This window comes from Zalophus californianus, chromosome 16 (assembly GCF_009762305.2).
Source record: "Zalophus californianus isolate mZalCal1 chromosome 16, mZalCal1.pri.v2, whole genome shotgun sequence".
Taxonomy (NCBI): Eukaryota; Metazoa; Chordata; class Mammalia; order Carnivora; family Otariidae; genus Zalophus; species Zalophus californianus.
This window is the reverse complement of record NC_045610.1, coordinates 23,612,169-23,677,277: the sequence shown is the minus strand read 5'-3', so window position 1 is coordinate 23,677,277 and position 65,109 is coordinate 23,612,169. Positions and strand designations below refer to the sequence as shown.

General features: G+C 46.4%; 1 long non-coding RNA gene across 2 annotated transcripts; it reads left to right on the top strand.

Moving 5' to 3' along the window:
• The first annotated feature begins 31,690 nt into the window (after positions 1-31,690).
• LOC113908058 lies at positions 31,691-41,882 on the top strand. 2 transcript variants are annotated; one of them, XR_003515350.2, is made up of 4 exons: positions 31,691-31,825; positions 33,915-34,005; positions 41,289-41,448; positions 41,775-41,882. It is a non-coding gene; the product is annotated as an uncharacterized LOC113908058 (long non-coding RNA). The 2 variants fall into 2 exon arrangements; XR_003515349.2 differs by lacking the exon at positions 31,691-31,825 and having other exon boundaries at positions 33,879-34,005.
• Positions 41,883-65,109: the final 23,227 nt, after the last annotated feature.

Below are 65,109 nucleotides of genomic sequence, written 5' to 3'. Positions count from 1 at the left end.
GTGTAATGAAGATCAGTTTCTGTGTTTAGCTGGGAAAACCCATTAAAAAACCAGCAATCATTTCCCTTTCAACAGCAAACCTTTGATTTGTAGTTCCAACTACTGAGTGCCAGGTCTGTCTCAAGCTTCCTTATCTCTCAAAATTCAGGTGTTAGCAAACCCATTCTTTCCCCCTCTACCCCAAGCCAATGATGTGAACATACAGGAAGTTTCACTTTGATAGGGAAATTTCCTATGAGTGTCCAGGTACATCTTTCAGTTAATCTGGCTCTCTGTATCCAGCAACTTTCTGTAATCCTCCAGCTCAGACCTACCTTGAATATGCGATCTGGTGTAATATGGGTGATTACTAAGTAACGGCAATTATAGATCTCTGAGCAGATGCAATACCTACCTCTTCATATGGACATTTAAAAAGAAAAGTGTAAGTATCTCAGCAGACAGTCCCTCAGGATGTGGGTCATAAATGCTAATTGAGTTATCTCCTAAAACCCTTCGGTTAAACATCCCCCAAATAGAGGAAACAAGGGTACAGTTGAAATCCTCTATGTTAATGCTTCACCCAGGATAAAATGGTGATGAACTGATACCGTAGCCCCCTGGTATATCCCAGAGGCTGGCAAACATTTTCTATAAAGGGCCAGACAGTAAGCATGTTAGGCTTTGCGGCCATATGGTCCAGTGGGAAAATATAAGACACTTTGAGGCGGTGGCTCGCAGCTCCTGGAGTTAAGTGAAGGGCCAGGATTGGGGCTCAGGACTTGTGAGCAGGGCATTAGGATGAAAGAGGAAAGTCTCTAGCTTTTACTGCTTTGGGAGATGGGAAATTGAAATTGGGGATTCTACGAGGCAGAAGTGAACGATCCACAGCAGAGAAATAGAGGGTAGATGCTGAAATCAAACAGACCTAAATGTGGGTCTCAGACCTGCTTAACCAGCGCTGGGACTTGGACACATTACATAATCACTCTGACCCTCCCTTTCCTTCTGGGGAAAGTGATAATAATACACCCTGCCAGGTTTTGTGTGAGGATTAACTCAGTAACTGTGGGTTCCCCCGAGGATGACCTGACCTGCTCTCCCATGTTTAGAAAGAAGTAGTACATCATCAAAATAGGCAAAGAAGTCAGGCAGCTAATCTCTTTGAGCTCTTCCATACTCAGCTTTTTTTTTTTTTTTAAGAGTTACCGAATTTGAAGAGATTATATTAGGTTCTTCCACTCAAATGATGCATCTGCAGCAAATCCTAAGATTTGCTGTGGCAAGTGTGGGCTCTGTTGTAAGATCAGTTAAAATCCAGTTGGCTCATCACTCTATGAAGGCCTTCTGAGCACCATCTTGGAAATTCTGCAGAATGGCAAATGTGTTTCCAGGGGATTCAACTCTCCTGTAACTTCATAAGCATAAGTGGTATTCCTTTCCCGCTCTTGGGTGCACCATGTTCCCCCGCCCTTCCTGCCCACCCCCCCCCCCCCACTTCCTACACTCTGCTTTGCTTACAGCAGGGAGAGCCTGGTCCTCTCCACCCTCTGCCACTCCACTCTCCAAGGCTCTCCCATTGATCTGGCAGTCTCTAGACGGCCTCAAAATGAAATCATCTCGGAGTTCTTAATCTCAGGAAACAAACTGAGGGTTGCTGGAGTGGTGGGGGGGTGGGAGGGATGGGGCGGCTGGGTTATAGACAATGGGGAGGGTATGTGCTATGGTGAGCGCTGTGAATTATGCAAGACTGATGAATCACAGATCTGTACCTCTGAAACAAATATACATTATATGTTAAAAAAAAGAAGAAGAAGATAGCAGGAGGGGAAGAATGAAGGGGGGTAAATTGGAGGGGGAGACGAACCATGAGAGACGATGGACTCTGAAAAACAAACTGAGGGTTCTAGAGGGGAGGGGGTGGGGGGATGGGTTAGCCTGGTGATGGGTATTAAAGAGGGCACGTTCTGCGTGGAGCACTGGGTGTTATACGCAAACAATGAATCATGGAGCACTACATCAAAAACTAATGATGTAATGTATGGTGAATAACATAACATAATAAAAAAATAAATAAAGAATTATCTAAAGAACTCAAAAAAAAACACGAAATCTTCTCTAGAGTAAAACATAACTCCTATTCTATCCTGGTGTGAAGGGGGGTGGGGGCCTTACTGTTAGTATTGTCACAGCCTAGAGAACATTCTAGACTGCAGGGTTAAAGCCTCAGGTCCTAGCTCTGGATACAATACTCCTTTCTGGAAGACTCTTCACCTTCCCAAGGGCTTTGGTGAGCACCCTTCTCTGGGCCTCTGATTCTGCTTTTGAAAAATGGTCAGTTAGCACCCTCACTCCATAAAATGTGAAGGGATAGGTGAAACCCGACTGGCAAACTTTATAATTTCTGAAGCTGAATGATGACATCTATGGGGTCTTGTACTCTTCTATTTGTGTGTTTCAAATTTTCCATAATTTTTTTCTAAGGTCTCAGTTCAATGACAGTCTGAGCTTGGAAACACGGTGGTGTTCTCATGATGCCCCGCTGTGGTGAATGAAGGAGATTATCAGACTCCTCTGTGTAGGCTTCACAGCACCCAACCAGGAGGAAATAGCATATTTCCCACCCGACCCTAGTAAATTTTATGCTAAAAGATGGACGTCGAGATGCTTAGTTAATTCAAAGAAAATAAAAGGCATCCCCCAAATGAGAAGATTTCTCTTCAATAATCTTTAATGAATTTTCTTCCTCATAAAAGCATTTCTTGAAAGAAAAAGAAAAAAAAAAGGCCAGTTAGTCCGTATGACCATTTGAACTCCCTAACTCTTCTATGATCTGACATTTCGAAATGGTTCCATAATCCCAGGGTGTCCATTTCCAGGCCTTTGGGCAGGTGGCTTATGAGCTCTGGCCGGACCTCTGTGTAGTGCTGGCCATGGGACTTTTGAGCAGCCCTTGAAAAACTGCACCACAGACAGGAGGCCCCATGAGGTCAGGGACCATCTCATGTCTTCCTCTTCAATGCCCGGAGAGATGCCTGGTACATAGCACATGTTCAATAAAATACCTGTTAAGTAAATGAACAAGTGATCATCTCTAGATGACAGCATTAAGGAGGATCTTCGTTCCTTTATGTGTGCAGCTTGATTTTCCAAACTGTCAGCGATGAAGTTGTAGTTTAAAACGAAATATCATTCCTGGACACAAAGGGGTATACACTGTGTGATTCCATTTATATGAAGTTAAAAAGCAAGAAGAAGTAATCCATGGTGATAGAGGCTAACACGGAGGTTGCTCCGGGGAAGGGGGGTGTGTTCACAGGGATGGGCCACGAGGGGGCTTTCCGGGGTGCCAGGAAAGTTCTCTGGGTTGACATGGGAATGGTGGCTACATCATCAGGCTATACATCTAGGACTTGTGCACATTGCCATAAGTTGTAACTTAGTGAAAAGTAAATAAATAATTGCAAAGTGTAACATGCAAACAGTGGAAGTCTCCCAGCTCCCCAACGGTTCACAATTGCTGTGTGGCCTTGGGGATTCTTTTCCATTTCACCGTGTATAGTTTCTCACTATTAAAACCTATATATTGGTATATTCCAGGGCCTGGGAACCTTTTCCTATAAAGGGCCAGACAGTAAGCATGTTAGGCTTTGCGGCCATATGGTCTCTGTCGCACCTAGTCAGATCTGCTGTGACAGCTGAGACATAAATGACTAGGCGTGGCCGTGTTCTGATGAAACTATTTATAAAAACAACTGGCTGGCTGGATTTGGTCCATGGGCCACAGTTTGTCAATCCTTGGCTCAGGTACTTCTACGGGTAGAAATCCAAAGATCTGAAGCGACCTCGCGGTCCTCCCGCATCATAGCCTTTATTTGCTGGTTGGGAAAACAGATTCAGGAAGGAGAAATGACTTTCCCAAGAGATCCAGCACATTGCGCTGGAGAAATCCTAGGGTTGGAGCCAACCAGACCAGTGGCTCTCTGGGGGTGTGTGTGGGTATGGCTTTGGGCAAGTTACTTAATTTCTTCGAGTCTTTACATTATCACCGTATACAGATGGTAATAATAATGGAATTTATACCTTATAGGTTTAACGGGAGATTTAAACTAGATAACCCGGGAAAACACCTTGTGTGGGGGCTGGCACAAGCAGGGCTTACCTAAGAGTCAAGTGCTTCCTTAGAGGACGTGGCTCATGACCTCCCTGCCTCCCTCCCTCCCTCCCTCCCTGCCTCTCCTCTAAATGCACAACTTCTGCTGTGAGTTCACCGACCAATCTTACCAAGCGTCTGCTATGTGTGAAGTCCTCTGGAGAGAGCTGTGAGCTAATAACAAATGGGTACAGCGAGATCTCAAATCCCATCAACCCCAGCCCTCGGCTTTCTTTCTAGAAATCCCTTCCAGCTCTTGCTTTTATTTCCCAAACACGCCGCTATCAGATGATCTTTGCCAGGGGAACTCCTAAGGGTAGAGATTTCTCTCATTTCGATTCAACAACTCACATCCTTCTACAGGGTCATTTTTAGAAATAAGGTGTTCCCGGTAGCTTGTAAAAGATTAAATTAAAAACTAGCAATCTAGTATGATATTAAACTAATAAATACTACACCTAAGCATAGAGAGCCTTTACTCCAGAGCAATAATCTATTCCTTCTCCTCCCACAGCCATGAAAAGTGATTGGCAGTGGGCCCAGCGCCCAGCAGGTACTCCATAAATGTTTGTTGAATAAACGATGTGGACTAGGGTATGGTATTTAGGAAAAAAAAAAAAAAGCAATAATCTTTATGAAATTTCTTGGAATCTGTTTTCAGATTAGTATTCAAATAAGTGTTAGTGAGGTGTCCTTGCTATATTCTCCCCTTTACTTCTCCTCAGAAACCTATGAGGTAGGCAGTATCATCCCTGCTTTAATGATGAACAAATGGAAACTCTGAGAGGGAGAGTTTTTTGTGGCCCAGGGACCCACACACAGTTAAGGAGCAAATGGGGCTTGAATGGTGGACCTCCTAATTCCATGTTAGGTGCCCCCTTCCTGGCTCTTTCCGGCAGCTTCCAAGCCTCCTACCCACCCAGACAGAGGAGGGAGTGCACAGAAGCATCCGGAATGGTCTGGGCACAGAGAGAAATCTTGTGATTATGTGTGTCAGAGAGAGACAGAGCAGCCTTTCCTGTCCAAGGAGATCTCTGCCACATGAAGAACTACGATATTTGAACAGGGTTTTGTGGTGTGCAAAGAGCCTCTCATTTGATCCTCAAAATAGTCCCATAAAGAAGGCAAGGCAGGCATGACTCTCCGCGTGTCACAGACGAGGAAGCTGAGGCTCAGAGAGGAAAAATGATCCCGGAAGGTGCCCGAACACCAGCTCTTGGCCCAGGGCTTCTGCATCTCGACGCCACAAGGCTGTGTTTGTGTAACGACAAAAGGAACACTGGGCACAGCCCAGAGACAGGTACGAGACCAAAGAGGAAACACGATCAGAGACTCCCATTCCCACTCCGGATGTCAAGCGGGAGCCACGGAAAAGCCGAAAGGGTGGCCGGAAAGGCCTCGGGGCCGGGCTCTGAGTCAGGAACGGCTACCCACTTGGTGCTCCCCTGTGCCTCGCCCACCCTCGTCCCCTCTCCTCCCACTGTGGGCCCTGTGCTTGCTCTGCGTGCTGTAGCCAAGGCACGGGTGCCGTCCACGGGTGCACCTGGGGCGTGAGAGTGACCACTGGGCCCCACGCTAAGGGCTGTACCCTTCAATGCTCTGGTGACTAGACGCAGTCCCTGCTCCCAGCCCTGGGGGTAAAGAGCACTGCAGGTTGCTGAGTCAATGCAGCAAACATTTACTGGGTCCCCGCTATGTGCCAGGCTCTGTGGTAGGAGCAAGATTTCAGTGCCTGCTCTAAAGGAGTTGTTTATATAGTGGGAAATAGAGACGTGGAAAACACTTCTATTTCCAGTTAGGCGGAGCAGGCTTTCTAATAGGCCCAGTGCCGGTTGCTTTACATAAAACATCTCCTTTACTTCTTATCACAGCCCCAGGAGACAGTATTATCGATTCCTACTTTTAGTTTTCTCCGCTGATGTTCACAGAGCTTGAGTTGCCGAGAGCCTGTTGTTCATACCAAGTTGAAAATCAAAAGCAGCGTTGCCTGGCTTCTAAGTTCGGTACCAGCCGCGGGGGGGGGGGGGGGGGTGGGGTGGGGGGGGGGGCGGATGCCGTGGGGCAATCAGCGAGAGGCTTGGAGTCAGGCTGAGCTGGGTTGGAAATTTGTCTATGGCACTTCCTAGGTATGACCTTGGGCAAGTTGCCACTCTGACCTCCGTTTCTTCATCTATAAAAAAGAAAACAGTGTAGGGGCGCCTGGGTGGCTCAGTCGTTAAGCGTCTGCCTTAGGCTCAGGTCATGATCCCAGGGTTCTCTCGCTGTCTCTCTCTCTGTGTCAAATAAATAAATTTTTTTAAAAATCTAAAAAAAAAAAAACCAGTGTGGGATTTGGCAGAAAAGGTAATAGACACAAACCACCTGGCACAATTAATCAATAGAAGCAAATGCTAATAATGTGGGAGAATTTCGGAGAACCAGCAAAGTTCTGTGGGGCTCAGAGCCCTAGAAGGATAAGTCAGATTTCGACAACAAGAAGTCACAGAGCATTTCAGGCAGAGCAAAGGCTTAAAGCCCAAACCAGATTCTGCAAACTCCCTGAAAACTTGCTTTAAAATTCATGAGCCATAGGAAGCTTTGTTGATGAGTTCTGTCCCTTCTAGCGATTCCCCGACCCCCCCCACCCCCGCCCCCAACCTTCTGGGATCAGCTGAGGGCTCACTCCCTTAGGAAACCCCAACTAACCCCCCCACCCCAATGAGTTCAGTGGTTCCTAACTGGAGGCTGGTTTGGGCCCCTGGGGAGATCTGACATTATCTGGCAGGTCTGGCTTCATGGATGTGCTTGGGGTTTAGTGCTCTGTAGTCACCATCCTGAAATTCTTTTTTTTTTTTTTAAGATTTTATTTATTTATTCATGAAAGACAGAGAGAGAGAGAGAGAGAGGCAGAGGGAGAAGCAGTCTCCCAAGGAGCAGGGAGTCCGATGCGGGACTCGATCCCAGGACCCTGGGACCATGACCTGAGCCGAAGGCAGACGCTCAACCATCTGAGCCACCCAAGCGCCCTCCATCCCGAAACTCTTAATAATGTTACCTTTGAGTTTCTGTTTTGTAAGTGAAGACTGCTGCTGGGACAACGGAGCTTGCCCCAGGGACTTGGAGCCTCAGCTCCCTAGATCCGTCTCCTGTCACCTCCCTGACTTTCTGGGATGGAATTTTGGCTCCAGCTCCAGCACACCCCAGTACCCCCAGCCCCGCCACGCCTCTTTGTCCCCACTCCCACCCAGCAGTCATCGCTGCCCTCTGTGCCTTTCAGGGACCTGACTATGGGCACGGGGAGGTCGGGATGGGCTGCTCCAGGCCTGTGGTAGCTCAGGGTGAGGCACGAGATGGTGGCCACCCCTGACACAAGCTGGCAGTGCCATGCAGCATTAGGCAGGCGACTAGGGAAGCCCTTCACCAACCCACATCCTCGTGATACCTTTGGGGGTTGCCGATCTTGGAGGCTTGGGGCATCAGCCATTGGAAGGGTCCATGCATGGCTTGAGTTCCCCGCCCTCAGCTGGGGCACCCTGGGCACTGGGTCAGCAGCTAGTCAGAGGGGGACTGAGAGCACGTGCGCTCAGTGAGTCACAGAGCAGTCTCCAGACCCCCAGGAGGGCTGGCACTAACCCCACTAGCAAGTCCATTCCCCAGGGAATGTGACATGAAGTAGAAAAATAAAAATGGGAAGGGGGGAGAAAGAAAAACCGGGGGGGCAGGGAGAGGATAGATCACTGAAGAATTGAAAAAAAGTCTTCATATTTTAGTATCTTTAGTAACACTTTTTTCCCTGCTTTTTGAACTAAGGGTCCCCCCGTTTTTATTTTGCCCTGGGCCCCACAACGTCTGTGGTCTGGAGACATTTTGTATTGTCACAGCTAGGGGTTGCTACAGCAGCTGGAGGTTAGAGGCCAGGGATGCTGCCAAACACCCTGCAATGCCCAGGACAGCCTCCCAAACTGAGAAAATTATCTGGGCCCAAGAGAACCCTTGGGGGATTTGCTCCTCCTTTCTGCTTCCAGAATCCTCTGCGCTTTGCCTCAGTCCTTTGCCCGTGTGGTTGAAATGACCTCAGCAAGTGTCTTGAGGGGGTGGGGAGGGTTGCATTTTTATTTATCTTTGTGTTGCCAGGTCCTAAGGCAGTGTCGGCACATGGTAGGTTCTCGATGCCTGTTGACTGGACTGACCAGCAGGGTCTACGAACTTACCTTCTCTCATTTAAACCTGTCATTTTGCATCTGTTTAGAAGCATGAAACTACCTGTAGCTCTGCTGAGGCACTACATGATTCTGTTTCTTCTCCGAGTGGATCATAAGTATCCAAAGCCGCGGGAAAGAAACTTTCTCAATCTTGTGTGCTGCTCGGTGGCCCTGAGAGCGAGCGCCGTGTGCGGCTGGTGCTGGCTTACTGCTTTTGCTCTGTGCTGATTCCACCTTTCCACCGGCCCAAGGCACAGCCTACATTCACTTATTCATTCAACAAACATCTATCAAGCACTTACCGTTCAGGAAGTGCTGGGGGTTTAAAGATGTTAAAGGGACCGCTCCTACCCTTAAAGAGTTGGGTCTGGCCAGGGAGTCAGAGAGTGTTCTAAGTCAGTGTAATCACGCATCACAGTGCCTGTGAAATTAGCCTTTGGAAGATTAATGACAAAAAAGAGAAGAGAGCCGATCCATGACTCCATTGGTTTGCTCACCGAGCACCTGTGTGTGTGGGGCACAGTTCTCGGATGGGGGCGGTGCAACAGTGAGGAAAGCCAGGGAAGGCCTGGCCTCGCAGAGCTTTCACTCCAGCGAGGGTGGGAGACCCACAACAGGACCCGTGAGCGAGCAGATGCACAGCAGGTCTGAGGATGGCCCACTATGGAGAAAGGTCAAAGGGCAGCAAAGTGAAAGGGCACGTGAGAGACACTTGGTAATGAGGGGTCTTCCCAGGGAAGACCTTTCAAGCAAGTGACATAGTGCTGAAAATCGAGCCTGGCAGCATCCCCTCAGCTCAGGCCCTGGGTGCCCAGAAGTCCCCCCTGAGGGCACTGCCCATCAATAGGAATGAGTTGAATGAAGTGTTAGTTTTTAAGGGGCCTTTCCTTAAAGCAGGCATCTGTAAATGGGTGTCCCGACTATTCTTCTCAGTTAAACTGAAAAAGTTTGAGCACCTCTATCCTATGATCCGTATTAAGTAATTAATACACTTACTACAGGTGCTACTGTACTAATACTTGAATAAAGTACTAATACTTGTACTAATACTCATTATGAAGTGAACAGGAAAGTTAAAAGGGCCACGGAGTTAAGGCAAACATGAAAGTAAGACCTCGTGTTTTCATCCTGTCCTCGCAACATACCGCCTCGCGGGCTCCGCTCCGGGACCCTGTTCTAATGCACTAGAGTGCTACGCTGTATTTTATTTTATAAGGGAAAACTTGGCTAGAGGCTGCCAGATATCTGTCTCTCAGGAATTTTTCAAGATTTGGGAAAAAGGGGAAATTGATTGGAGGCATAGGATGAGAGAAAGGTTCAAAGGAAGAAAATGAGGATAATGAGAAAAAGAGAGAAGATTAATGCAATTTTAAAGGCAAAGGAGGAAAGATGAAAGGGAGAGAAAGAAGAAAGAGAAAAAAAGAAAGAAAGAAAGAAAGAAAGAAAGAAAGAAAGAAAGAAAGAAAGAAAGAAAGAAAGAAAGAAAGAAAGAAAGAAAGAAAGAAAGAGAGAAAGAGAAAGAGAGAAAGAGAGAAAGAAGAAAGAAAGAAAGAAGGAAAGAAAGAAAGAAAGAAAGAAAAAAGAAAGAAAGAAAAGAAAGAAAGAAAGAAGAAAGAAAGAAAAGAAAGAAAGAAAGAAAGGTGTGGGGGGAGGCAGTCAGGTAAAGGGTAGAGGGAAAATGTCCCCAGGATGCCACTGGATAGAGGCAGTGTGGACGTTCTTGGGCCGGCCTTTGCCCAGACCTCACAGCGTTGTAAGAACGTCTCGTCACAGTCCGTAGGCTGGACCTTGGCCTCTTTCCACACATTTGGAATCACTGGCTAATGAAGTGGATATTGTTTTCTGGTCCTTCTCTCTTACCCTATGGCTAGTTTCCCTTCCGTGGCCTTCACTTAGCAGCGGTGTCAGGAGTGATGGAGAGACTGACTTTTTCCCATCACTGTCCCACACACTTCATTAACTCCTTGCAGCTGGAGGTGCCCGTCATGGGCTAGGCAAGCTGATGGGTTCTTCAGAGAGCTGAGGAATGCACAGTTTCCCAGAAAGCTCCTGGCCGAGGGCTTGTCTCCTACAGGACGTGGGAGACGATCTTCTGGTTTAGAGAGCTAGCACAAGAAAAGTCATGTCGGAAGGTCATGAAGAGAAAGCCCCGAGCACTTTCTTTCTTTTTAGAGTCTTGCTTCAAAGACAAAGGAACAAGACAAGGCACTTCAATGTGGAATTAATCAAAGAATACAAAAATACTGTACAAAATTACACAGAATGAAAACTCAAGCAATGTTCATTGAATGCTTATTTCAAATTTGATCTAGCCCTGGGCCAGGAGGCCATGCAATATTGGTTGAATAAATGAATGGTGAATTTTCACAATAATCTTGTGGATTAGGGGCACCTGGGTGGTTCAGTTGGTTAAATTTCTGCCTTCGGCTCAGGTCATGATCTCAGGGTCCTGGGATCGAGCCCCAAATCAGGCTCCCTGCTTGGTGGGGAGTCTGCTTCTCCCTCTGCCTCTGCTGTTCCCCCCACTTGTGCTCTCTGACGCTCTCTCTCTCTGTCAAATATATAAATAAAATCTTTCAAAAAAATCCTGTGAATTATACAAGGTGGTAGTGTCTTCATGTAACCGAGGAGACAAAGGCCGAAGAAGTCAAGGGCCCAAGGTCACACCATGAGTAAACAGGTGACAAAGTCCTGTCCTCCATTGTCACGGGGGCCCTCCTTCCACGCAGTCCTTTTGTTACCTTTGGGAAGATCTGTCGCTTGCCTAGATGCTCTGGTGAAGCCATTCCTTTAGTCCATGTATATTGTGCACCCACCAGAAGACAGCAGGGTGCTGGGCATGGGGTGGGGTGGAGGAGAAAGCTGCAAAGCTGGCCCCTGCCCTCAGGAATCACTCAGCCCAACAGACCCTCCTAAAGCCCATGATGACCTCAGTGACCCTTAAGCCCATCATCTTTATCCATTATTATCTTCCAGTCCTCCTTATTAAACATGTTTTAATCTATGTGAGTGTTCACTTAAAAACAATTTTTTATTTTTTTAAATTATAAAACTTATAAATATCGCCACATGATCCAACAATTCCACTTCTGGGTAGATACCCAAAAGAACTGAAATCGGGGTCTCAAAGAGATATTGGTACACCCATGTTCCTAACAGCATGATTCCCAACAGCCAAAAGGGGGAAGCAAGCCAAGTGTCAGTGGATGAACGGATAAGCAAAAGGTGCTATGTACATACCATGGAATATTATTCAGCCTTAAAAAAGAAGGAAATATGGACATGTGCTATAACACAGATGAACCTTCAGGCCATTATGCTGAGTGAAATAAACCAGTCACAAAGACAAATGTTTTATTACTCCCCTTCTATGAGATGCTGACTATAGTCAAATTCATAGAGACAGAAAGTAGAATGATGGTTTCCGGGGGTGGGGGAGGAAATGGGGAGTTAGTGGTTAATGGGTACAGAGTTTCAGTTTTGCAAGGTGAAAAAAGTTCTGGAGATGGACGGTGGTGATGGTTGCACAAGAGTGTGAATGTCTTTAATATCACTGAACTGTACACTGAAAAATGATTAAGATGTATACTTTTAAAAACCAAAATAGGATTTCTGATTCCTTCTTTCCCATTGTGTACTCACTCCTCAGGGCAGCCAAGAGGGGCATTTAAACACATTGGCAATAGGGACACATGGCTGGGACTGAATTTGCATTCCACCCTTACTGACTGTGACCATGGGCTAGAGACTTTACCTCCGTGAATCTCGATTTCTTTGTGTGAAAATGGGCATACTATTATTGCCAGGATTTAAGAAGAAGAAGAGCGGCCAATGCTTGGCACATAGGAAACAGACAATAAGGGCTGACTGTGGTTGTCCCTCTCGGGAAGCTTCCCCCATGACCTGGGCTCTGGGAGCAGTCGGGGCTCAAGGAAATCCACAGCAGGGTAGCGGAGGGAGGACCTTCCGGGAGGTGCTATGGTCATACTTGCCATGTGTGCATCATCTTTCCACAGAGGGGCTAGCTGAGAACACGTGATTAAGAAGGCATTCTCTTTATCTTTCCAGCAATCAGGAGAAGCTCTTACATACAGATGTCCTCTTCAAAACAGCAGATCCTCAGAGTGAAAACTTATAATGTAAACTTTTAGGAGGTGGTGACAGAGCAGAATCCAGGAAATACTTAGGACCCAGGTTACCTGGATAGATAACCATAGGGGGCGCCTGGGTGGCTCAGTCAGTTAAGCATCTGCCTTCGGCTCAGGTCATGAATCCAGGGATCCCAAGGTCTGGGGATTGAGCCCCGCGGTAGTCGGGCTCCCTGCTCAGCCTGGAGTCTGCTTCTCCCTCTCCCTCTTCCCCTGCCCCAACTCATGCGCTCTCTCCTCTCTCAAATAAGTAAATAAAATCTTAAAAAAAAAAAAAGAAAGATATTGGGATAATGTAATATGTGCACCACTTGGCATCAAGAGACCTGAGTCCAACTTCTATTTTACGGTTTTGTGTTACCTTGAGTCATGCATACTATAAACTCTTTGAGCCTCAGTTTCCTTGCCCTGAATGTTGGCATCATATTGGATATCATATAAGATTAGTATGAGGATTAAAGTAAAGCAGTATGCAAACGTGCTTTGCAAACCATAAAGCTCTAAGCAGGTGCAAATGATGATTACTGGTTTTTTGTTATCGATGGATTTGTGCCCATGTCCTGCCACACAGCCTGACACAGTACTGGAATCTTATTTTGTTTTTTAGGAGTGGAAATAACTTGCTTTTTTGTTGTTGTTGTTCTTCGTAATATATAACCATTATAAAAAATTAAAGCAAAATGAGGAAGTGCCAGTTTCCTTAATCTCAAGTGCTGTTGATACTTTTTCATCCTTACTTATTGATTTAAAGATATCTCAACATATTAAGTGAAAAAAAGGTTTCAAACATTTTTATAGTGTGATCCTTTTTATGGCTTATGAAGTACTACTAATCAACTATCAGTGATGAGAAAAAGCATACAAGACACTACATTAAGATCATACGATCTTTTAGGGCTTTTATAATTTGGAAATTCTATCAGTTATTTCTAAAGAGCCTTTCTGTATTTATTTATTTATTTTTAAGATTTTATTTATTTATTTATTTGAGAGAGAGAGAGACAGAGATAGTGAGAGAGAGCACAAGCAGGGAGGAGAAGGAGAAGCAGGCTCCCCGCCGGGCTGGGAGCCCGATGTGGGGCTTGACGTGGGGCTCAATGTGGGCTGGATCCCAGGACCCTGGGATCATGACCTGAGCCATGACCTGAAGGCAGACGCTTAACGACTAAGCCACCCAGGTGCCCCGCCTTCCTGTATTTAAACTGGAATAGGGTTCTAGTTAGGACCTAGGTTCTACATGGGTCAAATGGAGTTAATATACTGTAAATTCATGGTTTTAGTGAGGATTAAATTAGATAATGCACAGCGATGCCTTCAATAAATGTTAGTTGCTAATATTGTCAATAATAATACATTAAAGTAATTTCGTTCTCTGTGTCTGTCAAAGCACTTGCTTACTGATTACCAGTGGATAGTTGATCTGATTAACCCATGATTACCTGAGATAAATAATGTAGACGGTTTTAGGAACTTGGATTCTCAATTTACCAGGTATGAAGGTAGAGCAGAAGGAAGGGTGATCGAATGAAGACTCTTTGAATGTCGGGAGTGGTGGATTTCTAACCTTGGAAGGTTGGGAGTGGTCCTGGGATTTCTAACCTGGGGTGACCCACTGTGGCTTCTCTGGTCTAAACTTTAGTCACTATTCCTGAAATTTCATGTGACTTTCTCCCCATCTCCCCGTCCAAAGCAGCTTGAGGGTTATGGCCAGATTGGCTCATGTGTGAGGAAATAGTACATTTTCCCCCTCTGCCGATGATGGGAAAGTCATTATGTGAACCAGCTCGTAATTCCCAAGCAAAAAAAGTTTGCCCATTTAATCTAGTTCTAAAGTCTTTTCCTACTACTGTCGGATAAAGGGATTATTAAATGTTGTACACTCGACACTTGGGACCAAACAAGAGGCACACATACTGGTTTTCTGAAGTTTAAAAGTTAAAAAATATTTTTTAAAACAGCATTTGCTACCACAGGGAATTTTTTCTGTATCAAAGAAAAAAAAAAAAAAACAGAAAAGCTGTTAAAACACACACACACACACACACAAACACACACATACACACACCCTCCGAGTTTTCAGTGAATGGTATACAAAACAATTGGGACTTTAACCACAACAAAAAATGTGTCACCTGCTAGGTGGTCTTTGAGGTTTACTTTCTAAAAACTGTTTCGAGGAGCCGCCCAGTTTTGGTTTTCGTTTTTTTTTCCTCTGATCACTGCTGACTGACTAAGGACTTCAGGCTGTTTACCTGAGGAAGAGCTTTAGATATGGTTATTTGTGTGGCATTGTATCGAGGCCCTCAAATATTTGCCGGGAGGTTTGTTGGAAAATGTCTAGACCAGTGCAAACACTGCAGGCCCCAGAGAAATCCAAGAGGCTCAAAGGGACCATTCAAGAAGCCCCCATCTGTCCTGTCATCACTACCGGGAAGCCCTCTGCATCTTTGTCAGCCTGGAGGAGCCCGCTGATGAGACTGAAAAGGGTCCACGTCGAGGAAAAGATCCCGATTTCACCACTGCTGCTTTCATTCATCCATGAAGGGGACAGGGCAAAGCCACGGGAACACTGATTTCCAGCCCTAGCTCTGCTCCTCACTTGCTGGGTCACTTCAGGAAGTCACTCGCCCTCTCTGAGCTCTGGTATTATTATTTTCAATGGAGGTGATGGAGCAACACGATCTCTAAGGTCCTTTTTTCAGTCCTATCTGCCTGTTAAGCATCTTCTAGTTGTAGTCATCGGGCTGGGCTGGCAGTGGACCAAGCTCTCTGCTAGATGTTTTAAAAACTTTGTCTAAGGAATCCTCATAACAATCATGTAAGTTAGGCAGCATCATCCCCATTTTACACACAAGGAAACCAGGGCTTGAAAAGATTATGAAATGTGCCCAATGTCATATTTATAGCAAGAGGCTCCAAATCCAGCTCTCCTTCCTTCCAGGGACTGGTCTCCTTGCACTGTACCTCTGCCTCTGGGGGTAATGTTTGGCATTTTACAAAGCACATCTACACAGCCCGATTATGAAGATGAGTAGGTCAGAGCACAGAGCGCTTAAGTGACGGGCCCCAAATCCCTTGGCTAGAGGGTGGCAAATGTGCGGCTCGAAACCAGGTGTTCTGACTCAAAAAAAACCAGGGCTTTCCCCATCTCACAATAATGCTTGTGCATGCAGTGGCGGACCTGTTTTGTCAGAATTTTGGATACCCGCCCCCCAGATGGGGCAAGCCTGACACGTGTCTCTCCCCTTCTTATTGTGTATACACAGCTTCCTATTTCCTTTCCCAATCTTGCTTTTCCTGTAATCTCTCCCAATTCCATGAATGGTGATTCCATCTTTCCACCAGCTCGTGCCCCAAACAAGAACTCATCCCTTTCCCTTCTACCTGCATCTAATCCTTCAACAAATCCTGCTGGATCTTCCAAATAAACCCAGAATCTGACCACTTCTTGGCACCTCCAACAACATCCTCTCGGTCACATGAGACATCATTGTCTTCTCTGGTCCTCCTGCTCCTGTCCTTGCTCCCTACAGTCTATTGTCTACAGCCAGAGGGATTTTGTCAAATCAAAAGTCAGGTCATGTTCTTTTCTCCTGAGAAATGCCCCAATGGCATCCCTTCTTACTCAGAGCAAAAGCCCTACATGAGGTACTTGACTCTAGCCACAGAGCCTCTTCGCTGTTCCTGGAACATACCGGACACATTCCTGCCTCAGGGCCTTTGCACTTGTTGTTTCCCTGCCCTGGGACACTCTTCCCCAGATATCTGCACAGCTCACTCTTCATCTCCCTCAGTGTCATCTTCTCATCTTTTCCAGCATCTAGAGCAATGCCTGGCACTTAGAGGAGGTCTCAATGATGGTTTTTGAATGACTGAATGAATGAATGAAACTTCTCTGGCCCCTGACACTATTTAAATTTCAGCCCTACTGGGCCTCATCTTTTCATGATCTGCAGAACAGATCATTTTTCTCTCAATCACCTGGCCATTCTTCTGAGGAATGGTTCATTTATCACCGCCTCTTCACCTGAACCCAGCTCCTACCTAAGAAGTTCTCCAAAGAGGCCTGGGTGATGTGCTGCAATCATGGTGGCTGTTGACCTAACCCCACATTCTGTGAACTTAACGAGGGACATCTACTCCAGTGTTCATCCTGGACTCCACCAGCAGACAGTGCCTTCGTGTACCACATTCTTATTTTTAGGAGCCACCCAGCTGCTGAAGGTCAACCTTCAGCTTACTGAATATTAATTATTTAGATGTGCCTGGTCATATGGGAAATGTTCAGCCAGTAACAAGATGAGGATGAATCAGGGCAAGGGAGAAAGCCCATAATAATGCCCCTCTTTTCCCCCTCTCTACAGGGGTAAGAAAATACCCTCTAAAGAGCCCCTGGATTTCTGGGTTGAAGAGAGGGCAGGAACAAAGGAGGAGAGGCAAGACTATTTATTTTGTAATTTGCAAAGAAAGAAGTTTGAGATATTTAACGATATAATTGCCATTCAAAATTTCTTTGGGGGTAATGTTGCTGATTAAAAATAAAGCCTGTGCTCCTATTTTATGAATGAGGAAGCTGCCACATGGGGTGGGGGGTCATGGTTCTCCACGAACAACAGCAACCCAACCAACCCTACCCCTCCTGTCAAGGGATAGTCATGTCTGCCTCCATCTACCTGAAGGGCCCCAGACTGTCCCTGGAGATGTACATCATCATGAAAGTTACCCGCCCCTGAGAGGGAGAGGAAGTGAAACTCACCTACTAGTCAAGGCCCTGACACTGTTGAATCAGGGGTGAGAACAGAGCAGGCAAATCTGGGAATAACCTGAGAAGTGGCATCAACGGCTCAGCTACAGGGGTCCCCAGAGGTCATCCAGAGAGACCTCAGAGGTCATGCACACACGGGCGAGCTGGGGGGCCGAGAGGAGAACGACTAGGGGGTCACGTGGAGAATTGGTGACCGGAAAGGAGCCGGAGCTCTCCCACCTTGAGCCTTCACCTGGGGCCACGTCCAGGGTCCTCAAATGACCTTGTGACCTGCCACTCGCATACTCTCATTTTCCAGTTGAGGAAACAGAGACCAGGAAGGCAGAAAGAGCAACAAGGCCGAGGGAGACTGAGGAGGCCAGAGAAGATATTTAGAATGGACCTTTGTCCCTTCAGAGTCTCTTGAGTTTATGTAAGTAGGACTTTCAGTCCTTTCTGTCTTCCCTTCCTTCAATGTCACAATAACTTATACATCAATTTCGTCTAGTCCCTGAGGAAATGGCCTTGTGAACTTGAAAAACAAATGCCTAAATGCACTGAACCAAGTTAGTTTCTTGTACTGTCCCTTCTGTTCTGTGCTGGTGTTTCTGTCCAGAAGTGGGTTCAGTTAGGTCAGAGCAAGGGGAGGAGGTACGCGGACTCCCCCAGAGCCATAGTTTGGCAATGAGAAGAAAGGGATGCCCAGGATATTGTCCTCAGAGTGGACGACCCCAGTGTTCTTGGCATACAGCAGGTGCTTAGCAAACAGTTGTTGGATTGCCTCGTTAGGTGCCACGCTGGAAAACCTGTAGGTTATCAGTCTTGCAACTGACCCATGGATGAGCTTCTTGATCGCTCAACTCCCCTGCGTCCAGAATTATAGTCAGAATTGTACAGTGGTCAAGAGACATAGGTGTTTTGAGTCTTACCCTCGGGGGCCTTGAGCTCTCATTGGGAAGTCAGTTCTGCCACATGTGACACAAACAGAGCAAAATACAAGACAGTAGGCATGTGGGACCGTATGACCTCGACAGGACTGTGGGAGTGGACGTGACAGCAATCTTTCTCCATCACCACAGTAATAGTAATAATAATAGCTGCCTTTCTTTGAGCAGTTACTGTACTTACTACGGGGCACGTGCTAAGCACTTAACAGGTATTGTCTCATTTAATTGGCACAACAACCCCACCAGCTTGGTACTAATATTATTCCCTTGCCCAAGGTCACCGTAGCTAGAGTGTAGAGGCAGAATTTGAACCCAGGCCCATCTTGCCCTTACTCAGTCTTCTGCCCCACTCTAGGCCTCCGTGTGTAAGGGGTTTCTTTAATTATTATGCCTCCAAGACCTTTTAAACTCCCCTCATCCTCAGGCCACCATGTGCGGCCCAGACCAGCAGTTCTCCAACTCACCTAATAGGGTCTAGATGAGTGAGAAAGAAAGGGGAACTGCTCACAACCTGTGACCCATTTGCTTCCACCCCAGCCGGGAGGGAGCGAGGCACAAGCAAACTGTGCCTGTCACAGCATCAGCAGTCAGGTGGAATCTGTTGAGAACCACCGTTCGTGGGTCACCCCCTATTGCTCCGTTCCCACTTTGCCCATGCCCTTCCTGCTTTCCTGTGTTTCACCTTGCTCTCCTGAAGCCTGTCTCAAATGACAGGGACAAGAATCATCTCTAAAGCTTGGGGAGCCAACCCTCCTCGATTCACCAGGAGTCTCCTGAGTTCTTCAGAGTACTCCCAGTCCCTATAACGCAGTTCTTTTGTCCTAAGCCGGGGTTCAGACATTATGGGTGCGCAGTCGCTGCTCCACCTTGTGGTTATTCCTGGAACTGCAGCTCTCCTCTTCTGTTACCTAGGGCGGGCGTGAGAACAATCTGCGGTCCCCGCGCATAGGAGCTGGATTTCAAATCCACCCGTCTCCCGCTCCTACACTCGCTCAATCTTCCAGTTTCGTGTGGCGCTACATCAAGCTGACAAGCCCATTTGACCTCCTCAAATCACTGCCTTGGCTTCCGAGCACACTGGAATTAGGGTTACCCTGATATTATTACCACCAACACTACAGCTACAACCCGTTACGTTACCCTCACCCCCAGCCTCACCCCCACCCCTGCTAAGGTCGCCGCCGCAGCGACAGCTACTGCCAAGACTTGCTGCAGGTTCCACTCGGGCCATATTACATCAGTTGTCTCATTTAATTCTCACGACAACCCCCGAAGTGAGCAATATCGTGATCCCTAATTTACAGACTAAGCCCTGGCGAGTCCCCTGATTTGTCAGAATTCCCGCTGCTTAGTAAGAGGCAAGTCAGGATATGAATCCAGATCGTCTGACACCAGCCCATGCACTTGACCACTCTGCTAAATGGTCATCCAGTGTAAGGAGATGACGTTTGCTTTGGAGCAGGGCGAGCTGGGTAACCAGGCGACTTAGTCCTCTCTGTAAAATGAGGTGTCCACTCACATGTGTAGGATTCCTTTAGGAGGACATGAGTATATGAAACATGTAACAGAGAAGTTACCCTAATTCACCCGACCCCCAGGGAGCCTAACAGACCTTCCATCTTGTGACTCTCCTCCCATAGCCAACAACAGGGGCTCTGCATACATTTGTAGGATGACCCACTCTCCACTCAGGCCATATAAACTCCCTGCTAATCATTCATTTGTTTGTTCACTCGTCTATCACACAATCATCGAGCACCTGCTATATGCCAGGTATCGTGCTGGGACCCCGGGGGGGATTAAAGAGTGAGGAGAGCCCTTGCAAAATGTGCCGGAATGGAGTTTTCCGTGTGCAGACAATTGGGTGTGCAAAGAACAGTGTGGACAAACAAGGCACGTAGCATCTAGTGAGCTTAGAAAGAAAAGCAAAACAAAGGCTTCAACAACCGGGCACAACAAAGACGAACGTCTTAAGAGATCAGAGAATGGGCAGTCAAAAGGGAGAGAACTACGACCAGAGAAAGAGAAATCCCACTGGAGGGCTGATCAGGTAGAGCTTGGTAGCACTGATAGGAAGGGAAAGGCAATGGCTACCGTTAGCAGCCAGGGTGGGGGAGGGGTGCATGGCAGGTCATCAGTGCCTTGTCCTGGAGGACACTGACCAGTTCTTCCACAGCACTTCCACTGGAGAAGGGGACCTTCAAAGTTCCTCTAGGATCAAGAAGGGGCAGATGATTAACCAAAGGGAAAATACTTCCCCTACACGCCAGGCACTGTGCTGGACCACACTCTTCATTAGAAGATAAACCAGTAGTATCTACCGTAGGATTAAATCAGTTAAAACAAGAGGAGCCCCGCCCAAGGCATATATATGGGAAGCCCTCCATGCATGTGAGTTATCAAGCATCCTTTTACGAAGAAGGACCGAAGGTGGTGCTGAGGACACGCTTTTGCCCCAGATGCAGCTATTAGGCTTCCTTTCTTCCCAAGACCTGCCAAAATCCTGGCTACCGTACCCTGAACCTGTAAGTCAAGTGGGTGTTTCGTGAGCTTATGAATTTTTATAAGATTCTATTTTTGCAATTTCATGCAATGCTCCAGTGCCACGGGACACGTCAGCTCCTGACCTTTCAGTCGGCAAGGCACTTCCCATCAACAGAGCCATAAAAGCCTGATGGTTTTCTCCTTGGCATGTGAATTGGTCTGGTGCTCTCCCTCTCTCCTTCACCATTTGAATAGTGATATCATATTCCAAGAGCCCCTCACCTCTGCTGAAAAAGACCTACCCATGATTCCCTCCTGGGGGGCTCCACAATCCCCAGGGGGGAAGTTGTGGTTTCCAGCACAGAGCAGGCATCATGAAACCGAGAGATTGAGAGAGAGAGAGAGAGAGAGAGAGAGAGCAAGAAGGCTGGCGGCGGGGAGGAGTCACCCAAAGGTAGGGGACAGAGGAAAACGGCCCTGTGCGCTCGTTGAACCTCAAGTCAGTGGCCGAGGCAAGTTTTGGTTTTTTTGGGCTTTTTAAATTTTTTATTTCTGAGGCCTGCTGTTAAGACATTGGTATAACATTCAAGGAAATAGGGATAGAATAAAATACCCACCCATATTTCCCCCCGAATACTGGCCCAACGATTTTTCTCTGGGACCGCTTTCAGTTTTTAACACATATTTTTATGAAAATTATAATCACACTGCAGGGTTAATTTGGAGTGCTCCTCTTTTTCCCTTACTGTTATTTCAGGAAGGCTTTCCTGTGCTGCCGCATAGTCTTCACTCTCATCACACGGGCTGTTGTATCCTGGCTCATTCCCGAGACTCGCCGCTCCAGGGGCCTTGGTCCTAAGCAACCCTAGGCATGAGTGGAACAGTTACAATGTCTTCAGTTCAAGCCTTGGTTCCGCCATTGGCTAGCCGTGTGACCTGGGTTCAGTTCCCGCCTTGGGCTCTGAGCCTCAGCTGCTCTGAGGCTTGAGAAGCCTGTCGAGATCTGTCATTCTTTCTTTCACAAAAGGCAGCTGTCCATGGGGAACTATTGCTGGAGAGTTCTAACACTATGAGGGACACCTGTTACAAATATCCTTCTTTTGACTTCTCTTCTGGGGAAGAGTCCCAGGAGGGGGATCAGTTAGCCCAAGGGTATAAACATTTTGGGGGCTTGGGATATGCGATGCCAATTTGCCTTCTAAGAAAGCTGATGCCAACTCACGTGGTTGTTGGCAAGGTAACCTGTACTTGACCCAAAGCTAGTAGCCAAGGGAGGTCTGGGGACGAGTAATGTTAGTCCTGCGGTTTAGCAATAAGCAGGTTCTTTAAGGAACCAAGATGCAGCAGTTAGTGGAATTTTGACAATGGAAGTCAGGAATTTGCAAGATGGTATGGTGGTGGTGGGAACAAGGCTGGGCCTAGTTACAGACTAACCAAAGGCAGAGAGTTGCCATCCGGGTGTTCCTTAAGGCTTGTGCTTCAGGAAAGCTCAAAGAACTTGATATTAAAATGTGACTCTTCCCAAATTTATTTCTAGTTTAAAGCCTGAAATGAAATTCCTGCTGAAGTCTTGCATTGATGGTTAACATCGCTAGTTCTTCCCTCGGGGAGTTTGTTAAACTGTTAAAAGCAAGTGGCTCTATTCATATCTTCTTGATTTGTGTAATACATCGAAGCTGTTGCTTTGCTGGCTTTTCTATTCTGCTCAGCCAAGCAGTAGACCATAGTGCTCAAGTACTATTTTCCCGTTTGGAGGGTGTGATGTTCATTCGTACTTTATGATTTGTACCACACCTCTGCAGTGGCGCGGAGAGCGCCCGGAGTGGAGAATTGCTTAATCTGGGCTCAGGGCCTGGTTCTCTCATCATCTCACAGAGTCATTTGAGGTAAATCACTTCCACTTCCCCAGACTCTGAGGCCCTCTTCATCCTTGGAGACTTCTTGCCGTGGTGGCTGAGTTACTGGTGACTGATGAGAATATAGCCCTTGGCCGAGGGTCTCCTTATATTATTTTTCATGCCTAAATGTGAAGATTCTCTGATTTCCCAATTCAAGGGCATGACTCTGCTCTGTCCATCATGTAGGGTCGTGTAGCCCCTGCAGGAATCCACACCCTTAAGTTGAAGACGTTGAATTAGATAATACTGAAGGTCTCCATCTACCTCTTATTTCCAGAAAAGATTTAGTGAATGTTGGCATTGATCCAGGAAACACACTTGGGCACTGAAATGTAGTTAGGTGACTATTTTCCTTTTTATTTATTTGTCAAAGAGAGAGAGAGAGCATGAAGCAGGGAGAGTGGCAGGCAGAGAGAGAGAAGCAGACTCCCCGCTGAGCAGGGAGCCCCATATGGGACTCAATCCCAGGACCCTGAGATCATGACCTGAGCCGAAGGCAGACGCTTAACAACTGAGCCACCCAGGTGTCCCGGTGACTATTTCTTTTCTTAACTTCGATTTACAAAGATGATAACTGGAAACAAATCGAGTGTCCAACAGTAGAGGATAGTGAAGTAAATTGTGGCACGTTCGCATCATGAAGTATTCTTGTGGCCATTAAAAATATGAGATTTTGAAATAATGTAGAAAAAAGACTTCTAGGACAATGGTCAGTGATAAAATCAAGTATGAAGTCACTTAAGTAATGTAAATGTGGTTGTGTATAGAGAAAAAAAAAATGGACCTCCACCTACAATGCTTTTCACTAGGTATTCAGAGTTTGGGTGATTTTTCTCTTTTTCAACTTTTCTCTATTTTTCCAACTTTTATGTAATTTATTTCTATTTTTTTATAATCCAAAAAACATTTTCACTTAGGCTTTATAAAAATTTTGAAACTTTATAAAAAATTTGAAACCTCTCTAATCTAACTAGGAATCAAATTACGCCCACATTTAAAACTTTCTTATCTTAGAAAGTAATGTAAGAATAGTCGATTGTAATAGTCAAATAAATATGTGGAAGAAATGGGCAAATATTCCCCTTTTTGACAAAATAAAACAGGATGAACAAGTTTCGAATGAGAGTCAGAGAACGTGGGTTCAAATCCCAGTAGAATTCTGGCTGAATGATGTTGGGTAAAATTACTAACTTTCACTTTTTTCATTATAAAGTGTACCTCTCAGGATTGTTGTGAGGTCTAACAAGACAATGTCTGTAGAACTCATCTGTAAAATGCTAAGTGTTATATGGAAGGTGAAAAACTGGGGGAAAAGAGAAGGAGCCCTTTTCTGCTTTCTTTTATAAGGAAAATAGCATGTGTTTCAAACTGTGGGTCCTGAGCCATTAGTGGGTCATTAAATCAATTTATTGGTTCATGAAGAAAAATTTTTTTTTTTTTTTTTTTAAAGAATATAATTGAAAATGCCAGACCATATTGCAAAGTAATGTCATTGTTTTGGGAAATGTACATACCATGGTATGAGGTAAAACATATTTCTTAGTGCCTTAAGATGACTGGAGAGGCCTAGAGAGTCTGTCTGTTGTTTCAAGATCAATAGTCATGGGGAGACCAGAATAGCAAAGTCTCCTTTCTCTTGTTCAGTGCGTGAAACTCAACACAATTGGTGTCTGGTGGCTTGTGAGTCAGTTTCAGGAGGAGAGGGGAAGTTAAAGAGAGGATGGTTTATTCTACTGCATGATATTATAATGACATATGTATCATGCCCTGCTGTTTATAAATGGGTTAGCGCTCAGGATCCATCCTTCCTTCCTTCTTTGCAAAAAATTTTTTATTAGGCACTCAGTGTTATGGACTGAATTGTGTTTGCCCCCAAATTCACATGTTGAGGCTCTAACCCCCAATATGACTGTATTAAGGTTAGATGAGGTCCTAAGAATGGGGTCTTAATCCAATAGGAATGGTGCCCTTAAAAGAAGAGGAAGAGACACCCAGACTATGTGTGCACAGAGAAGAGGCCACGTGAAGACACAGACAGAAGGCAGCTATCTAAAGCCAAGGAGAGGCCTCAGGAGAAACCAAACCTGCTGACACATTGACCTTGGGCTTCCAGCCTCCAGAACTTTGAGAAAATTCACTTCTGTCCCTTAAGCCACTCAGTCTGTGATATTTTGTTATAGAAGCCCTAGCAAACGAACACACCTACTACATGCCAGGTGTGGTCCCAAGTCCTGGGAGATCCAGAGATGCAAGATCAGGTCCCTGTCTTCCTGGAGACAGACAGCCAAATAACCACTTTACAATGCAATATGTCAATTGCAATACAACAGCTAAATGTAGCTCAAGGTCCAAAGGCACTCAGAGGTAGCGGTCTCTAAGTCTTCCCAAGGGAGTCAGGGGCAGCGTCCCAGAGGAGGAAATTCTAAAGGCTTTAAGGATAAATTTCATTTCTCCTATCTTCTGATACCGTTAATAACAGATCAAAGCACAAGTCCTTGATTTGGATACCTTCAATTCTGATCACTAATTCCTGACACCCTATAGCAAAGGGTCTACCATTGGAGGAATGTCTGTGATGTCTACACAGGAAGTGCACTTGTCTTAAAGGGACATGTCAGGGGAACCACCAGGAGGCCCTCAGGGGGATCTTCAGTGCTAATATAGCTTGTTGACTGTGGTGAGGGTGCAAGACAGAGACAGAGCTCACAGGGACACGCCCTGATTCTCTACACACAGGGGGTTAATTCTTGCCTTCTCAACACGCAGTCCTCTGTAAGCTGCCAGGGATTTTTCTTCATGAGTACTAGGTTCCCCCTGGGAGGTTTTTAGCTTTAGATGGCAAAGCCTGGGATCAGGATCACTTCCAAAATCCTGTTCCAAATCTTTCTTCTCTACCCGAAGGGTCTGCAAGCTCTCTCGGTAAAGAGCAAGATTGTCAATATTTTTGGCTTTGAGCATTCTACAGTCTGTCTGACTGCTGGACTCTGCTGCAGAAGCAGCCGTGGTTAATATGTAAACAGATGAATGTGGTTGTATACCAGTAACATTTGATTTATGGACACTGAAATGTGAATTTCAAGGGATTTTCACATGTCATGAAATGTTATTTTCCCTTCTTTTTTTTTTTTTTTTTTTTCTGGCCACTCAAAGAATGTACAAACCCCTCTCCACTTATGGGATAGACAAAAGAGCAGGCTGTAGTTTGCCCACCCCTGACTTACATGGTTTCATGCATTTTTCATGAATTTGGTACTTTTCTCCCCCAGATGAATTCAGGGAATCCTAGCAGTATCAGAGAAAGTTAAGGACGGTTGAGTCTGCTTTATATAGCTTTTGAGCTTTCATAAATTGTTCTGAAGTTCTCTATGACAATGTGCCAAGGGATTTTTTTTTTTTTAAGATATATTTATTTAGGGCTCCTGGGTGGCTCAGTTGGGTAAGTGTCTGACTCTTGATTTCAGCTCAGGTCATGATCTCAGGGTCATGAGATTGAACCCCACATGGGGCTCCACTCTCAGTGTGGAGCCTGCTTAAGATTCTCTCTCTCCCTCTGGCCCTCCTTCTGCACACTTTCTCTCTCAAATAAATCAATTTTATTTATTAAAAATATTTATTTATTTGAGAGAGAGTGAGAGCATGGGGGGGGAGGGGCAAAGGCAGAGGGAGAAAGAGAATCTTAAGCAGGCTCCACGCTCAGTGAGGAGCCCAGTGCAGGACTTGATCCCACGACCCTGAGATCACAACTTGAGCCGAAATCAAGAGTTGGATGTTCAACCAACGGAGCCACTCAGGAACCGTGACAGTGTGCCAAGGGATTTTAATAAAATAATTTATCCATATATTTTAATAAATGCATTTAAAATACCCTAGGGGTATTTGCAGAGTGACTTTTGGGGCATCCTTTCCTCTAGCTGGGTCTTAGTTTCCCCATTTGTAAATGAGGGGGTTGATTGTGGTAACTGCTCAGGTCCTTCTCTCTGAAGTTCCATGTGTCTCTGGAAGAGCTCCGCACCCCCATCCCACCCCACCCCATGCTGATGTTGAGGGTTGCTGCAGCACCTCTGGGCTCTGCCTCTGACCATGCACTTGAGGCCTGTGGACTTTGTGGCACTTTGCTCAGTTTAGCTGCTTTCCCCCTGTTAATCTTTAAGAAAGAAAAGCATTAAATATACAGAATTGGAGAGCTAGGCCCTTTGCATCTTTCTTGGCAATAAAATCGAGGGGCCCCTCCAAGGAATTTCCTCCCTCATCCTTGCTGTCTTTCCTGGCCCTATTCAAAGAGCCACTTGGGGAACTCATGGCCAGAGCTGGCGGCAGTTACCATTGCCGTGGGGAACAGTGCAGACTCTGGGTCCCCAGGCAGTGCTGGGCTGGCTCAGGGGAGCCCCTCTCAGTTTCTCTTGCAGGAAGCCACTATGGCCTGGGGGCCCTAGACACTGTTTATAAGCCACCTTCATTGCCAGTGAAGAAAAATTCCCGGGGGCGATGTAATTAAATGTAGATGAGATTATTACTGGAACAAGTTTTGTCTCCCCACCTGCCCCCCTTTAAGAAAAAAAAAAGAAACCCAACAGGTTCATGGAGTCACAGTAACAGAGTGAAGGGGCTCTCATTCTAGAACACCACCAGCTAAAGGAATGAACACAAACAGGCAGATGGTCAGCCCTTCCCACAATTCCTCCCTCTTCCCAACACCATCTGAAGAATTCAGGCATCCACAGCCTGTCTGGGACTGTTTCCAAAAAAGCAGGTGGGCTCAGAGGAGCCAGAGGGGCTGACGTCTATACCAATGGAATTGGACTGAATGATCTGCTCTGGTTCTGGCACCAAAGGCCCAATGGCATCTGGGGTGTGTGAGAGGATGGGGTCCCTGGGCTCGTGAGTAAGCATGACTGAGGGAGGCTGCCTTGTGAGTTTCACTTGAAGACTCTGGAAAAAATATCCTTGGCATTAGTCACCAGAGAGGGAAGTGACTGCCCTGTAAGGAAATATAATTGAGCTCTTTCTCTGCAGTTCACCCAGGGAAATGATTGGCCCTTCCTTTTCCATTGCACCTGGATACTGTGTACACAGACAGAGCCTCACCACGACCACATGGTGTTTCTTGTCTGTAGTTTCTGGTAGCCTCTGAGCTCTGAGCTTTGAGAGTCTGGGTCTTTCTTTCTTAAACTTTGTTGGTCTTTCCCAAAACCCCTCGCCTCCAACCCCCATGGCCTGTGTACATCAGTGCGGTATTTGGCTTGTATTAGACCCTTGCTAGTCAAAGTGGGGTCACACATCCAAATGGCCAACAAACACATGAAAAAGTGCTCAACATCACTCGGCATCAGGGAAATCCAAATCAAAACCTCAATGAGAGGGCGCCTGGGTGGCTCAGTCATTAAGCGTCTGCCTTTGGCTCAGGTCATGATCCCAGGTTCCTGGGATCGAGTCCCACATCGGGCTCCCTGCTCCACGGGAAGCCTGCTTCTCCCTCTCCCACTCCCCCTGCTTGTGTTCCTGCTCTCGCTATCTCTCTCTGTCAAATAAATAAAATCTTTAAAATAAAATAAAATAAAATAAAAAACCTCAATGAGATACCTCCTCACACCAATCAGAATGGCTAAAATTACCAAGTCAGGAAATGACAGATGTTGGTGAGGATGTGGCAAAACAGGAAGCCTCCTCTACACTGTTGGTGAGAATGCAAGCTGGTGCGGCCACTCTGGAAAACAGTATGGAGGTTCCTCAAAAAGTTGAAAAGAGAGCTACCCTATGACCCAGCAATTACACTACTGGGTATTTACCCCAAAGATACAAATGTAGGGATCCGAAGGGGTACATGCACCCCAATGTTTATAGCAGCAATGTTCACAATAGCCAAACTATGGAAAGAGCCTAGACGTCCATCAACAGATGAATGGATAAAGAAGATGTGGTATCTATATAAAACGGAATATTATGCAGCTATCAAAAAACCAAAATCTTGCCATTTGCAACGACATAGATGGAACTAGAGGGTATTATGCTAAGTGAACTAAGTCAATCAGAGAAAGATAATTATCATATGATCTCACTGATATGTGGAATTTGAGAAACAAGGCAGAGGATCATAGGGGAAAGGAGGGAAAAATGAAACAAGACGAAACCAGAGAGGGAAACAAACCATAAGAGACTCTTAATCTCAGGAAACACACTGAGGGTTGCTGGAGTGGTGGGGGTGTTGGGAGGGATGGGGTGGCTGGGTGATAGACATTGGGGAGGGTAAGTGCTATGGTGAGCGCTGTGAATTGTGTGAGACTGATGAATCACAGACCCGTACCTCTGAAACAAATACATTATATGTTAATAAATAAAAATAATAAAAAACAAAACAAAACAAAGTGGGGTCACAACCTCAGGCCCCACCCCAGGTCTCCTCAATCAGGATCTGCATTTTAAAAAAGCTCTCCGGTGGATCTGTGGCACATTAAAATCTGAGAAGCCCTGAATTAGAGGAGAGATGTTTGCTGAGTGTATGACAGGGCAAATCAAGAGACATGGGTCCTATCAGTGCTGCTGTCTCTTTCTTTGCCATTCTCTTAGTGAGCAATGGTTAGCAAGCAGTTTAACAGCTTGGGGCCTCGGCTGCCTGTGGACTGGCTTGAGGTCAAAGATTCCAAGTAGGTGAATAAATTAAATTAAAATAAAAAAATGAAAAATGAAAATAAATTTTTTAAAAATCACAGAAAAGCTCTTATTTGCCATCCATGCTCAATATTGTCCAGACTGTCAGGATGAGGAGAGCAGGGGACTCATCCTGTTCATCTCTGTGCCCCCCAGGGTGTGGCGTGCTCCAGGGTCTAGAGCAAGAGCTCAGTGAACATTTGCAACACTGAACCGAACAACAGTGATTTTCATGGGCAATGCAAGCATACCCTGGGGATGGAGGCACATAGCCTTCTCTTGGGCAGTTTATGCCCCAAATCTGACGATGTAGGAAATTATTATCCTGTCTTCATTCTAGACAGGCAGATTCTAGAAAGTATTTCCTTCAGTTGCTCAGGCATGAAAGGGAATTTCCTGACGACCATGTCTCCCTCCAATAAGACTTGGCCATTTCTGTATTTTTTTTTTAAGTAAGCTCTACACTCAACGTGGGGCTCAAACTCACGACCCCAAGATCAAGAGTTGGATGCTTCCCCAACTGAGTCAGCCAGGAGCCCCAAGACTTGGGCAATTCTAACGCCTACGAAGAAGAACTTATCAGGGAGGTTCCTTGACACTTGACTATTAGCCTTTTGGGGAATAAATTAGGATACACAGAACTTTTATTTGTAAAGCTCTTTAAAATGTTTTTTTAGGTCTTCTAATACTCCACAAATAGGGTCAATAGAATTGCTTCCATTTTTATTTTGTTTTTTTAAAGATTCTATTTAATTATTTGTGTGTGAGAGAGCAAGAGAGCACACAGAAGCAGGGGGAGCTGTAGGCAGAGGGAGAAGCAGGCTCCCCATTGAGCAAGAAGCCGGATGTGGGACTCCATCCCAGGACCCTGGGATCACGACCTGAGCCAAAGGCAGATGCGTAACCAACTCGCCACCCAGGTGTCCCGAATTGCTTCCATTTTGAAAAACAAAAAAGCTAGGCAAATTTTCTGTCTGTTGTCACCAAATATAACTGGGAGCAAACCTTAGTTTATGTGCTAAAACATGTGTCCACTGGGGTCAGGGGACCCTTTGGCTATTTCCACAGAAAGAGAGATCGGGAAAGATGCACAGCATGCTTGGATTTCTATTTCTGATGTTAAGCCTCTCCTTTGAGGCCACTTCAAATGACAGATTTTCGACCTGAAGGAACCTTGGGTATCATTCATTGATTCATTCATTCATCCATCATAAAGAAATTTCTGGAGACTTCTGGTTCCTTCGCTAAAAGAAGGAAAATAAAATGTAAAGCCTCTAAACAAGAAAATACAGTCAATTTAGTAGAATGAAAAAAAAAAAAGAGAGAGAGAGAGGGAGAAGGGGAGAGAGAGAAAAAACAAAAAAGTAAAGATGAAAAGAAAACATAAGGCAAAATGGCAGAAATAAATTCATAAATCACAATGACTCTAATTGGATGAAAGTTGAAGTTTCTGAACACACACTTGATGTCAGGCACTATGCGATGCGTGGGGGATACAAAAGTAGATAAACTACAGCTTCTGTCTTCAAGAAGTTCACGGTTTCCTTGGGGGAGAGGGGAAACAAAGCAGTAATAACAGGCTGAATGTCTTGACAAAGGGAACTAAAGAGAGGAGCACCCAGCTGAGCCTGCGGGGAGAGGGTGGAGGAAGGCTTCCTGGGGATGGCGATGCTTCAAGCTGAAGGATGAGCAAGAAGGCAAGGCAGACAGGAAGGCTGTACCAGGCAAGGAACAACTTGCAAAAGCACGCAAGTGGGAAAGAACGTGGTACGTTCTGGTCCAACCTTCTTCTGTTATGGAGGAGGGACTTGAAACCAAGGAAAGGTAAGGAGACTGTCTCAAGGTCACTCAGCTGATTAGTCAACAGAACCAGGATTCGTACCCGAGACCCCATCTCCTTTTCCATCCCCCTCTCTACTATACCACAGCGCCTGAAGTTTGTAACAGGAGGCTTGGTGACTGTGCGTGGAGACCACAGCCAACTTTGGAAATGAGCTGCATCTGCGTGTGGGGACTGGATCTTTCTTTCCTGGGCTGGGGCAGAGCCAGGCACTTGGTAGTTTCCAGGGCTGAGCAGCCCAGTTTACCCCAAGGAAGCCATGGCACAGATGCCCAGTTTAATCATTAACTCCCAAGTTCACAGGGCTGGAGATGGAATGCACAGGACCTGCGGGGTGGTGGAGAGGACCTGGCTCTCCAGGGCGCTAAGAGAAAGATGGTTCTTAAGATGGAAAGGGACCAAAGTTTAGGATGGGGTCTTTTGTCTCTGAACGGATCTACATTTGGGGCTCAGGAAAAAGGGCTCGTGCTTTTTCTCTCAATTTTGTTGGAGTTTCGCCATCATCTTATTAGCTTGATTTCAGGATTCCCTTTTAGTGTTCATAAGATACTCTAATTCCCTCTGCCTCTGCCCTATGCGGCATAGAAATTCTTTACTCATCCATCTACCCCATAAACTGTGATCTCCAGGAGGGCAGGACTCGGTCTTTCATCTCCGTGACCTCAGTGCCTGGCATAGCTCCTCAGAATTTCGGAAAGCTGCAGCCAGTGGTTGGAAAGACTGCCTTGGCAATAGCATCACCAAGCCCAGAGAACGCATCTCTAAAGGCACTTTGGAATCCTACAGAAGAATGCTCCCACTGGAAGGTGAGGTGCAGACGGGGGGCACAATTTCTGTTTCTCTCCAGCGAACCTGATTTTTCCTGCTCTGTAAAGCAGAGGCAGTCCCACCTTTTCCTCACAAGGCACAGGGCAGGATGAAGTGGAATGGGGGCGTCAAGTCTTTTGTGGCTAGAAGATGCTCAATCATGGCGCGAGGACCTTCTCTTTCTCCCGAAAGTAGGCATCCTGACCCCCCATAGTATCCGAGGTGTGGAAATAGATTCTGCTCTTCGAGGCCATGGGACGGGTGTCCAGCGATCCAGCTGCCCAGCCTGGACTACTACTACTGGTTTAAAGTGTGAACCCGTGCCTCTAGTCTTGGCGGTTGACAGCATGAGAGGTGCTGGGAGAAGAGCCTCCCCTTGTAGGGACGGTCGCTCTCCTGGAAAAGCCAGCTTGCCTGGTTGGAGGTGGGCCAGAAAGGCTGACTCTCACCCTGGCAAATTCTCTGGCGCTCCCAGGTCCAGGAGACTGGAAAAACTGGCCAATGTCAGGGGGCCTCCATCTGTCCTAGCCTCTGGGTTCTTGTTCATCTGGTTGGTGGCGTATAATACAACCAGTTTGAATTCACCTCTTTCCACTGCCTGTAAATTCTCAGAGTTCTGTCAGTTCTTTGAAATTCTAGCACTCAGTGATTGTTAGGTCAGGGGGATAAGGTAATTCAGGAAAAAACCCCAGGCTTGGATTCCTCCAGGTTCTTGCCCTTGGTCCCAGCATCAATCTAGAGCAAATCACCTTGGCAGGGATTAGAAGACACTGAGCTGCCCTGGTCACCTGCTTTCTTCCCCTTTTGCCTTTCCATTTCTCCTCCCTGCCCCAGAGAACTGAAATGAAATGAGAAGTAAATTGCCAAGGGAGATCCTCTCCTGGGGCAAATTTCCTGTCTTTTGCTTACGGGCATGGAGACCCTGAGTGGGGAGGCTGGTTGCAGAGGGCTCTCCCAGAACCAGCCCTGGGGTGACAGGGGCAGGCCGCATCCTCCACTCTTTCATGGGGTGGGGGTGGGGATTTAAAAAGTGAAGGAGGTGGAAGAGAGACTGTACAGGAGACCCCAAGGGCTGTCCCTATTCCTCCACCCTGCCCCACCCCGAAACTGTCAGTCTCCACCAAGCCTCAGAGAGAGAGAGAGAAAGTGGGGGCAGGGAGAAAGAGACGGAGGGGGGAAATCAAAGAAAATTGCAAAAGTCAATGGCCCGGAACTAGAGGCAGCCTCAGCAACTGCAGTGTGACTTTGATTCCCCTATCATAACCCTGAATTAAAAATTCAGGCAATTATCTGCATGGCTTCCTTCTGATTAGAACGAGCCGGAGCCTCATTAATGCATCAGCACAGAGGAAAGCCATTAGGGTCTGTGAAATGGAATGTTTCTCTGAGAACAGGTTCCGCTTGATGTAGAATACCCAGCAAAAAGAAATTTCACACATTTTTGAGCTCAGAGTCACAGGACGGCACCCTGCTTCAGGGCTGCAGACCCTGCCACGGTTGTCCCTTTTCAGCTGGCTCTGGGTGAAAGCCACCTTTGTTCCCCAGCCTCTCTCTGGCACCTCCGTCCTCTGGAGTCGTGTGGAGGGAGGGAGAGGGAGGTAAGGGGCCAGAAGGGACCTCCTGGCTGCTTCCTTTGCTTGGTCCTAAGACACCAAGGTGGCCCGGACGCGAGGTCTAAAAGTCCTTGAGCCATGAGGAGCACCAGAACTTCTTGGGAGTTCACTGCCCTCCTTTGCTAGAAGAACCAGGCAAAAGCTTGTTGGGAACAGGGAGGTCCAAGACTCCAGAAAAGAGCAAAATATCTGCATGTCCCCAACAGTCTTGGTACTTTCCTGATTCATGTGGCGACTTGGGCATCCCAAGGCCATCCAAGCAGGATCTGGTGAAGCTGAGCCAGCCTTGGGGGCTTGTTGCTTAGGAGAGGGTGAAGGGTTGGAGGTAAGGAGGGCACCCTTTGTTCATTCTTTATTGTGTAAGCTCTGAGCTCATAGAAATGCAAATCTGCTGCCCAGTCCCTAAACAGGGTGACCGTCCCTACCACAGCTGACATTCGGAAACTTTCATGCCCCCTTTTTGGGATTTCCCCAGGGTGCGGCTTCCTTCTTCCAGTGACTGTGGATCACTTCAAGGGGCAGCCAGGAGCAGTTTCTCAAGCAACTTTCCTTGCAGCCCTAATAAGGTCAGTTCTTGGGAGGACTGGGCTTGATCCAGAAGTATTGTCCAGATTTTCTTCAAGCCAGTGGGCGGGACTTGGGCTCCCTCATTTCGGACAGCTGGGCGTTCTTCTAATGCAGGGATTCTCGAAGGATCCTGGGGCTAAATACGCTCTTTAGGAGGAAAGCTAGTCTTAACGTGGTGAGAACTGATAAAGATGAAAACGTTTTTGTAAAAAGAGAACTTGTTACGGACATAGGATGCCAACCAGGAAAAATGTTATCCTTCAAACTGTTGGAGTAAGCCACGTTCTTCTGCTGGCACACCTGTTAACTATTCAGCGTTAGGAGGGCCGAGTGTCTGTGCAAAGCTGTAAACACAGTGAGCTGGTCATCAGGTTATAAGGGAGTCAATGTTTAACTACCGTCGTTTGCAGCAACTGCGCCCCCTACCGTACACCAGCAAACCTAGGCGACGGGCGGTCATTCAGGTTTTCGAGATGTTTTCAGTCACATCCCATGTTAGAAGGGTACATTCCTGGTCACCGGGGAGTTTTTATGAAGCGTGTTTTCAATACTGCAGACAGTTTTATGGGTTAAGGCTCCTAGAGTTTATCTCACCACTCCCTCCCCCCGCCAACACAAACAAGATGCTTGGTGATTCAGTTATGCTCTTTGTGGGTTCTGAGCGCCCGGTCTTGCCAACACTTTGGTCTCACTAGGCCAACACTCCACAAAGTCAAATGCAGGGACTACAGATGACCCCTGTGTAAAGGGCTGACCTAAAGGCACCTGAAGTCTTGGGTGGGGGGAGGTTATCTCTCTAGGCTCACCAGCTGGGACGAGAGTGAGAGGAGCTGGCCAAAGGTCAGGAATGTGGGCCTTCTAGAGAGCGAAGCTACTCCAAGCAGCTCCACAACACAGGCCACCTTCGGCCTTGGGAAGTGATCACATCTCAGCCCTGAGTACTTTACCGCCATCCACGGTATTTCTCAATCGTTTAAACATAGACTCTTTCCAGTCCGATCATTCCTTTCTTCCCAAGATAGTTCGGTTCCCACCTTTGCGACTGGTCACTCCTTATTCATTCAAGTATTTTCCGAACAACTATTATGTGCTAGACATTGTTCTAGGAACAGGAGTGCCGAACACAAAGCAGACAAAGGCTCTGTTCTCCTGGAGCATACCTTCCAGTTGGGAATGCAGACAATTACAGAAAGACGAACGAATGAGTTGGCGGTGTAAGTGCCATGGATAAACAAAGCTGGGTAAGCAGGAGAGAGGGAGGGAGGGCTACTTTATTCAGGTGGTCTCTCAGAAAAAAACACCGGAAAAGCTTTGTGCTGCCCTCTGGCAATCTACCCTATTTATCTCTTTCAAAAGTAGGATTGCCTCTTCCATCAAACATCCCCTATGAACCTCCCACCTGCACGGACGTTCCCTTCAGCTCCTCTCTCCCCCAGTGTCTTCATTCTTGGAAAGATATACAGTGATAGTTTTGATGATAGCCTCCGGGAATAAGGGTCCTGTCTTCCATTTCTCTGGTTTGCTATCAGAACAGGGGGTGGGGAAGACAGGGAGGAAACAAGCATTTCTCTGATGGGCTAGAGACATGAATACATTAGCTCATCTCATCCTCACAGAACTCCTGCAGACTCTCTATTATTATCCCCATTAGAAACCAAGGAAAGTGAGGCTTAATATATCTAAGAGCACATGACCGCCAAATGATGCTTCTCGATTTGAACCCTGACCAGTGTAGCACCGAGGCCTGCACTCTTTTTTTTTTTTAATATTTTATTTTTCTAAAGCAGGCTCCACACCCAACGTGGGGCTCGAACTCATGACTCCAAGATCAAGAGTCGCATGCTCTACCGATTGAGCCAGCCATGCGCCCCTGAGGCCTATACTAGGGTGAGCGTCTGGCAGGTGTTGTCAGTGAGTAATGAGTACAAGGGAGGGATGAGCTCTATTTCTCGGAGAATGGCCATACACAACATGTGATTAAACTCTTCCTGTCTGCTGGATGATAAATCCTTCCTTTGCTACTAACTGAGTGATGACAGGCCCTTCCCTTCCCCTTCCTGGGGCTCAGAACCCTTCTCTGTAAACTGAGCTTAGACCACAGGATCTCCTGGGTCTTTTCTAGCTCTGACACTCTAAGAAACAGAATCTCCTACACGGGATGGTGGAGGGCAGGGAGAAGTCAAGTGACTTCACCACATCAAATCCGATTTTTTAAGAGAGCACAAAACACCGCCTTTGTTCATTCAGTTAAAATTCAGCATATACTGGGGCGCCTGGGTGGCTCAGTCGTTAAGCATCTGCCTTTGGCTCAGGTCATGATCCCAGGGTCCTGGGATCGAGCCCCGCATTGGGCTCCCGGCTCTGCGGGAAGCCTGCTTCTCCCTCTCCCACTCCCCCTGCTTGTGTTCCCTCTCTCGCTGTGTCTCTCTCTCTGTCAATTAAATAAATAAAATCTTTAAAAATAAGTAAATAAATAAAATATGTCCTCACCCTATAATGTGTGTAAAGGGAAAGACAAACGTGACAAAGAATTATGACAATAATAATTATGGCTAACATTTTACACAGCGCTTACTCTTTGCCAGAAACCATTCTGAGCACTTGGAAACCTTTTAACTCATTTCACTCTTCCCAGCCATCAGTGAAGTGGTACTACTTTTATTCCTACTTTACAGGTGAGTAAACTGAGGCACAAAGAGGTGTGCAGGGCAGAGCTATCGCGAACAGTAATAATGCACAACAAGGACCGACTTACAGGACCTGCGCTGCAGAAGTTATGATAGGCAGATGTTGCACAGCATTGACTGGTGGTTTCATTCTCCTGAGATTTCTGGTAGTCCCTGTTTGACCCCTCTGCCATTTGCAATCAGTCCCACAGAGCCAGGTGGAGGGCTTTTCTGTAGAGAGCAGAGAAGGCTTTAGGGTTTTGAAACTCAAAAATCTGCAGCTGTGAAGTCACTCAGGACATGAAACATACTGGGTGAGTTAGAGCCGGTTTTCCTGCCCGCAGAAAGGAGAGAGGCAGGGGAATGCTAGACCCCCCTGAGAAATGGAGAACTAAACCCTGTTCCCCACTGGGGCCAGAATGCCCAGTGAGCTGTGGGATCAGACAGTGGGTGTGCGTGTCAGAGGTGCCTACCCCGGCCCTGCTGAGTTATTCCCTGGGCACAGCCCGAGGTTTGAGAGTAGCTGGAGGTAGAAGAGGTCTTAGCCCTGCAAAGTTCCCCTCTGCCAGCGTAATGAATGTCCATCTCCCTAGAAGGAGTGTGGAAGTCAAAAGAGGGCCCCTGAGCCTGAAGAGTCCTCTAGAATGGGAACAAGGAGAAAGGCTGCCTGGGGGACCAGCATGGGACCAGCATGGGAGGTGGGTGTCTCACGGCTGCCACAAAGAGGTGGTGGGGCATAGAGACCAGGATGGCAACTCCGTGAGGGTGGGGGTCTCCGTCTGCTTAGTTCACTGCTCCAGGCTGTGGGCCTGGGTCACGTAAGAGGGGATCGATCAATATTTGTTAAATGAATGACCTTAGGTGGGCTGCCTCTAGAACCAGGCTGTTATGTTTCAAACCTCAGCTCTGCCTCTTAGTACTTGGGTAAGTCTCTTCTCTTCTCTGAGCCTCCTGTGTAAAATGGGGATAAAAATGGTGCAGGTCAGTACTGATCTGAGATCAAAAGAGAGGATGCATAAAGCACTTAGTGTCTGGCAGAACACAGGTGCTCAGTAAGTTTTTGCTCGTAGTATTAGCAGATTCCCCCACCCTTGCTCTGCACCTGTGTGCTACATTAGATTTCCCCCCAGTCCTGAATTCAGACACAACCTTGAGGACTCCAGAATTGGCTAAGATGGAATTCCCACCATGATGCAATGGAGACTCTGGATAGAAATCAGGCTAAGCACTTAAAAAAAAAAAAAAGTTACTTTTCCTGCACAGTGGATTTTGTAGGGCAAGCCTATAAAAATTAGATGCCCTGTGAAGACCCTTGCTAGCATTTTCAATTAAATAGCTTTCTCCCTTGTAGGCATGTTTATTCACAGGACAACTTAACCTCTCACCTTACTTGTCTTTCTAGAAAAGCACAGTTCTTCAGGTGAGTTATCATTTGCAAGTGCTGCTTAATAGAACTGAACTTTAAGGCAAAGAGGAAACAGAACTCTGTTTTTCCTTTTTCCTTCCACTTGCTCCTACTGAAAGAACTCTGGGCTTTCCTGAAGAAATTCAGTGCAGAGGGCTTTATTTATTGTTAAGATAAACTCTCTTGAAGGTGAGTGATAAATATTATCATTCATTTTTTATTTAAAAAATCATCCTGATTTATCTGGCTTCTCACTTATTTAAATGCCAGTAGGTGACCAACTCTCCCATTTGCCCAGGATTGTCCCCGTTTTAGCACTGAAAACCCCCATATCCTGGGAATGCCAATGGCCAATCAAGTAGACTTGTCAGCTCAAAAAAGCATTTGAAGATCTTTTTTTGGATGGACAAGGAAAAATACTTGTTTGAAATTAGAAGAGGTGGTCTCCTGGGAAACAGATTCCTTTGGGGAGATTCCCACTCTGCTCACTCTGCCAAGTGTGGCCCTGAAGACCCTGTGCAGGGAGGTGCCCCCTGCTGGGAATGCCTGAGTTGACAAGGAGGAAATGGGAGGGCGCCGAGGAGACGGTTTCAGATAGGGCCGCCGGACAAGCCTGCAAATGCGTGTTTTGGCGTCCTTCCTATAATGTCCCTCACTTTGGGCCAGGCTCTGGATCCCCCAACAGACCCCACAGGGCAGTTTCTGTGTTCCCAAGTCACCATCAAGTCTGCATCTAGAGAGCCCTGTGGGTGTCCCCACGCAAGGGAGCAGCCCAGCATGGGGGTTCCTCGGGGACATGTGGAGGGGCTGCCCAAAGCCCCTGTAGATGTCCCCTTTCCTCAGATCAAGGGTCTTTTGCTATTTTTGTGGTGTCTGCAGACCTCGTGGGATTGGCCCACCGCATGCAGGTTGCATTTCTGGTCACAGAGGATGCAGTGCAGCCTGTTTCCACACCCAGTAGGTGACTGTAAGGGCCCATCAGGGCTGTGGGCATGTGGCTTTCAGGTTGGATTCCTGAGGCCACAGTGCTCCTTCCATGGACTGCAGTCATCTGAAGGCTTGACTGGGGCTTGGAGCATCTGCTTCCAAAGTAGCTCATCACGTGGCTGTTGGTTAGAGGCCTGTTTCTCACCATGAGGATCTCTCCATGGGGCTGCTTAAGAGTCTTCCTGACATGATAGTTAGCTTCCTCCGCAGGAAGCCATCCGAGAGAGAGAAAGTAAGAAGGAAGCCGCAGTGCTGTTTAAGACCCGATCAGGCACCATCCTTTCTTCCATATTCTATTGTTGAAAGAAAGTCACTAAGTCCAGCCTGCACTCTAGGGGAGGGGAATTAGGGAGGGAGAAGAAGCAAAGGATTTGTGGGCATATTTTAAAACCACAGTTTCCCAAAGCATTAAGTGGCTGGATGGGGACTGAGTTTCCACAAAGGTTGGTTCCGATAGTAACATAGGAGGAAGAGCATGGGCTTTGAGTTAAATCTGAGTTTGAAACCAGGCTTTGCTCCTTTCCATTTTCTGGGATCTGGGGCAAAATGATCATCTCTAAGCCTTAGTTTCTTCATCTGTAAAATGAAAATAACAATAGTAATTCTTTCAAAGAGTTATTATAATTTAAACGAAGTGACCCATGCAGGGACAGACTCAAATGATATGGGGCCTGACACCTTTACAACTTGACAGGGCCCTCTTTAAGAAAGGAGAATGCAAAATTCCAAGTGTAAGTTAGGCACAAAATGAACATTTATTTAGATTTAGAAATGACAAGAAATGCCACACATTTTAAAAACTGATAAATACCACAAATATCACAAAATTTCAGAAAAATGACAATTTAAAAGATCACCTAAACATACCTCTTTAAAATACCTTCTTTCTTACATTTTGACTGCATACTTTTTGATCACTTGTCAACATGACCAAGATTTTGCAATATTTTCCACAGTCAGGGGCGCCTGGCTGGCTCAGTCCGTGGAGCGTGTGACTCTCGGATCTCGGGGTCATGATTTCAAGCCCCACGTTGGGTGTAGAGATTACTTAAGAATAAAATCTTCAGGCACCTGGGTGGCTCAGTCATTAAGCGTCTGCCTTCAGCTCAGGTGATGATCCCAGGGTCCTGGGATCGAGCCCTGCATTGGGCTCCCTGCTCAGTGGGGAGTCTGCTTCTCCCTCTCCCACTCCCCCTGCTTGTGTTCCCTCCCTCGCTGTGTCTCTCTCTGTCAGATAAATAAATAAAATCTTAAAAAGAAAAAAAAAGAATAAAATCTTTAGGGGCACCCGGGTGGCTCAGTTGGTGAAGCGTCTGCCTTCGGCTCAGGTCATGATCTCAGGGTCCTGGGATTGAGCCCCACATCGGGCTCCCCGCTCAGAGGGAAGTCTGCTTCTCCTTCTCCCTCTGCCCCTCCCCCTACTTGTGTTCTCTCTCAAATAAATAAATAAGTAAATAAATAAATAAAATCTTAAAAAAAAGAATAAAATCTTTAAAAAATATATTTACCATAGTCAGAAGAGAAAGATAATTCAGTCTTTCCTTAGCATGGCTGATTAAATTTTGGTTTTTATTATTGAGAGCTTATTATTCAGCTTCACAACTCATTCTTCAACATGTCAGGCAGTTTTTTAAGGGTTGTCAAATTTGGAAAACCTCCATCAGATTTAATATGTGAGCTCAGGGCTTCAAGTGTTTCTGTGTGGTGAACTGATAGCACCCATTAGCCAGGGCTGTTGGGGAGGTCTGTGTGAGGGAGTGGGGCTGGAAGCTTCAGTCCCCCTGGCAGCCCTCCCCGGGAAGCAGGTATGTACGGAGCAGGTGCTCAGGAAATGGGAGAAGCATAGACAATTCTCATCTTCCTGCACCATTGCCTCAGGCAAAGTCAGGGATTTCTTTGTCCTGGGTTCTGTCTTATCTAGAAGCCTCTCCAGCACCCCTCAGAAGACAGGGACAAAAACACACCCCTTGGGTGGGAAGAATACTGGACTCAGAATGAAAAGACCTGGGTTTGAGTCCTGTCTCTGTCACTTAACTACGGGACTTTGGCAAATTACCCGCCCCCCCCCACTCCCCATGTGTCAATTTCTTCATCTGTAAGATGGGCATAGCTAGACCATTCATCATGGATTGTTGTCTATTAACGGCAGAATATCAGTAATAAGGGCTTTGTAAATTACAAAGCAATTTTTACTAACATCATATGTTTTTATTTTGGTGCCTAGAAATTACCAAGGAATCAGTTTGGACACTCTCCAGTGTTTATGAGCATCTTAAATTCTCTGTTCTCTGTGGTCTAAGTGAATTGGAAATTCAAACTGGACTTTAATCGAATTTGGCATAAAAGACCAGGACACCAAAATTATCCATTCTCTCCACAAAAAGGTACTGGGTTCTAGCTATTGCCATATTTGCACTAGACATGGGGCTTACCAAATAGACAAGACACAGTCCTGGCCCTTCAGGTCTGTAGCACAGGTAGATGAAACCCCAGACCGACATCTGGAGGATGGGTTCAGCTCCTGTGAAGTTTACAACCCTGGCCTCCCTACGCCCCAGTGTTTCCTCTGCCAATGGGCATTGCTAACTGCAGGAGAGGGGGGTCGACACAAACGAGTGAGAGCCCGCGCCTCTTGGACAGTACCCGGACAGAGTCATCAGAGGGTTGCACAGAACCCTGCTGAGACTGGCTGTACTTGGGGATTTTTCAGGAAGCTTTGAAGTGCAGCCAGGACGAGGGAGGCTGCCCCATCTTGGAGGTGCATTCACTTGTAATTTACTCCTCCACGTGGGCTCTGGAGCTCCAGTCTCGTAAGTACGTTGGCTGCTCAATCTCGCCCTGGAAGATGGACAGAGGGAGGGGGCGGGAGGGGAGGAATCGCTAAATTAAGAAGGTCCCTGGGAGTGACTGGCCTACAGACACGACTGAGTCCCCTCAGTTTCTCTCCTTCAAGCATAAATATTTCTGACTACGATCACAGACTCCCTCCTCATAAAATCAATGAAACCACAAGGGAAAATGACCTCCCGCTTGACTGCACCAGAGATATCTCAAACGGAGTCACTTCCCCTCCCACAGAAGCAACTGTGCTGGGGCTTGGGATTTGAAACCCAGGCACTGCCCTGGAGAATCTGAGGCTAAGAAGAAATCAGGGGGGTTGGGTATGTGTCTCTGTCTCTTTTGATGTGCTGTGTTTTGTGATGGCTTCTGTGTAGTCCTGGGGCAACACGAGACTTTTTTTCCCTGGAGTCAGACCTAGGTTCAAGCTCCAGCTCATCTAATGACTGGCTGGGTGTCTTTGGGCAAAGTAGGCCCCCCTCCACCTGAGTCTCCCCATCTAGTACACGGAGGATGCTGCCCCGCGGGAGAGGTGACAAAATCAAGAGAACTGTCTGTGCAAATGCTTTGTAAACCGTGCAGCTCTTGACAGATAACAGCTCTTATCATTAAAAGATAAAAGCACCAATCCTGCTGGTGTACTTGTTAGGACTCCTTATGCTGTAAGTGACAGAAAACCTACCTCAAACTGGCTTACATCATGGAAAAGGATGGATTCGGGTGAGGACTAGATTCAGTGTCACCAAGGCCAGCTCCTCCCCACCCCCCACAGTGACGGCACGTCTCACATCTTGACCAGATGCCATCCAGAGGAAGGTTAAAGAGAGATGGGGGCGGGGGGGGGGGGAGGAACTCTTCTTTTTCCAGACTCAGCATATGTGTCCGATGTCATTGGCTCTCTTCACACAGCCAGGGGATCAGCTCTGCTGATCGGCTGGAGAGAGTCAAGAACCATCCCTAGATCCTGGAGGTATGATCACGACGCCAATCAAACCACATTTAGAGGGGTCACTTTATCAGAAGAAGAGTGAGCAGATGCCGCGTTGCACAAACATCCAACCAGTACAGCCCATCCCCCTTTAAATGCCCAATATCCACACTTGCTTGTCTCCCCATAAATATACCTTCAAAAATCTCCACTCTCTCTATGAACACAGTCAACCTCTTTCCCCTAAAGAGACAAGCCAGGATGTCGTATAGTCTGGCTCTCTGGGTGATTGGTGGTCCTCATGTGGGGGAACTGCTATGCTCCTATGAGGTCCAGTGAGGCTAACTGGTAAATTTAATCCCCACTGATGCACTCAGGAAACAGTAATGGAGGCAGAACAGGATAATTGCAGAAGTCACGTGGGCATCCTCCCTCGGCAGCAGGTATCTGTCCTCCCCGGTGCCGTCCTCCGGAAGGTTTCCCTTTCCCCTTTGCCCTCTGTGGCCCCTGCTTGTCTCTTTGGGAAAAATCCCTTCTATGGTGTCCTCCAAAGACCATATGACAAGTACATGGAGGAGGATGCCCCTTTCGGGGGCTGCACTGTTTTATCAGTTCTCTTCCTGCTGCTATGAGTTCCGGAGTAAAAATTATTATCATAGACCATTGTGGACCAGGTTTGAGGTTTGTCTGGCAAAATGATGCCCTTAAAAAGTGAACGGAACCCTGGCTTATTTGCTTCTAACTAATGCCATGGATCGTAACGAGAGCTCGGGATCTAACCATGTCCTAGTCTTTGAACTAGAACCTGCCTGGGGACAGTTATGGCCTGGCAATAGGCCAGGTGCTCTGGTCTCCCTTTAGTTTCTATCTTGGCCTCTATTTGAGAATGATCTAAAACAACAGGCAGGTGGGGGTGACTCACAGAACTACCCCCTTCCTCACAATAACAATAAAAATAATAGGAGCAACATTACTGATTGCTTACTATGGGGTGGGCACTGTTCTAAAGGCTTTATGTGGACAGTAACTCACTTAAACCTCACAGAAGCCCTAGGGGACAGAAACTGTCTCCCCTTTGCAAACACTGGTCATGGAGCAACAAAGAATCTGCTCCCAAGTGGCGGAGCAGCAATGCACACCCAGGCAGGCCGGTTCCATGGTCCTAGTGGACCACTAGCTGCTGTTCTTTGTGACTCCCTGGCTACATCCTACTGCATCTCCCCAAGAGGTGCATTGATTTCTTTGTTGGAGGCATCACAGGAGGGGCCTGGGAAGGGGTCTCTCCCAGGCCTTAATCTTAACTTCCTGCTTGGTGTCTCTACGGAACTTCTAACTTCCTTCTCCTTCTCCTCCTCCTCCTCCTCCTCCTCCTCCTTCTTTTCTTCTTCTTTTCTTCTTCTTCTTCTTTTCTTCTTCTTTTCTTCTTCTTCTCTTCTTCTTCTCTTCTTCTTCTCTTCTTCTTCTCTTCTTCTTCTCTTCTTCTTCTCTTCTTCTTCTCTTCTTCTTCTCTTCTTCTTCTCTTCTCTTCTTCTTCTTCTCTTCTTCTCTTCTTCTTCTCTTCTTCTTCTCTTCTCTTCTTCTTTTCTTCTTTTCTTCTTCTTCTTCTTTTCTTTTTAAATTTTATTTATTTATTTATCAGAGAGAGCAAGCACAAGCAGGGGGAACAGCAGGCAGAGGGAGAAGCAGGCTCCTCGCTGAGCAGGAAGTCCGATGCAGGACTCGATCCCAGGACCCTGAGATCATGACCCGAGCCGAGGGCAGATGCTTAACCGACTGAGCCACTCAGGCATCCCTAACTTTCTTCTTCTAAGTAACTTTCTTCTGCCAACTTTGATTTGAGGGTAGAGAATTGAGATTTTCCTGGACTCTCAGACAATTTAACTGCAGACCATCGGCAAAAAGGCAACTCTTAGCAAATCTGTTTTTTCCCTCTCTTACTTTTGGATGGATCAGGTTCAGTTTAATTTAATCATTCTTGGGAGACCTTGCTGAAGAAGTTACCAGCACACATTCCAAAATTTGGAAATTTTCCTACAATATCTTTTAATGTTAAAGCCTCCGGAAGCACACAGTAGGAGTCTTGAGGCTTAACAGGCAGCAGGTTAACCCACTGTTTACTCTAACATAAAAAAGAACTACTAAATGCTCTTATTAATTCTTTCCTTCACCCAAATCTCTCAGCTTAGCCTTGTAACACCCCTCTTATGGTATTAGATTCTGTTATCAGTTAGGAATCTTTTGGTTGTGACTCAAACTCACTTAAGCAGAGAAGAAATTTGCTGGCAGGCTACTGGGGGCGCTCAGAGAACTGACTGGAGACGAGGTTATGGTTGAGGAACATCAACAGTGATCTCCTTGGAGGAGCTGCCCTGGTCAGTCAGTGCTGTAACCAGTCCCTGCTTATTTGCTCTCTGCTCCAGATCCTCTTCCCAGGCAAGGAGCATCAGACTGGTCAGGCTTGGGTCACTTGCCCACCTGGGGGTAGGGAGGCCCCACCAGACTACTATGCTTGGTGCAGCAGAGATCATTCCAATAAAGGAAACAAGGTTGCTGTTCGAGAGGAGAAGTGGATACAGAGCAGTGGGAATCCCACAAACTCCCCTCCCTCCCAGCAGCACTGATCACATGGCTCTGTGGTGGTTGCAGCAATTTGGTCCTGGCAGCTGGCACAGCCAGAACATGCTGGATAGAGGTCTGGAGGAAATCTACAGCAGTTAGGCGGGTGTTAAATATGCTGGGTGGAGGTCTGGAGGAAATCTACAGCAGTAAGGCGGATGTTAAGGAGCCGGATGAGTGTTCCCAGCCAACACTTGCCCTTGGATGTCACCTTCAGGGACAGAATTCCACATTGAATCTGATTTACTGTGGTAAGATTTAGGCGCTTGGGGGTTAAAATGTAACAAAACAAACTTTTGCTTTAGTTGATGTTAGCTTTAGATGTTAGCTTTGCTTGTTTATTTCAGGTGTTTGTATCTAAGGGGCCAATACAAATACATTTAGCTGTCAACATATAATTGTGTTCTCAGAAGCTAGTGATTCATTCCTTCACTCATTCACTGATTTGACAAATCACATAATGGATTTTTTTTTTTTTTAAGATTTCACTCATTCATTCATGAGAGACAGAGAGGGGCAGAGGGAGAAGCAGGCTCCCAAGGAGCAGGGAGCCCGATGCGGGACTCGATCCCAGGACCCTGGGATCATGACCTGAGCCGAAGACAGACGCTTAACAGTCTGAGCCACCCAGGCACCCTCACATAATGGATATTTACTGTGCACTTTGGTCCTCGGTACCGTCTAGGAGCTGAGGAGATAGAAACATGGATGGCATAATCTCTGTCCTTGAGGCTTTATGTCCAGGTAGTGACAGAAGTCGTAGGAATACTTCAGTCTACTTGGAAGGAACAGTTCAACACAAAGCCTCTGAAGTCAGACAGAGTAGTGCAGCACTGGATTTGAACCCTGGCCATGTGACCTCGGGCCAGTTACGGACTCTCTCCAAACCTCAGTTTTCTCATCTCGATAATGGGGATAATAATAGCTCCTAATTCAAAGGGCAGCTATTCTCCTCCAATCAATTAGTAGATTTCATGTAATCCCAGTCAAACTCCCAGCATTTTTAAAATGGAAGTTGAGGGGCACCTGGGTGGCTTAGTGGTTAAGTGTCTGCCTTTGGATCTGGTGATGATACTGGGGTCCTGAGATGGAGCCCCGCCCCTCAGGCTCCCAGCTCAGGGGGGAGTCTGCTTCTCCCTCTCCATCTGCCCCTCCCCCCATTCATTCTCTCTCTCTCTCTCTCTCAAATAAATACAATCTTTTAAAAGAATGGAAGTTGCTAAGCAGAGTGAGTCTAAAATATATAAGGAAATAAAAAAAAAAGAAGATAGTAGGAAGGGAAAAATGAAGGGGGGGAATCTGAGGGGGAGAGGAACCATGAGAGACTATGGGCTCTGAGAAACAAACTGAGGGTTCTAGAGGGGAGGGGGTGGGGGGATGGGTTAGCCTGGTGATGGGTATTAAAGAGTTATGGAGCACTGGGTGTTATGCACGTTCTGCGTGGAGCACTGGGTGTTATGCACAAACAATGAATCATGGAACACTACATCAAAAACTAATGATGTAATGTATGGGGATTAACATAACATAATAAAATAAAATTAAAAAAAAAGAAAAGCGATTTGACCTTTTAGGCTCTGTAGTCTTACTAAGAAAAAGGTATTTGTTTAATATCTGAACTAGCTCTTTGCTCCTCCTGTTACTTCCTTCTCAAAGCTTCAAGACCCTCTAAGATCAAGAAATGAAATTTGATACACTGGTGTTCTGTAGTAGAATTAAAGCCAACAAGAAATTTGCAAAAAAATAAATAAATAAAATAAAATATATAAGGAAGTAAAAAGGGCCAAGAACAGGCAAGACAATGTCAAAGAACAGAGCTAAAGGGTCACACTACCATATAACATGATGTAAGGCTACGGCCCCTCCAACAGTTTCGACCCAAAGATAGACAAATAGATTAAGGGAAGAGTCTGGAAATAGACTGACCTGTATAGGTGACTTAATGTATTAATTTATGACAAAAATAATATTGCAGAGCAGTCGGGAAAGGATGTTTTTTGTAACAATATCTGTCCTTGTGTGTCTTGCTTATCTCACGTCTTCAAGATTCATCTATGCTGTAGCATGTGTCAGAATTTCATTCCTTTTTAAGGCTGAATACTATTCTGTTGTATGTATGTACCACATTCTGTTTTCCCATGAGTCCACTGGTGGACATCTGTGTTTTTTTCCCGCTTTTGGCGACTGTGAACCATGCTGCTTTGCATTTTGGTGTACAAATTTCTGTTCAAGTTCCTGTTTTCCATGCTTTCAAGTATATACTCAGAAGTGAAATTACTGGGTCATTTGCTAATTCTGTGTTGATTTTTTTGAGGATCTGCCATCCATTTTCCACCGTGGCTGCCCCATTTTACATTACCATCCATGTTGTACAAGATTTCCAATTTCTCCACATCCTTGCCAACACTTATTTTCTGGTTTTTTTTGCTTGTTTGTTTGTTTTTTGTTTTTGATTATAGCCATCCTACTGGGTGTGACCTAGTTTTTGTTTTTGTTTTTTTAAGGGGAGAGAGAGAAGGAGAAAGAGAATCTTAAGCAGGCTCCATGCTGAGCATGGAGCTCCGTCTCACGATCCTGAGATCATGACCTGAGCCGAAACCAAGAGTGAGACATTTAACCGACTGAGCCACCCAGGTGTCCCATGACCCAGTTTTTTAAATTTACTTTTTATACTGCTAAATGAGTATCTCACTTTGGCTCATCATGGTCACTGGTCACTATACTATGAAATTTAAATGAACATTTAGTGGGTGTTCGCCACATAACAGTCACTGAACCGAGTAATTTATTACCTTATTTAATCACCACAATAATTTTTTTAGCAAACACTTAATTGAAATATAACATGCATACAGAGAAGTGTGCAAATCATTAGTGTACACATTGAGGGATTTTCACAAAGTGAATATACCTACATGTCCAGCACCTAGATAAAGAGTTAAAACAATAGCACTCCAGAAATCCCCCTGGTGCCCAGTCCCTCACTGCCCACCCACCCCCAGTAGAGAGCAATGATAACTAATACCTTGATTTTAAACTCATAGTTTTGCCTGTTTTTGAATTTTATATCAATGGAATCATAAAATATAAAATCTTTTGTGTATTGCTTCTTTTACTAAATATATGTTTATGAGGTTCATCCATGTTTTCACATGTAATAATAGTTCATTTATTAGCATTGCTAAATAGCATTCCATTTTATGACTATATCGTGATTTATTTATCCATTCTACTGTTGAGGGATATTTTAGCAGCTTTCTGCTTTAGGCTATTACTAGTAGTTCTGCTGTGAACATTCTTTTGGTAAATATCTTTTGATGAATATATGCACACGATTCTATTGGTATTTACCCAGGAGTAAGGATTGCTAAGTCATAGGGTGTGCATATATTTAGCTTCAATGGCTACTTCCAAAGGGGTTGATAAATATACACCCACCACAGAATATGAGAGTCCTAGGAGCGCCAATCACTTGCCCACATTTGGCATTGTTTCTCTCTTTCATTTTAGCCACGTTTGGTGAATATTATGGCCTGAATGCATTCCCCTCCCCCGTTCATAGGTTGAAACCTAATCCCCAATATGATGCTACATAGAGGTAGGGGCTTTAGGAGGTGAGGACAGGATTGGTGCCCTTATAAAAGTGGCCCCAGATGCAGCCACTCTGGGAAACAACAGTATGGAGGTTCTTCAAACAGTTGAAAATAGAGCTACCATATGATCCAGCAATTGCACTACTAGGTATTTACCCCAAAGATACAAATGTAGGGATCCGAAGGGGTACGTGCACCCCGATGTTTATAGCAGCAACGTCCACAATAGCCAAACTGTGGAAAGAGCCAAGATGTCCATCGACAGATGAATGGATAAAGAAGAAGTGGTATATATACACAATGGAATATTATGCAGCCATCAAAAGGAATGAGATCTTGCCATTTGTAACGACGTGGTTGGAACTGGAGGGTGTTATGCTGAGCGAAATAAGTCAATCAGAGAAAGACATGTATCATAGGACCTCACTGATATGAGGAATTCTTAATCTCAGGAAACAAACTGAGGGTTGCTGGAGTGGTGGGGGGGGGTGGGAGGGATGGGGTGGCTGGGTGATAGACATTGGGGAGGGTATGTGCTATGGTGAGCGCTGTGAATTGTGCAAGACTGTTGAATCACAGATCTGTACCTCTGAAACTAATATATTATATGTTAAAAAAAAGAAGAAGAAGAAGATAGCAGGAGGGGAAGAATGAAGGGGGGGAAATTGGAGGGGGAGACGAACCATGAGAGACTATGGACTCTGAAAAACAAACTGAGGGTTCTAGAGGGGAGGGGGGTGGGGGGATGGGTTAGCCTGGTGATGGGTATTAAGGAGGGCACATATTGCACGGAGCACCGGGTATTATATGCAAACAATGAATCATGGAATACTACATCAAAAACTAATGATGTAATGTATGGTGATTAACATAACATAATAAAAAAAAATGAAAAAAAAAAGTGGCCCCAGAGACATCCTCTGCCAAGGTGACAGCTAGAGAGTGCAGTCTATGCCCCAGAACGTGAGTCCTCACCAAACACCAGACCCACACCTACACTGCGGGACTTCCCAGCCTCCCGAACTGTGAGAACTGAATGTCTGCTGTTTATAAGCCCCTCTGTCTGTGCTGCTTTCTTACGGCAGCACACGGACTGGGGTGCTGAGTGTGTGGCGGTACCGAATTGTGCTTTGAATTTGCATTCTCTGGGAACCAGTGAAATTGAGCACTATTTGCATATGTTTATTTTTGGGCAGTGTCTGTTCAAATCTTTTGCCCACTTTTCTATTGTGTTGTCTTCCTTTTTCTTATTAATTGTGAAAGTTCTTTATTCTGAAAAGCAGTCTTTGGGTACCATATATTGCAAATATCTTTCTCACTTGCCTTTTCACTCTCTTGATGGTGTCTTTTCTTTTTAAGATTTTATTTATTTATTTGACAGACAGAATGAGAGAGAGAGAGCATGGGGGGGAGGGTCAGAGGGAGAGGCAGACTCCCCGCTGAGCAGGGAGCCCGACGTGGGACTCGATCCCGGGACTCCAGGATCATGACCCGAGCCGAAGGCAGTCGCTTAACCAACTGAGCCACCCAGGTGCCCCTTAATGGTGTCTTTTGACGAAGGGAAGTTTTAAATTTTAATATAGTCCACTTGATTGTTTTATTTTCTAAAAATTTTTAAAAGATTTATTTATTTGAGAGAGAGAGCTGGGCAGAGGGAGAGGGAGAGAAAGGCTTAAGCAGACCCCCTGCTGAGCATGGGGCTCAATCTCACAACCCTGAGATCAGGACCTGAGCTGGAACCAAGAGTTGGACGCTTAACCGACTGTGCCACCCAGGTGCCCCAGTTTACTGTATATTAGTACTTTGTGTGTTCTATTCAAGAATCTGCCATCCTCCAAGGTGATGAAGACATTTTGTTTTATTCTAGAATATTTATTAGTTTTCCTTTTACATTCAGATTTATAAGCCGTCTGAATAAATCTGAATATATTTCTATGTCTTATATGAGGTAGGGATTTGAGGTTCACCTTTTTTCCCTACAGATAGCTAATCAAAAATGAATTAGACTGTGAATTTGGCCTAGTCCAAATACTACCTCCTTTCTGAAACATTCTCACAGAATCCTAGTTCGAAATAACTAATGATTTTTAATTAATGCGATACATATTTTTTTGCACATCTAGTATTTGCTAGTTTAGCTACGTTGCCAAGGGGAGGCCTCTCTGAGAGCGGACACTTGAGCTCAGATCTGAGAGAAGTGATGTCAGCCATGAGTGGGTTGGGGAAGAAAATTTCAGGACGAGGAAAGGAGCAGAGAGGTGCAAGCTTGACATGGTCAAGGAACAAGAAGAAGGCCAGTGCCACTGACGGATTGTGTTCAAGAGGATGTGAAGCACAAGACGATTCTTAAGTGTGAGATCAAAGGGAAGACAAGCAGACAGGTGTCACTGCAAGACGACCACACCATGCCTACAAAGTTCTGAGGGAAACTGTTGTGCAACCTGGAAGTGCTACCGTGAGCACAGTGCATCTCTCCTGGACGACAAGTGGTTCAGGATGGAGCAGGTCTGGAAGAGGTTTTTGAGTATTTTTAGCATTTACTTGTGCTCCTTCCAATCCATCTTTCACAATGTTGCTCAAGTAGACTTGGTAAAATTTTAGATTACTTCCCCCTTCAGGTTAAAATCCTCCAATGGCTCCACGTAAATTTCAGAAAAAAACCCAAATTTCAGCGTGATATAAACGGCCCTTTGTTAGTGATCTCTGCCCGTCTGTCGCCACTCTGGATGGCCACTCATAGCCACTCCTCCAATCGCTGATCTTTTTACAGACTTTTTTAAACATTTTTTTAAATTTTATTTTATTATGTTATGTTAATCACCACACATTACGTCATTAGTTTTTGATGTAGTGTTGTTCCATGATTCACTGTTTGCGTATAACACCCCGTGCTCCTTAAAGCTCTCCGCCATAGTGAAGCCTTTGTAGCGACTGCTCTCTCTCGGCAAGGAAGCCCTTCTTCCCCTCCTTTCCCTGGAAGATTCTTTCTTGTCTTTCAAACTTCATCTTCTTGGGGAAACCTTGTGCTCTCCCACCCACCACCGGCTTCAGTGCCCTTGGTTTTACCCCATGATTTCTCTGTGCTTCTCACCTCTAGTACTAATAATCTCTTTTTCATTTTTTATGTATTTATCTGTTCTCACTAGCTTATAACCTTGAGAAGTAGGGACTGCATTTTTTTTTTTTTTAATGTAGGACAATGGGGCTTGAACTCACAACCCTGAGAGTGAGACCTGAGCTGAGATTACAAGTGGGAGCTTCACCGACTGAGCCACCTCAGTGCCCTGGGGCTGCATTTTAATCATTGCTGAAGTTTCTATGATGGCTCCTCTGTGGTCAGACTTGGGTAAAATCTCAGTGGCATCATTTGCTATGTTATCTTGGGAACTCTGAATCTCAGTTTCCTCGCTTGCAAAACGATGTGGTATTTTTATCTGCAGCACTTGGCACACAGAAAGTGCCCAGTAAGTTGTGTGGAATGAATCCATGCAGATGTGCAGAGTTCCCAGGGTAGGAACCTCTCAGCAGGGGAGTAAGGATGACTCACTTCAATCAATCTTGATTCCTCCCTTCCCCTCCCAAGAAGGAGTGCTCAGCTTCCTCTCTTAAGACCGTTATGCCTTGAGGGTGGTGGGGGAAAGTCTGAAAAATGTAGGCTCTTTTCTTTTTCATGTTTATCCATGTGTTGACCTAAGGAATTCAGGATATCTCAGAGGGCAAAAATTTCCCAAACATGCCATTGTCTGACCATTCTTAGCAAGCTATCCAAACATGGTGTTGCTTTAGGACCTACATTTCCTTAGATGTGGATGTGTTAGTTATAGGCTGCCCGGAGGAGGCAAAGGGATCATGTACCCATTCTGCAGATGGAAAACCTCGTAATGTTCTCTAAACTCCTCAGAGCCTAAGAACTCACGTACCTTGTTAAGAATTCACACAGAAGAGGGGCACCTGGGTGGTTCAGTCAGTTAACCTCAGGTCATGATCCGGGGGTTCTGGGATCGAGCCCCACATTGGGCTCCTTGCTCGGTGGGGAGTCTGCTTCTCCCTCTGCTCCTACCCCTATCCCTACCCCTACCCCTGCTCATGCTCTCTCTCTCTCAAATAAATAAAATCTTTAAAAAAAGAATCTACCCAGAAGAGGTCCCCAGCACCCCTGCACTGAGTGTCTCCTTTCCCCCAGTTAAATGAATATTCTCTTTTTGTTCTTATGGTGGAGGCAGCATCCCCATGGGGCTGCTCTACTGTGAATGAATTTCTAGGAGCAAGAAAGAGAGTTGACTCTTCTCAATGTGTTTACAAGACCTGAAGCGGAGTCACAGAATAGATTGTGAATGGGTACATGAAGGTTCATAGCAGCATTATTCATAATAGCCAAAAAGTGAACACAACCCAAACGTCCATGAACTGATAAATGGGTACATAAAATGTGGGATATCCCTACAATGGAATATTAGCCGAAAAAAGAATGAGGTCCTGACACGTGCTACAACCTGGATGAATCTCGACCTTATACTCAATGAAAAAAGCCAGACACAAAACACCCATGTTATATGATTCCACATATATGAAATGGCCAGAGTAGGCCAATTTATAGAGACACAAAGCAGGTGAGTGGTTGCTTAGGGCTGGGGATGGTGGCTGGGAGCAATGGGGGAGTAGCCTCTGATGGGTGTAGGGTTTCTTTTTGGGGTGATGAAAATGTTGTAAAATTGACTATACTGTTGGTTGCACGACACTGTGAATACACCCAAAACCACTGATTTGTACACTTGAAATGTGTGAATTGCAGCTCAGTAAAGCTGTTAGAAGGAAATAGATCTAGGGAAGCGTTGGGGTGGGGAGAAAAAAAGAGACTGGATTGTGCTCTCCCATGGATCTCCTCCTGCAAGCATTCATTCTGCAGGAGAAAGAATCAAAACCCTAACAGTGGGTTTGAGACCGATTTCTGACCATCAGGGCTTCCTCTCCCCCTCCATAGAGAAGAGTTAGTTATCAGGGTGGGCTCTAGTTGGATTGTCTTTAAGGTTAACTTTTGCAAACTATCGCTAACTTATACTTCCCCCTTTCCCTTCTTTCTGTCTTCTTCTCCTTCTCAGGGACACAGTTGTCCTACAGGTAGACCAGATGCACTTGGATCATAGAACTGGGGCAACCAATCTGCCTAGAAAGTGCGTTGAGTACAACACTGATTCAGGGTACAGTGCCCTGAATTCGAGGTTCGCCTTCAGTGTTTCTCTGCAGGAAGCCATAAGGATGATCCCTTCCTGTAGAAAGCTTGTGGTCCCCTAGGGAGATTGGCCAATTCATGTCAAGAAAGAGCTCGGGATGCAGGTGTTTCTGTTTTTTTCTTCTCCATGGGGGATTGAACGTGAGGCTGGCCAAGGAATGTCAGCTTGGCAAGAGGCACAGCACCAAGCTTCACACGTATGCCACTAAATTTTGTTCAACATGTAACATTTACTTTTCTTACAAATGACTATCTATGCCATTCTCTGTCAGATTGAACATTGAGACTGTATTTCTCAAAGTAAGGCAGTAAACTTACTTTAAGAGTGAGGAGGCATAGGGCATAGGGCAAGGCCACACTCAAGCCATTGCCAAGAAAGCAAGAGTGATTGCTGGAGTAGCCCAGCACTTGCCTTGATTACTTAAGAGATGTGATCAGGGCAGGGACAGCTGGACTCACACAATAGCATGGGGCAAACCAGGGAGTAAAGGGTTAACTGTCAGGGGGCTTGGACCCTGAAAACACTGCTACACTATAATTGTTGTGATTGTGTTGTAATAATTGCTGGCTCATTTCCTGTTGCTTTGAATCTTTTGATTCCAAGTATGCCACCAAGAATTCTAGTATCTGAAAAAGCCGAGAGCCCCACTGGATTATCTACTTACTCCCGAAAGTCCCCTCGGGTTAAGACTGCCAGATGAAATACAGGACACCTGTTTAAATTTGACTTTAAGATAAACAACAAGTAATTTTTTAGTGTAAGTGTGGTGTCCCATGAAATATGCGTTTCTCTGAAATTCAAGTTTAATTGGGAGTCTTCCATTTCTATTTGCTGAATCTGGCAACCCTACCTGTGATTCCCTTTGCAAAGTGATAAATGCAGCCCCACTTCAGGGCTAATGTTTTGTACTGTGCGCCATCTAGTGGCCACATGAAAAAGGCGGAAACCAGGAAATCACTTGAAAACCGCAATGCGAGAAAGCTGGAAAGAAACAACTCTTTCATTTTTAAGATTCTTTAAATTTTTTTTTTTTTTTACTTTCTTTGGATGTGGTATCTGTGATCCAGTCAACAGCTTAAAGTGTCCAGCAAAAATAGTCCCTTGTAAATCATCCTGTGTTTAAAGGGCAACACTCACCCGCCCACCACCGGAGACCTTGGGCTCCCCCATTAACACATAAATGCAAATGTGCAGCCTAGTCCTTGATCTACTGGGGCTCCTAGGTTCCTAGTAATTGTTTTATAATAAGCACGTGGCTGCCAGCAGTATCTAGTACGATATAGGTCAAGCTGGTGCAATTTTATTAAACCCAACTGTGCCCATAGGGAGACATAGAGAAACAAGTATTTCCTGTTTCCTGTTTACCCAGGGGTATGGTGTTTAAGTGCCAAAGGGAACTGGCACAATCCAAGGAGCCTCTGGCTGCACGCTGGAATCACCTGGGGAGTTTTTCAAAATACCAATGCCTCTGCCTTCCCCTTTTCATCTCCCCTCCCCCTCTTCCTCCATCTCTTCTCCTTCTTGTTCTGTTCAAATCACGGGAGTTAGGCATCTGCATGGCATTGCTCTAAAGTAGTGCATTATATGACACTGGAGACTTAATAAGAGATGGACTTTGAAATCAGATTTCCCTTTAAAGCTTGGGATGTTTTAGGGACAGAATCTCTCCTCCTCAGTATATCCAGAGACCTATACGCTTTGTTTTGTTTTGTTTTACAGAGAAGGTTGAAAGGCACAGGAGCTTCTCTGTCTCCAATTTTGTTTCTGTGGTTCTGTGATCTCATCACAAACACTCATTATGAAATGATATAGAAACTCCATTTGCAATTTAGCCCAGAATAAAAGCTCAATTTGTTCTTTGAATAGATTTTAGAATAAACTAAGAGGGAGTTCTGGATAGAAATTTATTTTCAAACACCCTCCAGATTGACCAAGTAGCTCTATAATTATAACAGTAATTGTAATAATAATGATAAAAATTACCTGCAATTTATCAAAAGGCTCTTATTCGCCAGATATTAATCAGAAAGCTTTACATGCGTTATCTTTTTTTAACTCTCAAAGCAGCTCAGAGGGCTGGGGACCATACCCCCACGTTCCACACAAGGAAACCGAGGCTCAGAACCCGTGTTTCCTCAGGTGACACAGCTGGTAAGCAGCAAGGCTGTTTTTTACAGCAAAGCCTTTGTTCTTCCTTCTCTGCTATTCTGCCAAGGTTACAACGCACAGTTCTGCGGGTGTCTTCCCCCTCTAAGCTCACGCTTGGAATGGAGAGCTCACTTCCAAGTCCCTCACGTGTCAACGGCACTCAGTTTCCAGCTACAGTCACCCGGTGTTTTGAGGTACTTGAAACCAGATTTTAAAAATTACTCACTTCCTTCTGGCTGGCTCAAGGCGTCCAAAAGCAGTGTTCGTTTTTTATGACACTTACCTTTGAGGAGCTGAGTCACCTTGGGTCTTAGTGGGGCTTTGGTGATGATATTCTAGGCTATCCCTAAGGATCTGTGGAGGGCGAACGAGAAAACAAACAACCGTTTGTGAACTAAGGAGTGGAGATGTTACCAACACAAAAACCGTATTTCAGAATCAATTTGTTCCTCATGCCGAAATGATGTCCCCTCCTCTCTGCCAAACTTTTCGTGACCTGCCTCTGCTGGGGGGTCGTGAATTGCTCCCTCCAGGCCGCCCAGCTCCTTTTGCTCAGGCCTCTGTTCTGCTCAGCACACTCCATCAGAAGCGGTGGGTTGGGGGGGGTGTGCAGACACATCCCTTTCTCTAGACCATGAGCTCCCTGGGCTGAGCAGAGCTTCCCCAGTTTGAGTGTGTGGGTGTCCAAGAGGAAGGGGTCCCAGGGCACGTGAGGCAGGCAGCAGGCCGGAAGGAGGTGCCTCTGCAGGGTTTTGCTTGGGGACTCAGGAGGGCACGGATGCCTCTCTGGGAGGGCTCTGAAAATCCGCACGGTGTTGCGGGATGGTAAATCTTTTTTTTTTTTTTTTAAAGATTTTATTTATTTATTTGAGAGAGAATGAGAGATAGAGAGCACGAGAGGGAAGAGGGTCAGAGGGAGAAGCAGACTCCCTGCTGAGCAGGGAGCCCGATGTGGGACTCGATCCCGGGACTCCAGGATCATGACCTGAGCCGAAGGCAGTCGCTTAACCAACTGAGCCACCCAGGCGCCCTGGGATGGTAAATCTTGTCCACTTCACAGCCTGTGGTTTTTCTGAGCACCTTAGATTTTCCTGAACACCTTTAGCTTCTCCTCTGTGACCTCCCCTGGCTGTCAGAGGACTGAAAACACTCATTCTTTCATTCAGCAAGCACTTCTTGAGAGTCTACTAGGGGCGAGGGTGCTGGGGATAAAATGGCTAACTATCCAGGACTCCCACGCCCACAAAGCTTACAGACAAGGGGAAAGGCTTCCAATCACTGGGACTGAAAGTGTCCAGCACACTGTGAGCTCCTTGAAAGTATAGATCATGTTGTATTTCCTTCTAAACATTTTCATTCTATTTTTTAATTTATTATATAACTCACATACCATAAAATGCACCGTTTGAAGTGGGCAACTTTAACCATTTTAGTATATTCGCAAGGTCGTGTGACCCTCAGCACTGTCTACTCACAGAACACTTTCATCGCTCCCCAAAAGGAAGCCCATCCCCATTAGCCACCACTCCCCATTCCCTCCTGCCCCCAGTCCCCGGCAACCACCAATCTACTTTCTATTCCGTGCGTTTGCCTTTTCTAGACATTCCACGTAAATGGAATCATGCAATATGTGGTCTTCCGTGTCTGGCTTCTTTTGCTTAGCATCGTGTGACCAAGGTTTGTCCACCCTGGAGCACAGATCAGCGCTTCAATCCTTTTCTATGGCCCAACAAACCCCATGATATGAATATTGCACGTTCTGTTTCATTGGACACCCCTGGCTGGATGGCTACGTTTCCTTCTGCATCTCGTGCTTCCGTGTCCTGCTTCCTCTCTCTTCCTCTTGCTTCTTGCCTCTCTTCTCCATTCCTCCTTCCTTCCCTTGTTCCTGCTTTTCTCTCTCAGATGCTTATTACTCCACACCTACTGTGTGACAGGCACTGTTGTTAAGCATCTGATAAAGGTTCCAGCCTGATGTAAATTGAGAAGCACCATGTACAATCTTTTTAAATGAATCCTTTATTTTAAAACAGGTTTAGATTTGCTGAGAAGTTATGAAGATAGTCCAGAATTCCTGTCTACCCATCACCCAGTTTCCCCTGCTGTGACCGTCTCACATACGAAGGTGCATTCCTTCCAGAGAGGGAGCCAGGATTGTTACAGAATGGTCAGCTAAACTCTACCCTTAATTCAGATTTCACTGGTTTTTCCCTAATGGCCTTTTCCTGTTCCAGGATCCCACAGTGCCTTTAATCACCACGTCTCCTGAGGCCCCTCTGGTCTGAGATGCTTTCTCAGGCTTCCCTTGTTTTGGATGACCTTGACAGTTTTGAAGGGTACTGGTCAGGTTCCTTGTAGAATGTCCCCCAGTCGGGGTTCGTCTGTTTTTGTAGGTTTCTCGTGGTTAGACTGGGATTATGGGTTATAGGGGGACGGCCACAGAGGTGAATAAAGGCATCATTTTTAAACTGCTGTGAGAAGCCCTACAACCAAGAAGTGAGACCAAGTCAGCCAGGATTACTCAGAAAAACAACAACAACAGAGAAGCTTTACTTTTGAGACCCTCATGTGATGAAAGTGGTATATGGAAGGGATCCCCTGGCCTTTTTTTCCAGAGATTTGTATGTCCCCTGCCCCCACCGTGGTGAAGAAAGCTTTTATCTGACATATAAGCAGAACTGGACATTTGTTCTTCCTCTCCCCTTGGGTGAGTCAAGCCCTCTTTCTCGGTGTCCATAGAATCTGGAACCAGTGACCTCCAAGGCTTCTTCCTGCTACAACAACATATGGTCGAAGAGATGAGCCCTGGTCTCCTCAACACCTAGCACATCCCACAATTTGGCTCCCTTTTCTTCCATATCGGTCTCAGGGGGTTGGAGTCACATGACGTATGCCCCCAGAGAATAGGCCTGCCCAACCCCACTTTTAGAGCTTCTTGGCAGACAGACACACAGAGAAAACAGAACCTAGAAGCTTGCAATGAGGATCTGCACTCTGAGGACTGCGGGCAGCGCTCCGGAGCGGCAGTGCCCCGAGCGGGACCCCTGTCCCTGGCTGTCCCTGATCCCCTGCTGACACAGCACAAGGGCCAGAGGGGTGAGGGTCACAGGCAGCTCCACACGCCGCACGATGTTGGAGACTCACCCCAAGGGGCTGTTTTGGTTCAGCAGCTCCTGTGGCTTGACTAAGTTAATCACTGATGACAGGAGATTAATTGATAACCGGACGGCAGACAAGATAGTTCAGGCTTCGGTGGGGTGGCACTGAACTGTGGCACGGGGCGTCGCGCAGAAGACGCCTGGTCGGCAGCTTGGTGCGGAGGCCTCGAGCCTCACATCCGCTCGGCTTTGCAAGAGGCCGGCTGGACAGAACAGAGACGCAAACTGTGCCAGGCACTCTCCTCTCTGCAGCAGATTCGCTGGTCTTAGAAGACCTTTACAGACAACAGCTGAGCTTATGGGAAACGTCCAGTGTGAAAAGTCCAGTTAGGAGGGAGTATCAGCCTGCCAACGCAGCCCAGGCCCGTCGGCCGAGCCGTATGGGAGGGGAGGACAGGAAGGAGACAGAAGGCGATGGAAAGATGCGCAAGGCTAGCTGGGAGTCCGGAGTGGGGTGTGGGGTGGGTGGTGCCTACAGCCTGCGGCACCTCGCTTGGGGACGGCTCGCACTCCAGTGAAGGCAGGTCTCTGGGGATCTGTCCTCCCACCCCAGCTGCATCCCCTCGGCCATTCCCAACGTGACCACCCCATTCCGGGCCCCAAAAAGAAAGGAATGAATCATGACTTGCAGACCCCTCTGGGGCCTGAACTTCATACTCTTGACATTGCTTTTGCATCAAGTAAAAAGACCCTTTCCTGCCACGTGGGGTGCGCGTGGCGTCTGTGAGTACTGCCGTTCTGCCAACGGCAGCAAGCTCGTATTTCTAGGCAGGACAGTTTGGAATTCTGAAATCAAGCCCATTTATCAAGGAAGCCCCTGGCAACAGGGCCCCAATGGCACAGGGTTCGGGAGGCTATCCCACGAGGTCACGGTCTCACTAGAGAAAGGATAAGAAAAAGCGAGAAGGCAAATGGAACCAAAAATAGGAAGGAAGCCACATTAAAAAATAGGGGTTGCTCTACGACCCAGCAATTGCACTATTGGTTATTTGCCCCAAAGATACAATGTAGGGATCCGAAGGGGTACATGCACCCCAATGTTTATAGCAGCAACGTCCACAATAGCCAAACTGTGGAAAGAGCCAAGATGTCCATCGACAGACGAATGGATAAAGAAGATGTGGTATATATACACAATGGAATATTATGCAGCCATCAAAAGGAAGGAAAGCTTGCCATTTGCAACGACGTGGATGGAACTGGAGGGTGTTATGCTGAGTGAAATAAGTCAATCAGAGAAAGACATGTACTACATCACCTCATTGATATGAGGAATTCTTAATCTCAGGAAACAAACTGAGGGTTGCTGGAGTGGTGGGGGGTGGGAGGGATGGGGTGGCTGGGTGATAGACATTGGGGAGGGTATGTGCTATGGTGAGCGCTGTGAATTGTGTAAGACTGATGAATCACGGATCTGTACTTCTGAAACAAATAATACATTATATGTTGAAGAAGAAGAAGAAGATGGTAGGAAGGGAAAAATGAAGGGGGGGAATCGGAGGGGGGAGACGAACCATGAGAAATGATGGACTCTGAGAAACAAACTGAGGGTTCTAGAGGGGAGGGGGTGGGGGGATGGGTTAGCCTGGTGATGGGTATTAAAGAGGGCACATTCTGCGTGGAGCACTGGGTGTTATGCACAAACAATGAATCATGGAACACTACATCCAAAACTAATGATGTAATGTATGGGGATTAACATAACAATAAAAATTTTAAAAAATTATCAAAAAAACCCTAATGATGTAATGTATGGTGATTAACATAACATAATAAAAAAAAATAGGGGTTGCTGAAACGCGGGCTTCCCACCCAGAAGGGTTCTGGGAGCCCGGCTGAAACGTGGGTGACTTACGCTTGACCGCCTACCAGGAGCCCAGTGCTGGTCATTTTGATTCAGTCCCCCTCCCCTCCCCCCAGAAGTGTACCCCTTGCAGTATCCTGTTTCTGTTTCTGTTCATGTGGTTCCTTCCACCCAAAATGCCCTTCCCTGCTTTTCTCACCTAGCTCATGTTTGCCGAGACCTGGCTGAGGCATCATTTCCACCAGAAAGCCTACCACGAACCTTCTGGCTGGACCTCAAGCTCCTTCTCTTTGGTGTCCAAGGTTCCCTACATCTACTGCAACAATACCTGTGGGTTCTGAACGCTGACAGGCAATTTAGCATCACCTGGAGGACCTTGTTAAAAATATAAATCCTAGACGCCTGAATCTCTTGCGGGCGAGGCTTGGGAAGCTGTGTTTTTAAGTCTTCACGTGTGTTTTGGATGCCAGGCCAGGATTGGGTATCTCTTGTCTAGTCTGTGTCCCCTGGGCCTGGGCATGGGGCTTAGGTCATGGAGACCACATGCCATTGTGCCCAGACACCCCCCTAGGTCTGGCAGAAAGGGATGCAGAAGAGCAAGACCCATGGCCTTCGGTTCAGATTGTTTTCATCCATTCCTAGCTCGTGCCTTGTGCCCCAGACGCTGTCCTAGGGATACAAGAGCAAAACCCAACACAGCCTAACCTCACATAGCTTACAGGCTAGTCAGCACACAGAGGCAAATCATATCACCTACACGCATTACTGCAAAGTGCAACCTGAGTGTTATAAAGGAAAAGCAAATCTGCTCAGAAACCCTGCAACAGGCACTCTGGCAAAGGCCTTTGCTGAATTATAAAAAGATACATGCACCTCCCTTTGAACTGACATAATCTTGCACTGGACACCAGGCTTGACTGGTGAAGTACAGGCTGGATTTAAGTCACCCTCCCCCCCTCCGCCTCCCTCCTTCCTCATCACTCTTGCGCAGTGAACAACTTGGACAACCTTCTGTGGTGGCCCTGCTGCAGTCTCGAGCAGAACGTTCTGGCTTCTTGGCTCTCCCTGATAGCAGGAAGATTCCTTTATCCTAGCAGGAGATAATTACATCTTCTATGGGGCATAAATCTGTCTGGACATTTAGAGAGGAATTTATATGTATTTTCTGGAGGACTGGGTGTTTTTCTTATCTAAATTGAAAAGAGGATTCTTTTAAATATGATCCAAGAGAGTTCTTCCATATGGTAATCACACATACTCGGGCTGATAAGCCCTAGACTTGGCATAGGGTTCAAAGCAGAAATTGTGTTCAGTTGAGGCACGGGGATGCTTTTTGATCTGATTTTTTTTCAGCTGCTGACATTGGGATAATTCTGGCTTCTGAGTGGCAGGGGGCCTCAGAAACCTGGGAAAATGAGATCTTTTTAAAGAAAGTCCGAACTACCTAGAAGGAGTGGAGGGTCCTTGTTACATTTGGGAGCTAGAAAAAGCAGCATTCTCTGGTGGAAGAAAACTCTTTTTGTCACACGCTAGCCACACAGGATTTGAGCTGGAGTGGCCCTTGAGAGACACCTCATCCAGATCCTTCTTTCTGCCAATGAGCAAACTGAGGCTCAGAGCGAGAGAGTGGATTGGCAGCGGGCAGCAGAGCCAGGTTGACATCCGACAGGTACCTTCTGCACCCAAACCTTGTTGATGGCCCAGAGTGTCCATATGAGGATGGTGTGAACTAACTGGGTGGCTGTGTGTATGGAGAAGACAAGAAGGGGGCATGTAGGGCTGAAGACACGGAATTTTGCCACGGCCAGCATGGCCCCTCCTCTTTCAGATATGGGACGCTGCTCTTCCTACTTAGGAGGGTTAGGGATAGGCGTCATCTACAGGAGAGGACACTGGGAACGGACGTGAGGGAAGATGGAAGTCACCCGACAGATGCCAGAGAATGCACAGTGAGCCACATGCCACGTGGCTGTCTCACGAGCGATGGTATTAATCGGTTTGGGACAGGGGGAGGCTTGGGTGTCAAAGTGGCATCCTACCTTGGACACCACATCTTTCAACGCTTTCAGTTGTGAGGATAAGATGGGCTAATGGGTGCTCAGCAAATGGCGGCAATCTCTCAATAGAGAGCCTGCTAAGGAAAGGGGTGGAGGAAGGGAACTCTCTCCTCCAGTCCCCTCGGCAATGCTTTCAGGAGGTAGGATTCTCCCCATCTCATGGATGAGGAAACAGGAGAAGTTTCCTGCCGGGGTCATACAGCTTGATAGCAGTGAAGCCGGGCTCACAGCTGGTGTGCCTTACCCTCCGAGCCAGGCTGGCTTCTCTCAGACTCTGCATAATTTCTGCCCGCTCCAGCTGACAGCTCTTGTCCTTGCCTCCAGGCCCTGCCTTCCCTCCCCAGAGGACATGTAGCAGACATGATCCCCAAATTCAAGTGCGTTTGAGTAGAGGTGTGGCACTTTGTGCACGAGCCCTGACTTTGGCAGACAGATGTGTTGGCAGCTCAAACACTTGAGAATGCTCGAAATGGGAGTCCCTTTCCCAAAGATGAGCGATCAGGGGACGCTATGGGACATACCCAGGTTTGGTTTTACTCCAACTTGTTTTCCAGAGGCCCAAGCTCCACCAGCACGCCAGGGCCCTGCTCTGATTCAAACTTAGGATGTCGGCACAGACATCTCCACCCGAGGCTGCACCTGCTTGGCTCCTGAGGTGTCCAGGCTGCCTTTCCCTCTTTTGTCCCTAGTTACTCCTAGCTTCTGGGGACAAGGAAGAGACAGCTCCGAACATTTTTTCTGTGAAACTCTCCTACAGATTAGGCGACCGGGAGTTTTTAATCAATATCCACTTCTCTAGTGAATTTCACCAAGCTGGAACTCTAAAAAACAAAACTCAACATTTCCATGCCCTGTAAAAGGGTGTAGGCAAATGGGGAAAGATAAATCCAAAAGGTGAGCGTTTCTAACTCCTGAGGGCACACACGTGCAGGAGTCCCGACCAGGCTGGGAGTGAGGAGACTTAAGTCTCCGTCCTCATTCCCTCCTGCTTCCTGTGTGATCCTGGGCAAGTTGATTAACCTCTCTGGGCCTCCATGCTTGCTAAGGCCTCTTTCAGGGCACACATTTCACCGTTACAAACATGGAAAGAAACCTCTCAGGAATGTGGTTCCTTTGTAGTGCTGAATTTTGCACATTCACCATGGCCAATGATACTTGAGGAGTTTAGAATTTTCTCTTGGTGGGAACAGACACGGGTGTTTAAAACAAAGACTTGAGTTCTTTCCAGCTGTGGCCCTAAGTCTGTGGGTTTGGGAGGCCAGTCAGGCTGCAGAGTCACATGTATTTTACATGGTAGAAATATATCCAATTTGCTTAGAATAAAATCCTGGAGGTAAAGTGGTATTTCAAAACCCCATTGAGTTGCAGCCTCAGAACTAAGAGCCAGACCCCGTGGTCCAAACTCCTCAGCTGACAGGCGGGGAGACCCTGAGTCCACAAAAGAAGGACCCCAGGACTTCTGGAGAATTTGAGACGGAACCGGAGCCAGAACCTAGCTACCATCAACCTAGACGTCCAGTCTAACGCTTGCGTCCTCTCTGTATGAACAAAAGCTGATTTGAAGAGTAAGGGATTATAAAAATCATCCTATTATCTTAAGAACAGCTTTAATATATGTAAATACAGGCCCAAAGATTTTTATTTATAGTTGCAGTTTAACATGTGTCAAAAC